This window comes from Primulina eburnea, chromosome 8 (assembly GCF_022965805.1).
Source record: "Primulina eburnea isolate SZY01 chromosome 8, ASM2296580v1, whole genome shotgun sequence".
NCBI lineage: Eukaryota > Viridiplantae > Streptophyta > Magnoliopsida > Lamiales > Gesneriaceae > Primulina > Primulina eburnea.
The window spans coordinates 29435625-29507713 of record NC_133108.1 but is presented as its reverse complement, the minus strand read 5'-3'; the positions used below and the strand labels follow the sequence as shown (position 1 = coordinate 29507713).

Sequence of the window (72089 nt, the reverse complement as noted above, 5' to 3'; positions counted from 1 at the left end):
TGCTTCGTCCGACTTCGAAGCAGACTCTGGTGAACTGCTTACATTATCCATTTGTTGAATGCTTAAAATGATTCAGTTTGTCTTTTCAGGTATTTATAACTATCCTCGGGCTAATTGAAGAGTCACTTGACTATTCACCTTCTGTGTGTTCCTATTAGAAGAATATCAACAATAATTTGTTATTTACTCTGATCTTTAATCTTTGCATTTAATATTTGTTTTTTGAATTATTTAGGGGAAACTTTGTGACTGATATTTCCGCTTCAAGTCATAAACAGAAGGAGATTTGTCTTTTCGATAAAAAAATGTGTCTACTGGACTTTATCAAAGTGCTGGATATATTTTAGTACTTTATCACTTCCAGTTGATATTATCATAAAACGACAAATAATCTTCTGATTTTCTTTAGTAACCGCTTTGGCAGCCTGCCTTTTATTGTTTTTTAAAAATTTTAAAATCAATGGCCTACACATCTTTAAATTTTCAAGATCTCACCGTAAACATATTGACACGTGTCCTTATGTTTTCATTGACGTCTGTATATTTTAATTTTTAACCGTCTCTTCCCTCTTTCATTTCATTTTTATGATCTCAGACTCCTGCATACTTGCTACTGCTTTCTCTCGTATTCTCGTTACTACACAATCTACCTCGAATCCTTTTCAATTGCAGAAAATGGTTGGAGCTTATACACCGAACGCTTACAAGTCAACTTCGCTTCAGTACTTACTATCAAGGATGAAAACCTTGTTAAAATGTTCAAGACCATTGAGAAATCTGGTCTTTGAAAATTTCTGGAAGCACCCGCAATCATTTACAAGACCACCATCCTGGAATTCTATGCAAAGGCAACCATTGATGATGGATAGATCATATACTATCACGGAGATGCATCCATAACCATCGATGCTGCACTTCTGGGATCAAATTTCTTTCTTCCCTTCTCAGGTAACTTTGAATGTTAAGTTATTACTAAGGAGGAGATGTCTACTGCTCTTACCTCATTCTCAGCTTCTGGAGAAGAACTTTCTCCCTCTTGTTTCAAGAAGCTTCTGAAAATGGAATACCAAGTACTCGCCAATGTTGTTGCAAAGGCAATACTGATCAAGGTTGGAACTTTTGATATATTGAACAAGGAAAAGATCCAAGTGATGATGGCCATCACTTCTGAAGCCAAATTGGATTGGAGTCGATTTTTGTTCAAAATCATGAAGGACATGATTTTAAGGAAAGATACTGGTTTTGTTGTTCAAATCAGCAAGATGTTGAAGGATGCTGGTTTTCCGCTTACATCGGAACATGATGCATCATATGTCACAATGGCCGATGTTGACAACGTACTTGCTTTAATGCCAAAACCAGCTGTGGCAGAATTTGTTGCCCTCAAGAAGGAGATCGGTGATGCTCAAACTGAGGGTCAAGGACCTCAGAAGAAAGTCAAGAGGAAAAATTCAGATAAAACCATATCTAAAGAATCTGTTGCCCCCACCAAAGCCTCACTCCCAGCAACTCCGACCAAAAAGAAACCATGAACTACCGTCCGTATCAAGAAGACAACAGCCATTACTGATCTTAACATTGTCCATTGATAAAAGTTTTTCCCACAGTCACTTCGTCCAAACCAGTATCTATCCCCACCCCAAAACCAGCAGCCATCCCTACTGCAACCACTTGCACTTCTTTTTAGACCCTCAGAGCCTCATCTGGAGTGGTCATTAGAGAACCTCTTGCAGGGTCTTTTTCTTTTAGACCCATGCAACCTACCTCTTCATCAGAAAAAGTAAAAGGGAAACTCATTGAAGAACCTGGTGCTAAGACATCTGTTCAAACCGCCTTTGATTTTCACCTGAATGAAATTGACAAATCTACTAGTGAGGATATTATTTTCTTTGATGATTGGCTCAAGGTTAGAGTTTTCCACCCAATCACATTTTTAAGAACTCCAGGTTCTTACGGAAAAATGGTGAGAAATGAGAAGTAAATCTTTGCTTCTGCTAAGACCAAAAATGTGATTGAAGCTATTAACAGAAGAAGCTTCATTCATGATCAGCTTATGCTTCAGAATCTAGATTCGGTTTTGAAGACTCTTAAGTCAAATTTTGACTCCACAGATCATACGGTTGCTCAGGATCAAGTTTTAATTCAACTTTTGACTGACCAATTGAGAGTACTGAATGAGCAACTTCTTGCTCAGGAACAATTTTTTGGCCAACCCCTGCAGTACAGAGTAGGTCTTGTCCCATACATTCTCAAGTTAAATTCGGTTGAGGAAAGGACTACAGCTCCTTCTGAAGCCAAAGTCTCCAGTACTCCTGCATCTCCGACATTACCTACTAAATCTTTATCACTTATCTCTGTTCATGACTTGGCATCTGTTGATGAAGACATTCAATCGATTGTTCATGCTACTACTGCTCGTTGACATGGCTCAGAAGGAAATCCAGAAGCTCAATCAGCAGTTCAATCTTTGAAAGAATCAGTTGTCTGCGTAGTTCAGTTGCTGGTTCAGTTTCCTTCGAAAGTCTTATTGTTTTTCTTCAGTTAATGGCAACATGTTTTAGATCAGTTATCATTCTTTTTAGATCAATTAGATGCTCAGTTTTTCAAACATCCGAATCTCAGTTTCCAACAAAATTCTTTCGTGACCGCATCTCTAAAGAAATCACTCGCACGGCAGAATCTTTGGCCAAGCTGAATGTTGAAACCACTATTTTCAGGCAATCTGTTTTCACAAGTCAGAGTAACATCTTGCTCGGTCAAGCTGAGTTAACTAAAACTGTCTCTGATCATGATTCATCTATTCACTCAGTCTCCAACAACGTTGCAACTGTAGATTCGAAACTCTAACTTATTGATGCCAAGATTGAGTCCCAATCTCAATCTTTCATGCTCTTAATGAACGAGTTTCCAATCAAGCACCATATCTGGAGATGCTGAATAATGGAATTCATACTCTTACTGGTCGGGTGGATAACTTGCTCACTCGAATTCTTGCTAGTGATGCCAAAAAGGGGAATCAGAAGGTAGAACTGGAGTTGGCAGACCTTCAGAAGGCAGAACTGGAGATGGTAGACATCATGTAGAATCGTCTTTTAGAAATGAAGATCCTCAGAACAAGGAAACTTTGTTCAGAGATATTGGCACTGATGATTAAACTTTTTGTTTAAATTGCTTATCGATTATCTTGTTATAAACTCTATGTGCTTTTCGTTATAATTATTGATTTTATCTTCACTAACATCTAGGTTTTGGCATCACCACAAAGGGAGAAATTGTTAGACTTAATTTAATTGTGGTGATGAGAGTCAAAACCAGTAGGCCATGATAGTAAAAACAGAAGACAACATAGTATAGCAGAAGCACTCGTATCACTAAAATAGAAGTAGTACTTATCGAGTAACGAACGACTTGGAAAAGCAGAAGCAGAACTTAGCTTAAGCAGAAAGCAGAACTTAACGTCTTTCGTTTGATATTTACAAGTCTTAAATGTTATCGTTACTTTTCCTAGTACTAGTATTAATTACACCATTTGATGTTGTACGAAGTCATTTAAAGCGCTTTATTGTGTGTTCTTATTTCACTTTTTATTCTATCTATCAGTCAGTGTATCTCCGCACTATTATTGTTAACTGATTGATATCGACTGACAAGATTCATGAGTTTCAGTTTATCACTAAACTGACTCATAAATATTCGAAAAGGTTGAGAAAATCGTCAGTGTTTATTCAACCCCCCTTCAAAACACTCTTTCACCCCTAACCGATCATATCAAGTGGTATCAGAGCAGTTGAATATTATTTCTGAATATTTCTATACAAGCTAATTACCATGTCTTCATTCAACAAAATTCAAATGTTCTCCAGAGAGGATTTTGATGATTGGAAAATCAGAATGCAGGCTCATCTAGCTGCATAAGACGATGACATGTGGTACGTTATTACAGATGGACCCATGAAAATATTGAAAGCTAATACCGCTATTGCTATAACTGATGGGGCACCAAACCGTATTGAAAAGCCCAGAGATGAGTGGACAACTCAAGACAATAGAAAAGCCAACTTGGACAAAGGGGCTAAAGACATTCTGTACAAAACACTAGATCGCTTTTAGCAAGATAAATATGTGCAGAACTGCTAAGGAAATATGGGAGAAACTGATTCAGTTATGCGAGGGCAATTAGAAAACTGAGGAGAATAAACTATCAGTTGCCATTCAAAAATTCGACAATATCAAGATTAAGATTTGAGAATCCATGCACGACTATGATGAAAGAATCAGTGGAATAATCAATGAACTGAATGCACTTGGAAAGATGTATTCAAATAAAGAGGTAGCACTGAAAGTAGTCAGATGTCTTCCCAAAGAATGGGATGTCAAGACCATGGCAATGCGAGAATTAAAAGACCTGAACAAGGTCGAACTTCATGATTTATTTACAGATTCAAAAGCATATGAGTTTGAGTTGCAAACCAGAGAAGGGGAACCTTCTACACCAGCTCCTACAACTGCCCTAACTGCTGTCGAACTGGAACCAACTGGTTTAGTTGAAATATCTGTTGATCAGTTAAGCAATAACATAATGTCATTGTTTGTCAAAAAAATTGAAAGATTTATGAGAAGAAATCAAGGAAACTTTCAAAGACAATATCAGAAAAATCACTCCAAAGAGGAACTTAATGCTTGCTACAACTGTGGCAAAACTGGTCATTTCATTGCTGACTGTCCCAAGCCAAAGAATGACAGTCGAGGCTCAAATGAAAATGGAAAGAAACCTTATGAGCACAAGAGAAGATCCAAGGATGACAAAAAAATCTTACAGAAATAAGTATGAGGTGCTTCTAGCTGAGGAAAGCAAGTCCAAATGGGCAGAATCTGATAGTGATGATTCAGAACCTGAGAGTTTGAGCTGCTCCAGTTATGATGATGAAGAGGTCAAGTGTCTGATAGCTGATGTCACAGAACTGGAGTCAACCAGTCTAGAGGTATTCGAATTTAGTACAATTGATTTCACGCGAGATGAACTCATTCTACACTTCTTGACATGGTTAATGAGTATCACAAGCTTGCCTTATCTTTTGAGAAGGTCAGAGCAAAGCAAACTGATCTCCAAGACGATAAAACTGAAATTGATGAATCAGTTGATCTGGTGAGTCTTAAACGAGAGATTGCTGAACTCAATGCTGAAAGAAGCTTTGTTGCTTGAGAATTCAAAGCAAACCGATCTTATTAAAGACTAGAATTAAGCATGAGCTTTCTGCAGACAGAACTCCTCAGCAAAATGGTGTAGCTGAGAGAAGAACTCACACTCTTAAAGAAGCTGCTACAACAATGCTTGCTGACTCTAGTATTTCTCAAAGGTTTTGGGCAGAAGCAGTAAACACTGCATGTTACACTCAGAACAGATTAATGATTAATAAGAATTATTTGAAAACACCGTATGAGATCTGGCATGGACACAAAAGCATGGTTTCTTATTTCAAAATATTCGGCTGCAAATGTTTTATTCTTGATAATGGCAAAAATCATTTAAAAGCTTTTGATGCTAAATCTGCAGAGGGAATATTTCTTGGGTACTCTTCAGTTAGTAAATCTTATAGAGTTTTTAACAAATGCACTTTGAATGTAGAAGAATCTATCCATGTTGTATTTGATGAATCTGTGCTAACTAATAAGCCAACCGATCCAGTTGAGCTAGTTGATTGCTTTACAGATATATGTTTGGAGGACGATAATGAAGAAGAGAATCACATAAATCTAAATATCTTTCAAACACCAGAACCAGAAGTGCTGGATCGTTAGTTGAACAAGAAATTGTTAGTGAAAATCAGTTGGTGGAGCAAAATGATAATACTCAATTACCAACTGATACAGCACCAACTGAAACTGAATACAATTTTTAGTTCCCAACTAAAGCATTTGTTGAGATGGATGCAACAAACGATTAGTACAGATGGAAGAAATCACATCCACCAGAATTGATGATAGGTAATCCATCTGATTCGGTAAGAACTCGAAATCAAATGATTAATTTATTTATTCATTCAGCTTTTGTTTCCCAACTGGAACCTAAAACAACCGATGAAGCTCTTGTTGATCCTAATTGGATAAATGTAATGCAAGAAGAGCTAAATCAGTTTACCCATAACAATGTCTGGAACTTAGTTCCAAGACCAATTTCTAAAACTATTATAGGTATAAAGTGGGTATGCAGAAACAAACTGAATGAAGATGGTTCAGTTGTGCGCAACAAAGCAAGACTAGTAGCAAAAGGATATAGGCAAGAAGAAGTAATAGATTACGATGAAACTTATGCACTAGTTGCAAGACTGGAAGAAATCAGAATGTTCCTTGCCTATGCATCATTCAAGAACTTTAAAGTCTACCAGATGGACGTGAAGAGTGCATTTCTGAATGGCATATGCAGGAAGAAGTATATGTTGAGCAACCACCAGGAAAAAATTCGAGATGAGTATGATGGGTTAACTAACATTTTTCCTCGATCTGCAAGTAAAGCAACTAGAGGCTGGTACCTTTATCAGTCAAACCAAATATACGAAGGAATTGCTTAAGAAATTTAGCATGAAAACATGTTCAACTGCAAGTACTCCCAGGAGTTCATCAATCAAACTAGACAATGATCAAGGGGGAATATCAGTTGAGACGACATTTTACAGAGGTTTAATAGGCTCATTATTGTACCTAACTGCTAGTCGTCTTGATATTGTATTTGTTGTTTGCATGTGTGCTAGATTTCAGGCAGATCCTAAGCAATCACATTTTTCAACTGTCAAACGCATTTTAAAATATCTTAAAGGCACACAAAAAATGTTGGTTTATGGTATGCTAAGGATTATTCTTTCAATCTAGTTTGATATTCAGATGCAGATTATGTAGGATTTAAGCTAGATCGTAAAAGCACAAGTGGATCATGTCAGTTTCTAGGGGACAGACTGATTTCATGGTCCAGCAAGAAGCAAACATCCATAGCAACTTCCACAACTGATGTAGAATATCTTGCTGCTCGAAGCTGCTGTGCCCAACTGCTCTGGATTCAGCAACAACTCAAAGACTATGGAGTCATTGCAAAAGAATCACTAATCTTTTGTGATAATACAAGCACGATTGCAATAACGTACAATCCAGTTCTTCACTCAATGATCAAGCATATCGATGTCATGCATCACTTCATCAGATATCATGCTCTGAAGAAAGCAATCAGACTAGAATACATACCAACTGAACAACAAGCAGCTGATATCTTCACAAAGCCATTACCGGGAGACTAAGTTTTCTCACTTTCGCAACATTCTTGGCTTAATTGACTTGTCTTAATAGAATTCGCTATATGTTATTAACTTATTGTTTACTCAGTTCTCACCAGTTAGTATGCAGAAAATGAAAAGGAAGTAAGAGAAAGACAACATTAAACATAAAAATAATTTTATTTATTAAAGGAGGAGCGTACATGGATGATTTTTTTTAACTGCGCACCTCGAGAAGGTCAACCACATGGTTAATCCTCCAGTAAAGGTCCTTAGGAAGTCCTATGAGGAAGCGATCTTCCTTAAAGTCGTCCGCTCCTTGAGGAGGAGCAGAAGGTAGACACCTTCATCTATGAAGATGTCCACATTATCAATGACGCGAAGGCGCCGCCGATACTTATTCAGTGTTGCAACCCTTTTAGGGGTAGCAACCTCTCCTTCCTCAAAGGAGGTTTGGAGCTCCTGGATTTTCATCCAAAGCTTCAGTATCTTTTCAAAGATACTATCCTCCATCGCAGCATTCCTAGCAGCAACAACTGACTTCATGAACTCCTCCGCGAGGTCTGGCTGTGTGGAACTCCCTACTTTGTCCATTGTTATTCACTTGTCTTGCTTTATCTGCTGATACTTGATGTCTAACTCTTCACTCTTATTTATAGCTGAGATGTGAGGCATCTGAAGAGACGCGATCATTATTCCGGACGATTCATCTTCTGAGAATATGATATCTTTTATTTTTACGCATCATTATCATAACCGTCATTTTATTTTTCAGATTTAAATATGCATTTATTTAGAAGGAATGACAGATTTAAATGGTTAATTGATAAGAAAAACTTCTTATCTGCTGATGGTCGAAAAATCAAGGTTACCGATCTCAAGAAGGAACTCAAGCCAGAAATCCAGTTACTGGTAGATATAGTGGTCAAACGGCTTCTAGCCAAATCAGGATCTTTTGTTGCCCTTACTTTGAGGAAATTTCAAGTCATGACTGCTATCATGACTGGAAAAAGACTGAATTGGAAAGGTATCTCTTCAACCTTTTGAAGAACATGTTTCAGTCTTCGAAACAGTCAAAGGGATTTGTTGTGCAGCTCAGCTATTTCCTGAATAGCAAGGGCTTGGTGGGTGACTCCTCTGAGAGATCATATAAATTCAAAATCTTCAATGCAAAGAGTGTTCAGCTGCCGAAGCTCAAGCGGGACATCTCTCCTGAGCAGCTTGTCAAGGTGAAGAAAGAGATTGGGATGCAAGAGGCTCCCAAACCAGCAAAGAAAGCCAAGAAAACAGATCAGAAGATGACAATCAAACGCAAACTGATTAAGAAAATACTTCTTCTCCCAAGATTGCCAAGAATCCCAGAAGTCTGAAGACCAAACCAGCAACCGTAGTGGGCACCATCCCAAATGAGAGACTGGTTCTATCAGGAGCTGAGAAACCGATCAAGGCTACTCTTTTGAGGGCAATATCAGTTAAATCTTTAAATGAAGAGTAGTTACCTCAACTTGTTGCTCCTCTCAAGAAGCCTATCACCGAATATGGTGATAAGAAGAAGCCTGCTGGGGTTACGGCTCCACTAATCACTATCTCTGGCCCAACTTCATTGTCATTTTCCAAACCCAAATGGGTAGTGATTAGGGAAATGGTCGATGCAACCAGATATGGACTGAACATTCCTCATATCCCGACTTACACAAAGGGCAAAGAGAAAATTACAGAAGAGCACTGACCCAAAAACACCATCCAAACCCATATTGACATCATCTGGAAAGAGGTCAATGATTTTTCTGAGTATAAGCTTAAAGCTTATGATGAATGGGTGAGATTTAGGACTGAAGGGTTTGCCTGGAAACTGCAGAAGATGTCAGTTTTGAAGAAATTTATTGCCCTAGAAACCATAGTCCTAAAACTGGTTAAAGCAGATTCAGTGGTTCAAGCGTTGCAAAGGAAGAAGTACTTTTTTGATCAAGTACGAGCAAAAAGGTTGAAAAAAAATGGTTGTTCAGCTACGCCAGAATTATGATCCTACCAGTCCAACTGCCTTCAATGATAAATCAGTTCATGATCAGCTGGACTCGGATCTTATCTCACTACAGATGGAGATTAAGCATTGGGAGCTAGATCAAAAACTGACGATTCCAGCAGTTTCTCACAATCTCTCAACAGAAGATAAGCTGAACAATTAGTTCCAACGCAAAAGCCATCCCAGGAATCAATTGCTAAATTTTTTGAGCAAGCAACTACTGCTTCCTCAAAGGATGTGAAACCGACAACTTCTGGCCTTACATCCTCAACTTCAGGACTTCAACTTTACACTGATGCTGAAATATCATTGGCAAACATTGATGAAGTTATTAAATCAGTTGCCTCTAATATACAGCAGACTACAACTAAAGCAATTGGAGAGAAAACAGAAACTGAAGAACCAGCCGAACATGCTTCTTTTCAACCGACTGAGGAGCCAGTTCAGTCAACTGCCACGACTGAACAAGCAGTTACTACAAGAACTGAAGAGGCAATTCAGTCATCTACCATGACTGAACAAACAACAACTGAAGATGTTCCAGCTGAAAAGACAACTATAGTTTCAGTTGTTCAAGCAACTGAAGAATATATTTCTGATTCAGCTGAGCAACCAACTAAAGAACCAGTTACTGTTTTTGCTGATCAACCGTCTACAAAGCATTCAAGCTCATCTGCTATTCTGAATCTCTCATCTTCTCCTCAACTTCAACAGGAAACTATACCATAGGATGATTCAGAAATGGTCAATCTTGTAATTGAAACAACTGACAGGGCGTTGGTATTTTTAATCAAGAAAAACGGGATGAGGAACCAGAAGCTTCTGAGGCCATGTCTCCTGGTATATCAATAGAAACTGAATCCATGTTTGAAGAAATTCAAGCTATTGATACCAACCTTGTTGATTTCATGACCTTCATTTCTGACATCAAGTCAACCCAGTATCTGCACACGATGAAATTCGACCCTATAAAGGAGAATACTATGGGAAGACTTCGGCAAATCCAAAAGGACATAACTTCTTTATTTTTCCAAATGGAAGAACTTCTCAAAGACAGAGCGTTAGCTGAAGCCCACTTCAAAACTCAAGCCTTGGTTACAAGATGCCTTGATCTCTTGGAAAACACTGTATCTAAACGAATGGATCTGCTCATATCCGGAAGACTGAATGACCTCTTCGCCCATGTAGTTGCGGCTGATGCCAAAAAGGGGGAAGATAGAGGAGATCCAGCAGGAGCCAGACAACCAGAAGATGAAGCTGAACCATCAAACAGAAGACTTCAAGAACCTCAGAATGAAGAAGTCATCTTCAGGGATATTTAAACTGATTGATCATTTTCTTTGATACTTTATTGACATTATCCTTTTGTTTAAATGATTATCTGCTTTATTTATCAACTTTCTACTGTTTAGGTTTTGGCATCACCACAAAGGAGAAATTGTTAGACATGAATTTTATTGTGGCGATGATTAACTAAAACCAGCAGACCAGAACAGTAGACTAACTTATCAGAAGCTACTGGTCTCATAAAACTAAACCAGTAGAAAGGATAGTAATACAAAACCAGTAGAGGACGTTTCCTAACGTTGCTACCTTTATTGTTACCGTTAAAGAGTTCCTAGTACTAGTATTAATTGCAGCATTAAATACTATACGGAGTCATTTAATTCATTTTACCCAATTAAGTATGAAACAAGACTGATTGTTTTATAGTTATCTGGAGACATCCTCTGATTGTGAACGTTGAACTCAGTCGATTATATATACATGGATCAAATCCTTATACGACACGACACTTCGCATAATATCATCTTTCAAGGAACAAAAGCTATTATCTCTCATCAGACAAATCTCGAAATTCCTTGAGTACTTAAAGTTCAATACAAAGAAAAGTAGCACACGCTTCATAGCTAATATCTGATCTTTCGAAGATCATCTTGTGCTACTGATTCTTACGCTCTTCACAATCTTTACATCACTTATACTTTATCTAGAAGAGTTTGTAATCTGAAAAGAGTCTTTTCAGAACTTTGTGTTTCGCATTTTTGTGAGTTGAGAAACTAAGAGTTTCAGTAGGCCGAGGTATAAGTCCTTCTGAAGTGGGTGTGTACAAGAGTTGTACTGTAATATCCAAAGTCTTTTAGTTATACCTTCTGGAAACAGGAGAAGGGGAGACGTAGAAGAGTTTATCTTCGAACTTCCATAAACAACTGTTGCCTACTGTTTTATTGTCTTTCAACTACTTCATCAGATTGTTTCCGCACGTTTTATTGTAATCAGGTGAAAGTATTCGCACAAGATAAACTACTATCCCAAACAGGATTTTAGTACCTCATCAGAAAAGAATGAAGAACGAGTAGAGTTTATTCACCCCCCCTCTAAACTCAATTTCGATCCTCAACAAAAATCCTCAAAAATAAATTTATGAAACTTGAGGAAGAAATTTCTTTAAGGCATCACTCATAGTCGCTTGATCAAATATAAAAAGATCCAGATTTGACATAATAGCACCGACCAAAAGACCAATGCCTAGAGCCCGTAATTTGGCAGAGAATCACTGATCGGAAGGCCAACACTCAAAGTCCGTAATAGTTGCAAAGCAGCACCGACCCGAAAGCCAATGCTCAGAGTCCATGATTAATCTTAACATCGCCACAAATCAAAAGAAAATCTTTAAATATTTTCTTTTCATTTCCTTCCTCGACAATCAACTTAATCATAATACACTCTGGAAGGATTGTTATTATTATTACTAGCATATGAAAAATGAATAATTCTATTTACACTGGTAATCACCTTCCTAAAAGATTTTTTCTTTCAACTTCTTTCTACTCTATCATATCTCCCATACAATATAAATTTCCCAAAAATATTTTTTGCATGGGTTATTGCCCAAGAAAAATAATCTCATCTGTGTTTGATCAATTTTATTTATATGAGCTTATATGTGCGTATATTAAGTTCAACCTAAAATTAAAGTGATCAGTTAAAGTTTTTGATATTGGGATTTAATGTATCTAATTGGTTGTGGTAATTTAATGTATAGAGACATAAGTATAATTAAGTATAATTATTATCATAGACATTATCTATATAGGACTCATGGTTGTCAGATCGAGTGACATCACATTCCTTATTCTCTTCCCCATTAAGAAAATAGTTCAGAAGAGAAAACTAAATAGTTTTCTCAAGGCAAAATAAACGTCTACTACTAAAATACTACTATAATTTTGTTTGAAAGCTATTTTCAAAAATTACTCAAACACATGCATTTTTTAAAAAAAATTCATTCAACTACTGAATAAAAGTACTGCAATTAAATAAATTAACCTCGTAAAATTCCTAAACTACTGTTTTAAAATAACTCAAACGTGATGTTCAAAACCCGGTTAAACCATCAATGTTTAAAAGATGTAAAATGTATAAAATAAATAATGTTTTACTCCTGACTCATAAACATATAATATGCGGAAAAAGTATGGTTCTCGGGTTAACGTGCGCACACCCAACTCCGCCTACTCAGTTTTTGACGCTTCCAGTCTCCACATCATGCTCACTTGCATCATTCACATCTAATGAATCTAATGACTCAACACGCCCGAATCGTGATAACAAGTACATATACGTATCATGAAATAGTGAAAAGTACTATAATAAAAATATATCTCATGATCTTAAAAGTATGAACTTAAACATAACATGTCAAAGCATAAACGTATTCTAACATATCTCATCATATCAACATATACGTGTTCATTTTCTTTTATGGATTTCAGATTATTGGTTGTGTAATGTTCAAAATGCGATAACGTAATCTAACTGCATGCGAATCTAGGGAAAATGAAAAATGTTTAATTAAAAGGTTTTAATTGCATGAATTAAATATAGGGTGCATGCTTACATGTTTAAAATGTGCATTTCAACACAAATGCATGAAACTATGTTTTAAAACCTATTCGAGACACGATCGAGGAACGGAGACCGAGGCTGAAAAAGAGAAAATATTTTTTTAAAATAATTATTTAAAATATGGTATATGCTATATCGTATTTTCGAAAGTGGGGTGTTTTTAGACGCCGAGTCGTATTTTTAAACGGTATTCGATTTTCGACGAAAATATGAACTTTTTGAGAACTTGGCTTATATTTTCACGAACTTTCCTAAATAAAATAATTTAAAAATTACTTAATGAGCCTATTATACCATGTTAATGAGCCTAAACTTATACCACTTGTTTTATATCAAAATAAAAGCCTAAAACCATACCCATAACCCCTTTAAACCCACGCCCCACCCCTCATAATCATACAAGGACTCTCCTCCCCCTCACCACACGCACACACGAGATTTTGAAGAAGGGAAGCCACGATTTTGAGGAAGAATTTTGCCTAGGGTTTCTACGTCGCCATTCTTTGTATCGTCAACTCGTTTTTGTGCGTAATATATGCAAAGACACACCTAAACTTTCTTTCAACATCCTTCGCACCATATTATATATATATTTGATTATATATTCATTAAAAATATGTTGCCTTGCATTTATTTTCGTTTTTATGCCATGCTATGTCATAAATTCATGTTTTATGATTCAAAAACTCATGCTAAGGATACCTAAAGGGGCTGACATGGTAGGGACACCAAAAGGGATGAATTTCAGAGGGTTTAGGAGCCACACATGAGTTAGCATAAGGGCTGGACGTGAGGGCTTCATGGCTGAACGAAAATTAGATACATTGAGGACTAGGGTTCGGCTTTTCTTCCTAGAGGAACACGACACTTAACTGTGGTTAGGGAAACGTCCATGAGACTTAGTGGGATGGTATGAGGGACCTAGGGTGCCCGTGCAGGGACTAGAAGCAAGCTATGTAATGCCCGAGAATTATCGAATTGATAAACCAAGATTATTAATCTTCGTTAACGTGAGACTCGGAAGATATGAGAATGCATGACATGCATTGAGGGAAGAAAAGACAAGATTATAAGGTGTTGCAACGATTTAAAAAAAAAAAATTAGAAATTTAGAAGTTTGCACGACCGCACCCGCAGTGCCAGCACGACCGCACCCGCGGTGCATGTGAAGAAAATGAAGTGCAATTTCCGTAGTCCACACCGCACCCGCGGTGTTAGACGCAGCGCACCCGCGCTAAGAACACCGCACCTACGGTGCAACAAAGACCTGCACCCGCGGTCGATACTCTTGATTTTGGATAGTGCTGCCGAGAGCATGGCGCACCCGCGCTCATTGAGTTACCGCACCCGCGGTCTTACGTGCAACAAGAAAAGCTATGCCACGTTTTATATGGTTGCATGCAGTATATATATGAGAGTTACACGTGTTTTCTCTCAGAATTCATAAAAGGGGTCGAAGCTTTTGGAGAGAAAATCCTTACGCCTTTTAGATTCGAGATTTCGAAGAAACCGCGCATCAGAATTCGAATCCGAACGCAGTATCGTGTTCCTCTCGACTAGAGCTACACAAGGACGTAAGTTTTATTACGTTTTGTAGTGTTTTGAAAATATGATGTTGCTAGAATTGCATGGGATTCAGATATGCTGTTTCTACTACCGTAGACATTGTAGAATTGAAGTCAGATTAAAGAACAGACTGTTTCTGTAAGTATTATGATTTTCAGAAGATATTGATTGAGATTAAACACTAGATTTGTATTGTTCTTGATTGAAGAATAGAGAGATGATTATTCTTGTATGTCTGGATAGATTATTCAGTAGATATGTGAAGTCAGATCGAAGAAAGAATACCGTATGTCTGTGTTTTGTATGTCAGCATCTCTGAAGATGTATTTGTTAGATATTCATATGCTGGAACAGATTGATCAGATTCAGATATGATTTAGATTATATCGGGATATTATTGATATGACTCATATTGTATCTTGTTCAGACATTGATCAGATTGTATACTGAATTGAGTATTGATCAGAACAGATTGTGAATTGAGTTACACATTGATACAGTGTATTTGACTTTGTCATTTCAGATCGGATATGGACAGACTAGACTTCAAGACTTCGTCTTCCTCAGAGGGGGACGACAAAGGTATAATTCATGTGATATTCGGGAAGAAACAACTCAATTGAGATCGCATTTGAGTTGCCCAATAAAATCACATACTTGTTCATTGTTTTATTTTGAGATGATTATGATATATCTTGACATGATTAGAGTTGTTTATAGATCTGGTATGCAAATTATGTTAAGATGATTATGCTTTGTTTACAGATCATGTTACATCGCATTAAGATGATTATGCTTGTTACAGATTTTGTATTCATGCATTAAGATAGGACAGTCTGGAGATCAGGCAGACTTCTAGACGTTCGACGATATCACAGCTTAGGGGAAGATCACCGCCCCTATTGTAGATGCGGATACAGATCAGGCCGAAGTCTAGGAATAAGACGTACCGTCACCCCGATTGGAGAGTAGGTGATAGATCGTCTTATTCACCCCGGGATCCCTAGAGTTATAGATCGAGTCAAGTCTAGACATGATTTGATTAGGACTTCATGCTTATATGGATGTGGCTCCTAGATCATGGGACCCATCGTTATTGCTTTCAGTTGTGCTAGCATGTTTTATGATTTAGACTGTTGATATACATGTTTATCTGATTTGAGTTGCATGCTTAATTTCATAGATTATGAAATATATTGTGTTTATACATGATCGCATGTTTTATGAATTAGTTTGTTTAGATACATGATTACCATGTTTTATACTGGGATTTATTCTCATCGGAGTTATCCGGCTGTTGTCTTGTTTTGTATGTGTGCATGACAACAGGTGGGGCTGGATCAGGGTCGAGATGACGATGAGAGAAGACGAGTTTAGCGTGGTGATTCCGGACTTGTAGCAGACTTGGTTTATCACTTGAATGTAGTAATTGAACCTTAGACCTAGGTTGTACAGTATTGTACTTTTCTACTGAACTTTAGTTTTTATACAGATATGTATATTATGTAGATGCCATTACCTTCCGCACTTTATTTTAAAAAGAAAAATTTTTAGACCCTATTTATCTGAATAGATAATTAAATCCCAAAGACGATTAAGAAGATGATTAGCGTCCGGGTCTCCACAACAGGTGGTATCAGAGCGATAGATCCTTTAGATTGATAGTCAGAGTTGATAGATTCTTTAGACTGAGATAGAAGAGAATGAGCGGGGTAGATTGAATTTTCTTTCCTTGCATGTGATTGCTAGCATGAGAGTTATTGCAATGTTGATTTACATTGTGTGTGCTAGCATGATTTATTGCTTTTCCTATTACATGCTGTTTGTTATCTGAGTTGATTGCAGCATGTAATTAATAAGCCTGAATCAGAACCGAGTCTGGTTCAGAGGTATATGATCAGAGGAGGGCTGAGACAGATTATACAGATTGTGTATTGATTTGTTTGACATTCAGATATACCGCCTCGGAGATTTCCAGAAAGGGGTAGTACTTCGTCTGAACAGCTAGATGCATCAGAAGCTCAGCCAGAAGAAAAGATGAAAGAATTTGAGTTATTACAACCTGCCGATTCTGAGTGGTACCGAGACATCTGAAGACTGTCAGAACTGGTTTGATGATATAGAAATCTTGTTTGATTTACTTGATTGTACAGATGAACAGAGAGTTAAAATGGTGCCTTACCAGTTACGAGAAGCCGCCAGGAGTTGGTGGATTACCAGTACAAGAATGTGGGCACAGAGAGGTACAGTGATGTCGTGGGAAATATTCAGAACTGAATTCTATCGAAGATTTTTCTCAGCTTCGTACCGAGAGAACAAGAAATTAGAGTTTGAGAATTTGAGCCAAGGGCAGCTAAATATTGACGCATATATTGCTAAATTCTCGACTCTAATGCGTTTTGCTCCTCATTTAGCTGGAAATGATGAAGCTATAGTAAATCAATTCATCAGAGGGTTGAATTCAGAGGTAGTTGCATTCATGAATTTGCAACGACCCTACCATTTTGCTGACATCCTGAGTAGAGCGAAGAGAGCGGAGGCGAGTCTGATTAGACAATTGACAAGGTTGTGTGTGAAGCCACCCCAGACACAGCAATCCCCTCTTCGATATGAGTGTGGCAGTACGAGTGGGAAACAAGAGTTGCTGAAATCTCGTAAGAAGCCATTCAAGAAGTTGGAAAGTGGCTCCTCTAGCTCAAGTGGTTCGAGTCCAAGCCATACTGATGTCTATTGTAGGACTTGCGGAGGGAGACATTCCTCAGAGCAATGCCAAGGAGTGCTTGGTAGATGCAATATCTGTAAACAGCTGGGGCATTTTGCTAAAGTTTGTCCCCAGAGATGGTCTCGAAGATCTTAGGGAACATCGTTTATTTGAGAAACAGAACCAGAATTCACAACAGGTACTATGTCTTTTATGATTATATGCATAGGTATTGATATGTACTACTGTATTATTTATGAATACCTGTGATTGAGTAGCATGGAGATATGCTATAGCTGTTGAATCTGTGTTTACTGTAGTATTGATTCCTTGGGTTGTTGAGGAATATGTTGATATCAGAAATGTCTGTGACATAGGATATACTACGGTTAGATAAGAATGAGATTGAACTAGATTGTGATGTACTTGTGTTATATGATTCTGATTGCAGTATTGACATGTATATGCTAAACAAGTACAGAAATATCGTAGAATGTGTGCCAGAAACGGTAAGATTCAGACCAGATCTGGCTGATAAACGGAGATTTTCCGGTAAGGATTCTAGATCCAGAATTCCTTAAATTATTGTACTGTTTATGACTCGATTATAACAAAAAGGAACAGATGGTATCCTTATGTATTCAATAGATTCATTGAAATCGAGTCTAGCAGTGACAGAATTGCTAGTAATATAATAGTTGACTGGTGTTTGCCTAGATAAGATGTCAGATGTGTTTGATATCAGAAAGGTAGATTTCAGAATTGAATCAATACCGAGTATTGCTGGTATATTAGAACATAGTATAGAATGACTGACAGAATTGATATAATTGACAGATAAAAGAACATTAGCTGAGAAATTCAGTTGATTGAGTATTTCTCTGGAAGATATTTCAGTTCTGTTTCTAAATTGATAGATTTTATGTTCAGAGGTATTCTGAAAATTATGCTTGGGATATCTATGATTTATTGATATATTGCCGCATTTGAATGATTCTATTGAATATTTGAAATTGTGTTAAATATTCAGAGAACTACGATCAGTGTATACAGAAATGGGTCAGGTATGAATCCAGTATGCAGTTATGGATACAGTGTTTATTCAGAATATGCAGTATCTGAAGATCGACTGATTTAGACAGTTAAGACAGAAAGATCAAGAATTCCAGAAATGTCAGAAATTATTATCTGCAGATTATTGTATTCTGATTATTTATTCTCTTATTGTTATATATATATCTGCTGAGTATTGTTATTGTTATACATCCGTATTTGTGCAATATCTTATATTGTTGGGAGCATATGTTATTTGCAGATAAGATATAGCAGTTGATCTGGGCAGTATGAGGATTGGTCAGATAGCCAGAAATTACAGTTGCCTGATTTTGTTATTTTATGAGTTGTCTTAAACTCACTAGATCTGTGTAGGTTCTTTCTGTTCGGAATCTGTGTAAACAGTCAGACATGTGATCAGAATGTTCAGAACTTGTTTGTAATAATCAGAACAGAACATCAGTCAGATTAACAGATATTTGATTTTGTGTTATATGGGACTGATTATGTTATGATATCAGAATGTTTCAGAATTGTTTACAGATTTTGATATTGATAGTCAGAGCTGAATACCAGGTAGGTATTTCTTACTTAATTTATGTTATTCACTGATTTGTTTATACAGGATAGTTCGAATTTGAATTCACAGATAACGTCAGAACTGAACAGTTATGGATTCAGTTTTCATTCAGATAGTTGAGAATGTATGATATTCGAACAGACAGTAGTGATATAAACAGATTAGATCAGTTATAACAGAATGTGTACAGAAATGTTGGCAGAAAGTGTACTGATAAGTCTGAATTGCTAACAGAAGAAGACAAAAAGATAGAAATCAGAAGATTATTACAGATTTTGTATAGTTCTGAATAGAAATAGGAGTACATTTCTATGGCTTTCGTAATGAAATTACCGCCATTTTCTTTAGATTATGATAAGATATGATTATGATTGATAGATCACTCAATCTATATCTATCAGTTTGTACCAGATTACGTACAAACAGAACCAGATGACATAGATCAATGTCAAAGAAATAGTCAGATTGACGAGAATGCAAGAATTAAATGATATCAGATTGTGATTTTGACGGAGTTGTACTTGTGATAGATTATATCCTAAGCTCTTTTGTGCAGATTTATTACAGATTGACAGGTAGTCAGAGTATCTTACCAGATATTGACAAATATTGGTAGAGCTTTAATACTGGATGTTAGTACTAGTTGATATAGATTATTGTCATTGTGTGACTAACTGTATGACAGTAGCTATCAAGATAGTTCAGAATGGATAGATTTAAGAAACCAATGTCGGATGATGACAATTGGTATTGGAAGATGAAGATTGATTATGTCCTGGATTGGGATAAATAGATAGGATAACAACTACAGATGGTATTGTTTTGTTATAGATTGCAGATTGGCATATACGGATGTTGTATAGCCAGTAATGCGGGATTGATTCGGCTAGAACGAGTTGAAGAAGGATTATGATATTTTAATTCTTGACTTCTGATTCCAGACCAGAATCAGAGTTTGATCAAAGAAAAATACCTCAGAATGATGTTAGTAAAACGAGTTTGGATGTTAAACTCTGTTATATATTTCTTCTCATATATTTGATTGAATTGTCATGAGTTCGGGGACGAACTCAGATCTAAGAGGGGGAGAAATGTAATGCCTGAGAATTATCGAATTGATAAACCAAGATTATTAATCTTCGTTAACGTGAGACTCGGAAGATATGAGAATGCATGACATGCATTGAGGGAAGAAAAGACAAGATTATAAGGTGTTGCAAAGATTAAAAAAAAAAATTAGAAATTTAGAAGTTTGCACGACCGCACCCGCAGTGCCAGCACGACCGCACCCGCGGTGCATGTGAAGAAAATGAAGTGCAATTTCCGTAGCCACACCGCACCCGCGGTGTTAGACGCAGCGCACCCGCGCTAAGAACACCGCACCTGCAGTGCAACCAAGACCGCACCCGCGGTCGATACTCTTGATTTTGGATAGTGCTGCCGAGAGCATGGCGCACCCGCGCTCATTGAGTTACCGCACCCGCGGTCTTACGTGCAACAAGAAAAGCTATGCCACGTTTTATATGGTTGCATGCAGTATATATATGAGAGTTACACGTGTTTTCTCTCAGAATTCATAAAAGGGGTCGAAGCTTTTGGAGAGAAAATCCTTACGCCTTTTAGATTCGAGATTTCGAAGAAACCGCGCATCAGAATTCGAATCCGAACGCAGTATCGTGTTCCTCTCGACTAGAGCTACACAAGGACGTAAGTTTTATTACGTTTTGTAGTGTTTTGAAAATATGATGTTGCTAGAATTGCATGGGATTCAGATATGGTGTTTCTACTACCGTAGACATTGTAGAATTGAAGTCAGATTAAAGAACAGACTGTTTCTGTAAGTGTTATGATTTTCAGAAGATATTGATTGAGATTAAACACTAGATTTGTATTGTTCTTGATTGAAGAATAGAGAGATGATTATTCTTGTATGTCTGGATAGATTATTCAGTAGATATGTGAAGTCAGATCGAAGAAAGAATACCGTATGTCTGTGTTTTGTATGTCAGCATCTCTGAAGATGTATTTGTTAGATATTCATATGCTGGAACAGATTGATCAGATTCAGATATGATTTAGATTATATCGGGATATTATTGATATGACTCAGATTGTATCTTGTTCAGACATTGATCAGATTGTATACTGAATTGAGTATTGATCAGAACAGATTGTGAATTGAGTTACACATTGATACAGTGTATTTGATTTTGTCATTTCAGATCGGATATGGACAGACTGGACTTCAAGACTTCGTCTTCCTCAGAGGGGGACGACAAAGGTATAATTCATGTGATATTCGGGAAGAAACAACTCAATTGAGATCGCATTTGAGTTGCCCAATAAAATCACATACTTGTTCATTGTTTTATTTTGAGATGATTATGATATATCTTGACATGATTAGAGTTGTTTATAGATCTGGTATGCAAATTATGTTAAGATGATTATGCTTTGTTTACAGATCATGTTACATCGCATTAAGATGATTATGCTTGTTACAGATTTTGTATTCATGCATTAAGATAGGACAGTCTGGAGATCAGGCAGACTTCTAGACGTTCGGCGATATCACAGCTTAGGGGAAGATCACCGCCCCTATTGTAGATGCGGATACAGATCAGGCCGAAGTCTAGGAATAAGACGTACCGTCACCCCGATTGGAGAGTAGGTGATAGATCGTCTTATTCACCCCGGGATCCCTAGAGTTATAGATCGAGTCAAGTCTAGACATGATTTGATTAGGACTTCATGCTTATATGGATGTGGCTCCTAGATCATGGGACCCATCGTTATTGCTTTCAGTTGTGCTAGCATGTTTTATGATTTAGACTGTTGATATACATGTTTATCTGATTTGAGTTGCATGCTTAATTTCATAGATTATGAAATATATTGTGTTTATACATGATCGCATGTTTTATGAATTAGTTTGTTTAGATACATGATTACCATGTTTTATACTGGGATTTATTCTCACCGGAGTTATCCGGCTGTTGTCTTGTTTTGTATGTGTGCATGACAACAGGTGGGGCTGGATCAGGGTCGAGATGACGATGAGAGAAGACGAGTTTAGCGTGGTGATTCCGGACTTGTAGCAGACTTGGTTTATCACTTGAATGTAGTAATTGAACCTTAGACCTAGGTTGTACAGTATTGTACTTTTCTACTGAACTTTAGTTTTTATACAGATATGTATATTATGTAGATGTCATTACCTTCCGCACTTTATTTTAAAAAGAAAAATTTTTAGACCCTATTTATCTGAATAGATAATTAAATCCCAAAGACGATTAAGAAGATGATTAGCGTCCGGGTTCCCACAAGCTATGAGAGGGACCGAACGGTGGTTGGACTATTAGGGCTAGGTGCGGCTTTTGAATAATAAAGGGAAGGCAGCTGTGAGGGATTATTTCAATGTGAAGGGCTGGACTCGTGAGGGTCCTAGCCATGAGCAAGGAAGGTCCACGCATGGATGGAAGGGCATAAAGGGAGGTGCGTACGACTAGGACTCTTCCTAGCCGCGGCCGAGAGCTTAGGAGGAAACCTGCACGTTTATGTGCATGGGCTAGGGGGGCTGGTATAATATGGTCCTATAGGGTTTGGTTAGAGTCCTAGGAGGGTCTACTAGGGTATGGACTGAGTGGTTAAGGGCCGGAATCGAAATAGCTTAGGTACAGATCACAATAGAGCTTGGACTCTTGAGCAAGAAAATTCAGTAGCTTCCTAGGCGTGTTGAAGGGACTGGGTTTGCTTGATTTCGGTTGAATATGGTTTATTTAGGAGTTATTAAGCTTTGGTTCAAGTTTGGTAAGTTTTGGTTAAGTTTCGAGTCATACGAGTCAAGACCGGGATGTATGTCTAAGTTAAAAATGAATCGAGGAAATTATCGAAAACATAAATTTTAAGCCTAAGGAATATTTAAGGGAGGGTTTTAAGGTAATAAGTTAAGTTTGAAATTATTTGAGGCGTCGTTTCGAGGTCTAGGGATTACATATTAAAAGTTATCCTTCTAGGGGTAAAACAATCATTTTACACTTGAAAATTGTTAGACGTCCTGGCAGTGCCCTGACTGCTGTAAATAATGTTAATATGTTTATTTTAAATGTTTATGAAATTTTATGATGAAATGTTAACACTAAAAGACGTGTTGCATGCTTGGTTTAAAAGAAAAATGATTTATATATATGCATGAATTTTTATAAGTGATGAAAATATGTATTGTTGGAGGAGGTGAAGTGATTGTGACTAATACGATGATAAGATTGGAAGTATCATGAGAGAAAAGGTCACAAAAGGAGCTCGTTTGGGGGAGATGACCTCAGAGGGAGCCCGACAACCGTATTTCCATCGACATGATATGATGATATGTAAGGCCAAGACTCAGTTGATGGGTGAGAGTGACGTTGATGTCCCCACTGCCCAGTACTGTGGTTACACGTAGATGGATCCATCGACCTTTAGCTGAAACGAAAGTCACAATTAACGATCCGAATTCAATAAAAGGAAAACATATATGTGTATGATGAAAAGAAAAATGTATATGATGAAAGAAAAAATGTTTAAGTTTATGCATGTTAATGAAAAGCTATTTTAAGTAAAATTATTTTCACTGTTGCATGTGAATGTATATGTTTTACTTGTTATCATGGTTAAGGTTTGCTGAGTCAATAGACTCACTAGGTGTGATCGATGCAGGTGAGCATGATGTTGATGTTAATGAGGAACTTGATGGTTGATCTTCCTGGACTGAAGGTTCGCCCAACCCAAAGACCAGCGCTAGTTTTCCGCAAATAAATTACGTTTATGACTTGCGTTATGACTTATGCTAAATGATTTATGTTGTTTTTTTTAGATTTTATGACTTATGATGATTTTGAGAGGTTTTCGAGAGGATGTTAGAGTTAAGTTATTGTGAAAATGTTAAAGTTAGGATGGTTGACGTTTTATGACTTTATGGTTGAATCATTTTCTTTTGGATCTTCAAATAGTAGCTGGTTGATTTATTTTTAAATGAAGCAAAAGGATTTTAAAAATGTATTTATATAGGCATAGTTAGGCCGAAGATTTTAAATAAAAAAAATTTTCTAGCATATTTTTAAGAAAAAACGAGTAGTAAACGTTTCAGTTGTTATCATAGCAATGTTCCTGAAAGGGTTGTGCCACTGCCAGTTCCAGAAAGCTCAGTCGTCAAGCCTCAAGTCTGTAATTAATTTCTTTACATGATTTTTATGATGATACCTGTGGCGCCCCAAACCTCTCCACGTAATCATACAACATGTGACGTCATATGCATAAAAAATTTCTTTCCGACGATGTAATAATATAATGCATATACAACAAAATAGTGCAATCACCACACTATCCACGTCAGTGTAGCATAAACAGTATAATAAATACACACATACAACTCAAATAAGACAATAAGTTATATTGTCTCTATCTAATATTTTCTACAGGACTGCTTGACTAGACACACCTAGTCCTTTACCACTATCCTGTCTCACAGCATAATCCTGTAACGTGTCCAACAGAAACAACCCCCAAAAGGTGAGCATACACAACAATCATCATCGTAATACATAACAGTTATATTAACAACATAAATATAACTGGAATGATAACTGAAATACTCCCTTTGCTGTCTCTGGACAATCAAGTCACCAACCATCCACGACATCAACAACATCATTCTCATACCATTGCAACGACAACATCGACGATACGTCGCACCCCAACACCGGCGACAGCGGTATCGTCGAACTAATAACATCAAAAATACGTCGCACCCCAACTTGCGCGACATCAATATCGTTGAACGAACGACATCAACGTGACGTCTCCCAATAACGACAGCCAACAACATCAACAATAATAAACAACAACATATATAATATCAAATCACCCAATTCCGGTGATTTACCATCGTTCAACGCAATAATAATCATCAATACTAAACAATAACAACGTATGCTCGTACGTCAACACGTATATGATAATCGAGCATATATAAAATCTGGCTATTTCTTTGATCCCGAGACTTGTGATGTATCTAAATAATTAAACAACAATTATCAGACCATTGTCACCGTATCAACACAATCATAACAGCCTCAATATATCACATCAAATAGCCCTATAACAATTAATTCAAAAAAATATAAAACTCGATTATAAATTCTTATCGTTCAGCAATTTAATATTCTAGTGTATTTAATTCACAATACTACCATAAAATACACCCTAATTAATTAACTTCAAATAATAGGCTATTTTACAACATCCGTCAAATTACGAAAACTTTATATCAATGTGGAGCCTATACTTCGTAGACTCGGAATATACAATCAGAATTAATAACAACTAACAAACAACTCTCCAATCTCAATTCAACGATTAAAATCCCTAATTATAATAAATTAGGAATAGTTCAAAACAAAAACACAATAATCTTCTCTACTTCGTTAAGATCATACACTATTCAACAATCTTCAATTTCAGTATGATTTAACAATTTATTGGATTTATTGCAGAAATCGACGAATTTCAAACATCACCAAAACTATAAAATTTATACCTCAAATCGAAGACCTCGTGTCAACGATCTCAAAACTGAAGTCGATTCGTCAATTGGATAAACCGATAAGTCGCACGATCGAAAAGAAAATTCAAAACTTGTATTACTTCTTTTCTTCCCTCTATTTCACGTGTGTTGCCTCCCACTCTCTGTTCATGTGGTGGAATTGAATCCGCTTAAATTTTTTTTATATTATATTATATTATAATATATATTATATAATATTTAACATTTTAATACCGGTACATCCCGTTGGACCAATCAAACGATCAAAATTTTCAAAACTCAAAACATGAAACTTCTATATCTTTGAGTTTTCTATGTTACATCCAAATCTTAAATCATCTGGACTTCATATGACCAAGTATTTGATTCTTTAAAAATCGTTAATTATTTAATAATATCACATTACTAAAACAACAATTTGTAATATTTACTTTAGGTATTACATTTCTACCCCCCTTAAATGAATTTCAACCCCGAAATTAATCAACAACAGTAATAACATGCATAAATAAAGATACGTCATACCATCAAAATAAGCATGGGGTAGAGCTCTTTCGTATGCCGCTCTGTCTCCCAAGTGGCCTCTCCAACACCTCTATGCTCCCACTGAACCTTCACCATCGGTATAAACTTATTACGAGTTTCCATTCAGATCGATCCAAAATACAAACTGGTCTCTCAATATAAGATACATCAGGATCTAACTCTAACACATGTGAAGCATCTGGCTCGTACTTTCGCGACATCGACACATGAAACACATCATGAATACCAAATAAAGATGGAGGTAGAGCCAATCGATAAGCCAAAGTTCGTATCCGCTGAAATATCTCATATGGGCCAACATATCTCGGTGCCAACTTTCTTTCATACCAAATCGCACTGTGCCACGAAAAGGATGAAACTTTCAAAAATACTCGATCGCCCTGCTGAAACTCTAAGGGTCTTCGTATTTTATTTGCATAGGAAGCCTGTCTATCTTGAGCAGCTTTCAATCGCTGTTGTATCAACTTTACTTTCTGTTCCATCTCAAGAGTCATATCAGGACCTGTGACTGCAGCTCGATCAACATCATCCCAGTATAATGGAGATCTACAACGTCTCCCATACAATGCCTCAAATGGAGCCATCTGAATACTACTGTGATAACTATTGTTATACGCAAAGTCCACCATTGGAATAGATGGCTGCCAAGCAGATTTAAAATCCATAACATAAGCACGCAACATATCCTCTAGCGTCTGAATAGTACGCTCAGTCTGACCATCTTTCTGGGGATGAGTTGTAATCAATCTCAACTCTGTCCCCGTCATAGTTTGTAATCTTTCCCAAAAATGAGAAGTAAATCGAGGATCTCTATCAAATATAATATACACTGGAATCCCAGGCAACCGTACAATCTCTCGTATATACTATTGTTCCATTGTCAAGTACGTACTACTCATGCTATAGGGTATAAAATGTGCAACTTTCGTAAATCTATCAACAATCACCCAAATAGCATCAATAGTTCCATTGCTTCTTGGCAAATGAGTCACAAAATCCATCGATATGCGCTCCCATTTCCAAGTCGGTACTTCTAAACTCCTCATTTCACCTCCTGGCCTTCTTTTCTCGGCTTTGATCTGTTGAAAATTGAGACATCGACGTACAAAATAAATTACATCACGTTTCATTCCTTTCCACCAAAACTGAGAACGTAGATCCTTATACATCTTCTTGCCACCAGGGTGGATAGAATATCGACTACAATGTACACACCGCAACATGCCCTGGCCCAACTCAGAAGTATCAGGAACTACCCATCTATCCTTCATCCTCAAACTTCAATCATCAGCCACTCTAAAATAAGTATCTTGTTTCCGAGAAACCAACTCCTTCCATCGCTGAACTCTCTCATTTTTCATCTGTGCATAAATCCTAGAGAGAGTTGGGACACTCGCTTATAGAGTTGCTTTACCGCCGAATCTGGTGGGAGTTCATAATGTGTTCCACGTCTTCATGTTGCGTAAGTACATGTCAAATACATGCTTAAATATGAGCTACCTCAGCTGACGCCGCACCTATATTTTGGGGAGAGACCCACGCCTGATTCTGGACAGACAGTAGAAAAGGCTCCGGAATAAGGTGATTGGTCGAGCAAAACTTGCACTGTTAAATCTTTAATAAAATTATGGTTTTGTATGCTCAAAAATGAATCGCAAGTGCACGATGTCAAGTAATAATATAGTGTACAAGAGTACGAGTATCGTTCCGCTGAAGACTGTGTTTAACAATTATTATTTCAGTTACGAAATCTTTAGCACGAAATTTGAGTGGTTGGTTTTACAACTAATAACATAAAATAAAACTTGATCAATGGATTCAAGAATTAAATGCTAAAATCTAAATGCTAGACCAATTAATTTAGTTTCAATAAAAAGTGAATTTGTTGGGAATTTCGGCTCACCTACCCCTCGTTAATTAATTAATTCGTTCAATCGGGATCTACTCTTCCGACAGGATTTCCTATTCTATTGAACACACTCTCTCGAGCTATGCCAAACTAATTCTACTCAATGAAGTAATTAAATATCTTTAATTATTTATCAAGAATGAATCAGCATTTCGATCTATAAAACCCCCTAGTTTTCGGCCCTTAGGACTATGACTATCGGCACGTATTCATTTCATATATCTATGTAAATTGTAGATCCGTGGATTATACTATTCGATCCTATCACAAGTTATTCTCTCGAACTCACTCACGATATAAAAGTTATTATTAAAGTTAGCTACGCTTTAACAACACGCTCAAACAATAGTATAATCAAGAACAAATCAACAATCGAAATATAGATTAACTAAATCAAAGTCTGGGGTAGGATCCCCTTAAATCCCAACAAATATTAACGTTTAGCTACTAGAATTCATGATTGAAAATAAACAAAACAAAGTTCAAATGCTAAAACTAAATAAGAAATACTAGAAGTGACGAAAAACGCGAAGAACGATGCTCGGAAAACTTCAAATCTTCAATCCAAGCGCGAAGTGCTCTCCAAGACTTGTGGTGGCTGAATAGTGATGAAGAATATCTCTGAATCATGTCCGAAAGTCGTCCAATCCCCCTTCCATATCAGCCATCTCCCTCCAATAAGGCAAGGAATCGCGCATGATATTTTTCCAAAAATAGGTGGCGTTCGGGCGGTAGAAAAATACCGCTCGAGCGCCACACCTTCTGTAAACTTGCTTTGGATGTGCGGCATTCGCGCTCGGGCGGTAGAAAACTACCGCTCGAGCGCTGACTCTTCTGTAATGTGGCCTTCGTAAGACATCTCACGCGCCCGGGCGGTAGAAATTTCCGCCCGAGCGCCAACCTTTCTGTCAAGTTATGCAGCTGTTCATCTTTCGAGCCCGGGCGGTAGAAAATTACCGCGGGCGCCGCTCATTCTGTCCATTGCCTTCTATTTTGTATACTTTGCTCCATTTTTGGTTTTCCGACCATTTTTCCTTCAAATTCATTACCCTATAGTGAGACATGATAATATGCAAATGATTACTCAAAAATGAACAAAATGTAAATGAAATGCATGCATGCACAATGCAAACACAACTAAAACTAATGCAATAAAGCGTGTAAAAACTAACACCTATCAACCCCCTCATACGAACCTTTTGCTTGCCCTCAAGCAAAATAGGTTACAGACCACAACCAAAATATGAAAACAATCACAATACGGAGGATACTGAAACAACTAAAATGATGGTGAAGTAGCGAACCGGTATCTCCTGCCTCAGCGGGTGTTTGAACCACATCCACTTAGTCAAATCACAACATAAATTATTGCCCCCTTCAAAACATTGCACATAATTTGTTCTTTTCCAACAGAGTGTAGTTGTGTGTGCAGTGGATTTTTCTAGCTTGTGTTTCAGACAGTTTTATTCGCAAATCATGTGGGTTGCCAAATAGACAAGTCAACGCAAATCTCGCTCTCCTGAGTTCTGTTTCTATTTGGGAACGACCAGTAAACACATAAAGTGGTAGAATTTCATGGTAAAACATCAAAAGGCATGGGGTCAATAGTTATAACTGATCAAGTGGCTTAGGGATATTGGGAGTACGTAGATCATTTTGACTATGCCCTTGTCAGAAATTTTCTCTGACATTCATCTTACATCTCCTTCTTTTTTAGCCTTTGGGATAGGATTTCATCCCTTTTCGGCTCCCCCACACCTTACATCCCCTTTATTATTCCATTTTTTTTCTTTTTTTTTGGTGCATAGTTTTCTCATATGTACTCGCTAGGCTTTGGTATATGTTTATTTATCTGGCCTAAGGATGAATTTTCAGGTCCTATGCACGATTGGAAGAAGGATGTTTGATATATACTCTTGATTTGCTACTCGAATTCATGCTACTTCTTAGTCCCTCATTTCAACAGACATTCATTCAAGTTCAACTCGCATCTAATGTTTCTCCGGCTCCCCTCACAGATTTTTTTGAACTTCACTGTCATCGACACCACTATTAAAATCCACTATGTGTGCATAACCAAAATTCAATAAACTTGGGGAATCACAGCGAGTGATCAGACTAAATAACATGCAGTTCATTCATCCCACAATCATCATCGGCTACCAATTTACTAGTATCACCATCACTGACACTCATGCAAGACAAATACGAACGCAAACAAATAAGAAGACGTACGACGACCCCCTCATACTAGACGTGTGCAATGTCCCCATTGCACAAAAAACTCAGAATACAGAAATGCAAACAAAAATGCAGACTAATAAACATGAAAGCTAAAAACATGCTAGACTGAAACAACGATAAGAAAGAAAACAGAAAGCGGTAAAGAAATAAAAGTGGCAAAGAAGGGGAAACAGTAAACTCCCCTGGTCAAGACTCGTCGTCGTCGTGCTCAGGTGGTGGCACTCCGGCAGCGTCCCCCTGCTGCTGGTAGTCGTACTGAAAATGGAACGGGGGAGTGGGTGGCATAGTCGGTGGGAAGGTGCCTGGGTCAATGCCCCCGTGTATGAGAAAAAAAGGGAAACATGGAATCCATTTGAGCTGCATGGTCAATGAGGTACGAGTTGATCTGATTTTGATCCGTCATGAAGGCGAGGGTTTCATTGATTTTTTCATTTTGGGGTCGCCTTTGGGGTTGTTGTGGCATATGTCGTGGGATGGCAGTGCTTGATCCGCCGGCTTCCTCCTCCTGAGGGGGGAATTCACTGATTCGTTTAGCACCTTTCCGCTGGAGGTAGTCCACACAAATAGGTTTCATAGGCTGCAACCACTCCTCATCATCGCGAAATACAACTCCCGCTCTAGCACACAACTCAGAGATGATGGTGGGAAAGAACAAGCCGACATGACTGTTGTGGGCGCTCAGTGTGATTTGATAATTTATAAGTTTTCCCACATTGATGTCGTATCCCTCGGTCAAAGCATAAAGTAGCACCGCCCGCTCTACCTCGCTCTTATGCGAGACCGGCATCATCCTCCGAGCCACAAATAAATACCAAAGGGCAACTTCAGCTTTCAAAAATTTCTCGTCAAAACAGCTTGGTGAGCCGCCCAATGGTTTCCACATCGCGCCTGGATGGCACAATGTTGCGAGAATAGTATCATAATTTGGGTTGGCGACTAATGTCTGGAAGCGACTTCCGCTGTCTCTAACAGTGCATTGATCGTAACCGAGTCATACGGTACATGTCTGCCCCTAACAAAAACCATACCGTCTATCCCCTTCGCCGCATTGGCATAGAATTCGCGAACCACTGAGACTACCGCCTCCTTAGGTTGATTACCGAATTGTTCCGATTCACGCTGTTCCAAATCGACAAAAATACCCAAGTGTCTATCCTCAAACTGTCTCCGGACTCCCCTCTCGGCTATCGGGTTTCGGTGAATTTTGGCATGCTCGTATCTAGCCCTAGCCTCCATACTAACAAAATGATGTCTATCAAAGGCGGAAGATGATGTAGAGGAGCCGGGGTTACCTCTTTGTTTCTTGGGAGCCATGGTGTGTGAAGATGGAGATGGTGGGTGACCGGAGAGAGGAAGATTCTTTTTTTCCTAAGCCGATTGTTCCACTTTACCGAGAATTCGAGTCTGGATTGAAGATCTGCACCACAAAATCGAAAAATGGGGTGAGAGGAGTTAGGGATTTGGGGAGGGATTTTTCGCAGAATGTTAAGGGAAAAAGGGGTTCTCGCATTTTTAAAGCAGGCGCGCTCGAGCGGTAAAAAACTACCACTCGAGCACCAGCCTCTCTGGAAAAAACTCTTGGGGCAAATGTTCGCGCTCGAGCAATAAAAGAATACCGCCCGAGCGCCGAGCTCTCTGGACATTTTGCATTTTGTGGTCGCGCTCGAGCGGTAGAAAATTACCGCCCGATCGGCGAGCTCTCTGGGAAATTCACACCCATTCCCTTTTTTTTTAAAAAAAACAAAACAACAGTAAAAGAAAATAAAAGATAATGACAAGAAAGAAAAATCAAATTAAAATGCAAGAGAAGGGAATAAAAGTAAGTTCTCAATTTACAGTCGAGAGCTAGACTGTCGGTCGGTCTCAGTTTGAATTGTCTTGGAACCGGGTGATTCCAAGTTGTGGCTCAACTGTGCCACCCATGTAGTGCTTCAGGCGCTGGGCATTGACCGTAAATGTCCCATCCTTTCCATCTTTAAAATCTACAGCTCCTGATGGGTAAAATTTCGAGATCACGAATGGACCGGACCATCGTGACTTCAATTTTCCGGGAAATAGTCGCAACCAGGAGTTGTAGAGCAGAACATTTTGTCCTTCTTTGAATTCTCTTTCAATGATCCGCTTATCATGAGCTTTCTTCGTCTTTTCTTTGTATGACATGGCTAGATCATAGGCCAGATTTCGGAACTCTTCTAACTGATCCAATTGAAGCAAACGTTGTTCACTGCATCAGTAAAATTAAAGTTCAGTGCTTTTGTGGCCCAGTATGCGCGATGCTCCAACTCTATAGGTAGATGACATGCTTTACCAAACAAAAGCCTATACGGTGTAGTGCCTATAGGTGTTTTAAAAGCAGTCCTATATGCCCAAAGAGCATCATCTAACCTCACCGACCAATCTTTCCTACTGACACCTACCACTTTCTCCAAAATTCGCTTTATCTCTCGGTTTGACACTTGCACTTGACCAATCGTCTGGGGGTGATAGGGGGTAGAGATCTTATGTGTGACACCATATTTGCTCAAAAGTTTTTCAAATAGTTTGTTGCAAAAATATGTGCCACCATCACTAATGATTGCTCGTGGTGTTCCAAATCGGCTAAAAATGTTTTTCTTTAAAAATTTTATGACCACTTGAGCATCATTAGTGGCGTACGCTTCCGCCTCTACCCACTTAGACACATAATCCACCGCAACCAAGATGTATTTTTTCGTGAGCAAACTGGAAAAAGGTCCCATGAAGTCTATCCCCCACACATCAAGCATTTCATGACGGTTAGAGATGTTACCTGACCGCTGGCATTTATCACAATGTAGCACATAAGAACGAGCATCTTTAAAGAGGGTTGGCCAATAAAAGCCACATTCAAGTACCTTGGATGTCGTCCTTGTTGGTCCGAAATGACCACCTACCTCACGGTCATGGCAATGGTTGAGAATTTGATCGAACTCTTCCTCTGCAACACACCTTCTTATCATGGCATCTGCACAAATTTTTAACAAAAAACGGTTCCTCCCAAAAATAGTATTTCACGTCAGAAAAGAAATTCTTTCGTTGGTGAAAAAATAAGTTTGGTGGAGGTGTGCCTGTGACAAAGAAAGTTAGCGAAATTTGCATACCAAGGACAATTTCTCACTTCAAATAGTTGCTCATCAGGGAACCAATCATTGATAGCATGATCGACAGAATCATCACAAATAAATTCTAATCTAGACAAGTGATCTGCTATCACATTCTCAATACCTTTCTTGTCTTTGATTTCTAAGTCAAACTCTTGCAATAATAAAATCCACCGAAGTAAGCGTGGCTTTGCATCTTTTTTAGCAAGTAAGTATTTAAGGGCAGAATGATCAGTGAATACAAGTACTTTGGACAAAACAAGGTATGAATGAAATTTGTCAAGTGCAAATACTACTGCAAGTAATTCCTTTTCAGTTGTTGCATAATTCAATTGAGCCTCATCTAAGGTCTTACTTGCATACTAAATTGTATGAAATACCTTGTTTTGCCACTGGCCAAGTACGGCCCCCACTGCAGTGTCACTGGCGTCGCACATGATCACGAAAAGTAGATCCCAATCCGGTGCTACCAAGACAGAAGTCGTCACCAAGCGCTCCTTCAAGTTCTCGTACGCTTGTAAACAGTCAGAATTGAAATCAAATGGCACATCTTTCATAAGTAAGGAAGATAGAGGTTTGGCAATTTTTGAAAAAAAAAACACCGATAAAAACCGGCGTGGCCTAGAAAACTTCTAACTCCCTTTATGGACGCCGGAGGTGGTAAGTTCTTGATAACTTCAACTTTCGCCTTATCCACCTCTATTCCGTGCTCCGAAATCTTGTGCCCTAGGACAATTCCCTCTTGTACCATGAAATGGCACTTTTCCCAATTTAGCACCAAATTCGTCTCCTCCCATCTCAACAACACCACCTTCAAGTTCTGCAAACAGTCATCAAAAGAAGGGCCGAAAATAGAGAAGTCATCCATAAAAATTTCAAGAAAAGTTTCTATCATATCATGGAATATAGCGGTCATGCAACGTTGAAATGTGGCAGGGGCATTACAAAGACCAAACGGCATGCGACGAAAAGCGAAAGTTTCATAAGGACAAGTGAAAGTGGTTTTATCTTGGTCCTCAGGTGCAATGGTGATTTGATTATACCCCGAATACCCATCTAGAAAACAATAAAAATCATGACCTGCTAACCTCTCAAGCATTTGATCAATAAAGGGAAGGGGAAAGTGGTCTTTTCGGGTGGCATCATTCAATTTCCTATAATCAATGAACACACGTCATCCCGTAACAGTCCTGGTGGGTAATAGTTCATTATTATCATTTGTAATCACAGTAATCCCACCCTTTTTTGGCACACACTGAACCGGACTTATCCATGCACTATCAGATATAGGATAGATAATACCTGCATCGAGAAGCTTAATCGTTTCTTCCTTTACTACCTCTTGCATCTTTGGATTCAATCTTCTCTGAGGTTGCACAAGAGGTGAGTACTTGTCTTCCATCAAGATCTTGTGCATGCAGACTGATGGATTGATCCCTTTGATATCCGCCACCTTCCAAGCAAATGCACCCTTGTGCGCTTTCAGAACCTCCAACAGTTTGTCTTCCATCACATCTGTCAAAGCAGCAGAAATAATGACAGGTAAAGTGTTGTTCTCACCTAAGTAAACGTACTTGAGGTGTGGAGGCAACGGCTTTAGCTCAAGTGTTGGTGGCTCCTCGATGCTTGACCTTTGAGGGGTCAAATCTCTTCGTTCTCGTAGATCCTCCAGTCGCATCCTCATTGGCTTTCTCCATGGATGGTTGGCATTAAAGTGTGCCACTATTTCATCTTTTTCTTCATCAAATTCCTCTTCTCCCAATTCAGTAGTGATAGTGGCCTCCAAAGGGTCCCTAAGAGCATCCTACACATAGTGAGACACAAGAGAGTCAAAAGCATCAATTCTAAAACAACTATCAGAATGCAGTGTGTGCTTAAGTGCATTAAAAACATCAAAAGTAATCTCTTCCTCGCCCACTCTCAATCTCAACTTCCCTTCTTGCACATCAATCAGTTCCTTGCCAGTTGCAAGGAACGGTCTCCCCAAAATTAGAGGCATCTCTGTATCCTCCTCCATGTCGAGAACCACGAAATCCGCAGGAAAAATGAATTTGTCCACTTTCACTAGCACATCCTCAATCACTCCGGCGGGGTACTTGACAGATCTGTCAGCCAGTTGCAAGGACATCCTCGTCGGCTTAGGCTCTCCCAACCCAAGTTTCCTAAACACAGACAATGGCATAAGATTAATACTTGCACCAAGATCACATAACGCTTTATGAAAAACAACATCACCAATCATGCAAGGAATAGAGAAACTCCCTGGGTCTTTTAGTTTCGGTGGGATTTTGTTTTGCACCAAAGCGGAGCAATTTTCAGTTAAGCTCACTGTCATGTGATCCTCCAACTTCCTCTTATTAGCTAAAATGTCCTTCAAAAATTTAGCATAACTAGGCATTTGCATTAAAGTATCGGCGAAGGGAATATTGATATGCAATTTTTTAAATACCTCAAGAAACTTACCGAATTGTGCATCTAGTTTTGCTTTTTTCAATGCTGCAGGAAAAGGAGGAGGTATAACAATTTTAGGTTGTGCAGTGGGTGCTAGTGTAGAGTTAGAAGGCTTACCTTTAGATGTCGCAGTCTGCTCATCCAATGTTTGAATTTTTCTTTTCCCTTTGACTCCAAAATTTTCCCACTCTTCAACTCAATGGCCTTCACTTGCTCTTTTGGATTAGTCTCGGTATTACTTGGCAAGGTGCCCGGCTCTCTACTTGCTATCATCTTTGCCAACTGTCCAATTTGATTCTCGAGCCCTTTTATCGATGCATCTTGGTTTTGAAGTCTAGTTTCAGTGGATGAAATAAACTTAGACATCATTTGCTCCAAGTTGGACTTTTCTTCTCTAGGAGGATCGGATCTGTACATCGGTTGTTTCCCATATTGTTGTCCTCCTTGCGGTCTATTCTGACTGTTTTGACCGCCCCATGAGAAGTTGGGATGTTTCCTCCACCCAGGATTGTATGTGTTCGAATAAGGGTCATTCCTTGGGCGGTTTTGGACTCCCACTTGATTCACCGGTGCCTCATTTTGCACATAGAATGGATTGTCATCTTGACAGTCCTTCGCATAGTGTTCCCCTCTACACTTTTCACAGAATATCTCTTGAAGACGCATCGCCGTGCCACCCACATTCAAGCTGTCTAGTTTCCTGTTTAAAGCATCAAGTTGTGCAGTAATAACAGAAAAAGCAGTTACCTGGTGAACTCCTGCACTCTTCCGCTGGTTGTTTCTTTCAGATTGAGGATGATAGCTGCTAGCAGCCTTCTCCTCTAACAATTCATATCCTTCCTCCGCGGTTTTTCTCAACAGGTTTCCACAAGTAGCAGCATCTATCATAGTACGATTAGGAGTAAGCAAACCATAATAAAATATTTGAACGACTAACCCAAGTGGTAACTCGTGATGTGGGCATCTTCGTAGTAGATCCTTGAAGCGTTCACATGCCTCATTTAAAGATTCCTGATCGAATTGAGCAAATGTTGTAATGTCTGCCCGCAGCTTCATGGTCTTGGGGGGAAGGAAGTATTTGATGAGAAATGCTTTCGCCATGTCCTCCCATGTAGCGATCGAACCTACAGGTAAACAATTTAACCACGCTTTAGCTTTATCACGTTAGGAGAAAGGAAACAAACGCAACCTAACAGCATCATCAGAAACTCCATTGAATTTAAAAGTATCGCAAATTTCAAGAAAATCCGCGATGTGCGTGTTTGGGTCATCTACTGCAGTTCCTCCAAATTGGACTGTGTTCTGAATCATCTGGATTATGGCTGGCTTGATTTCAAAGTGATTTGCCCGCACGATAGGCCTCACAATGCTAGTGCGTGCACCCTCCAAAGAAGGTTGGGCATACTCCAGAATTGGTATGCGGCGCGGTATCTCCACATGTCTATCTTCACGACGTTCCTCCTCTTGATCATTCAACTGCCTCTCCATCAGTTCTTTTAGTCTCTGCTGCTGTCTTCTCCTGCGGAAAGTTCTTTCGATTTCAGGATCAAACTCAAGCTCCACGTCAAGTGACTTTGGCATGCACTAGACAAGATATCTGGAATAAAATATGGAGTGTTAGCTAAAGAAAAATAAAATAACGCTAAAGAAAATGACTAAAAATAAAATTGTAGATTAACAGTCCCCGGCAACGGCACCAAAAACTTGATCGAGCAAAACTTGCACTGTTAAATCTTTAATAAAATTATGGTTTTGTATGCTCAAAAATTAACCGCAAGTGAACGATGTCAAGTAATAATATAGTGTACAAGAGTACGAGTATCGTTCCGCTGAAAACTGTGTTTAACAATTATTACTTTCAGTTACGAAATCTTTAGCACGAAATTTGAGTGGTTGGTTTTACAACTAATAACATAAAATAAAACTTGATCAATGGATTCAAGAATTAAATGCTAAAATCTAAATGCTAGACCAATTAATTTAGTTTCAATAAAAAGTGAATTTGTTGGGAATTTCGGCTCACCTACCCCTCGTTAATTAATTAATTCGTTCAATTGGGAAATACTCTTCCGACAGGATTTCCTATTCTATTGAACACACTCTCTCGAGCTATGCCAAACTAATTCTACTCAATGAAGTAATTAAATATCTTTAATTATTTATCAAGAGTGAATCGCATTTCGATCTATAAAACCCCCTAGTTTTCGACCCTTAGGACTATGACTATCGGCACGTATCCAATTTCATATATCTATGTAAATTATAGATCCGTGGATTATACTATTCGATCCTATCACAAGTTATTCTCTCGAACTCACTCACGATATAAAAGTTGTTATTAAAGTTAGCTACGCTTTAACAACACGCTCAAACAATAGTATAATCAAGAACAAATCAATAATCGAAATATAGATTAACTAAATCAAAGTCTGGGGTAGGATCCCCTTAAATCCCAACAAATTTTAACGTTTAGCTACTAGAATTCATGATTGAAAATAAACAAAACAAAGTTCAAACGCTAAAACTAAATAAGAAATACTAGAAGTTACGAAAAACGCGAAGAACGATGCCCGGAAAACTTTAAATCTTCAATCCAAGCGCGAAGTGCTCTCCAAGACTTGTGGTGGCTGAACAGTGATGAAGAATATCTCTGAATCATGTCCAAAAGTCGTCCAATCCCCCTTCCATATCAGTCATCTCCCTCCAATAAGGCAAGGAATTGCGCATGATATTTTTCCAAAAATAGGTGGCGTTCGGGCAGTAGAAGAGTACCGCTCGAGCGCCACACCTTCTGAAAACTTGCTTTGGATGTGCGGCATTCACGCTCGGGCGGTAGAAAACTACCGCTCGAGCGCTGAATCTTCTGTAATTTGGCCTTCGTAAGACATCTCACGCGCCCGGGCGGTAGAAAATTACCGCCCGAGTGCCGACCTTTCTGTCAAGTTATGCAGCTGTTCATCTTTTGCGCCCGGGCGGTAGAAAATTACCGCACGGACACCGCTCATTCTGTCCATTGCCTTATGTTTTGTACACTTTGCTCCATTTTTGGTTTTCCGAACATTTTTCCTGCAAATTCATTACCCAACAGTGAGACATGATAATATGCAAATGATTACTCAAAAATGAACAAAATGTAAATGAAATGCATGCATGCACAATGCAAACACAACTAAAACTAATGCAATAAAACGCGTAAAAACAACACCTATCAGTGATCCAGATGGTCAAGGTCAAGTGGCTGAATCATTCAGAGGTGGAGGCTACTTGGGAGACCGAGACCGAGACCGAGACCGAGATGAGGAGTCGCTACCACCCAGAGTTATTCGGTACGTTCTAAATTTCGAGGACGAAATTTTGTTTAAGGGGAGAAGAGTTGTAAGGTACATGAATTTAATTCACGTAACCTGAATGCATGAAATCTAGGATTTTATTTTAAATTATGTGTTTAATTATTTTTATGCATAATTCATGCATGATAGGATTTAATTCATGAAATTTTAAAAGTCCATGCAATAGGGTTTTTAGATGCATTTGACGCTCGAACGAGGAACGGAGACAGGAGAATTTTCAGGAAAATTATTTTAATAAAATGATTAATTTATATTAATTAGTATAAGGTTTTTAAAGGGCATATTCAAAAATGGGATTTTGATGGGTATTTTTACCCGCGGGATTTTATTTTTAGCTGTATGCAAATTTTATCTAATCGAGGGACTTTTTGAGAGTTCGGTTAATATTTTCAAAGTCTTTCCAACACAAAATATTATCCGGGAGTGTGTTTGGACTTAATGGGCCTGCTTTTAAGCTTGTTGGGCTTAAAATCCTTTTTAAAATTTTAATTATCAAGTTAAGGCACATTAGTTTATTGTTAGCTATTTAAATATTACATAATTATCATCTAACCCTAAACCTAAGAACTTACCACTCCCCACCAGCCGACACCCACCTTTCAGACACATATTCTCTCGGTTTTTGTAGCACCTCCCCAAGAAAAATTTTGGATGTCAATTGTTCTTGCAGCAAATATTTTCCCGGCGCTTCCTACCTCTCGTTCTAGCTCTTCAACCGTTTACGGCATGCTTGTTACTTTTTTTTTGTATCATGCACGTTAATATACTACTTTTTTTGCATACCTACATGTAAACTTTCGATCTGGACAATAGCATGAGAGATCATTTGGTTTTGCATGATATTATTTCATCAAGTGTTGTGTTGATATGATTTCACGTTTTGGTTTCAAGGGGCTGTCATGTGGCTTGCTTACATGGTTTCTGTACTCAAGAGTAGGCTGTCTTCGGGTTGGTGACAAGCTCTAGGGGCGCAAGTTGGCGCGATGGGCTGGGAGTTGAGCAGATCGGTGGTTTGGGTTAAAAACAGTGGCATGAAAGGCTGTTCCAAGGTGTGAACTAGACCCTGATGGGTCCGAGTCATAGCCTAGAGTGGCTGCACGCTGCTAGTCACGAAGCTAAAGCGGCTACGAGTCGTGAGTTAGAGGGAGGCCGTGACTGGTATTTCCGTGGTGGCTAGCAGACATAGGCGTGTGGCTGCGAGCATGGGGCTATGGTCAAGGGTCAGTAGGTCCGTAGCGTCTCGAGGTAAACCAAGAGAGGTTGGTGTGGACCTGGTTCAATCGGGGAAAGCTAGAATCGGATTTGGCAAGGAAGATGCACCTACGGTTTTTCCGATTGACCACTTGCAAGAAAGTCCAGCATCATTCCATGGGTTTTTCGAATTATTGAGGGTCTGGTTTTTAAGGTTTTAGGATCATTAAAGCGATTGTAATGTGTGGTAAGAGGTTGGGAAAATTTTGATTGAGTTTCGAGTCAATACGGTTTAAAACCTGGACCCCAGTCCAAGTTTTAAAACGAATCGACTAAGTTGTGAATTGGGCTCGAGTTTACGTCTAGGGATGCTTTTAAAAATGTTTTGGGACACTTTAATGAGTTCGGTGAGCTTCGGGTCAATTTTAGAGGTCCAGGGGTAAAATGGTAATTTTTGGGTTTCCAGGGGCAAAATGGTCATTTTGCACCCGGAGTGAGATTTTGGTCATGACAGCGCCCTGAGCACAAATTTGCGATATTTTAAAATGTTTATGCATATTTTTTACGATTTTTACTCAATTATGATTAATAAGTTGCATGCTTGGTTTTAAGGAAAAAGTTACGTATATGCATGATTTTATTAAGTGGTGAATATGATGTTATTTCTGAAGGATGTGATTTGGTTGTAACTGACGATGTATATGTATACGATGACATGAGATATGATGAGCCGAGGCCCGGGCACAGTGGACGGGTGTTACGTCCCGAAACTCGGGATTGACACCGGCGTTGTTTAACAATCACACAATCGAAACAACAAGCCTTTCGTAGCATAGTATAAACCGAACAAGTTTATATATCATAATTTCAATCCAAAGGAAACATTGTCTTTTACAACTAAAATCACTAAACGACAGAAATAAATGCGGAAACGTAAGTCTAAATAATAATGACTTAAACATGCTCGAATTCCTTGAGCATTCACTATCCCCAAAACTGCTCGGACTCTTCCTCCTCGATCTGTTCTTCGGGCTTATCTGGGGAGGGTTGTAAGGAGGGTGAGTATTTGGGAATACTCAGCGAATGGGGGCACTTTGAACACAACATAACAATTTTATAACATTTTCGAAACATATCATAAACGTACAACATGCTTTTCTTAAAAGTAACATCGTATCAGTAACATAACAACACTGCGATTTTTCACCTTTTAACGGTTTACTGACGTCAGTCCCTAAGTTTTAATCCTCTAAGGGGACGAGGCCATAAAACGGTTCTATCCCACCGTTAAGGGCCATATGTTGGAATTCCACCCATTCAAGGAATCCTCACAGTGCCAAACATAACGTAACAACTTTCGCAAAAACGTATAGACAAAACGACGGTACTCGACTGTATTTTTAAACCAAAAAAAATACGAAAATCACATATGCATAAAACAGAATTTATAAGCATTTAAAGCAGCCCACTTACAGTGTTTGAATGCTAAGAAAAACATGGTGGCTCGGCTTCGGGAATGGATCGCTTCTCGCTCCTTCTTTGGGCAGAACTTCGGCTTGATTCTAGCCTAACTTTGGGACGATATTCGGGCAGAATTTTGGCTTAGGGGGAGCTGCTGAATTCGATATTTTCAGCAAGGGGAATTCGAATTGCTTGAGTGTGAGAATGAGTGGGAGTGGTGGAGTATTTATAGGTGGAGGGAAGGGTGATTATTTTGGTATTCAAATCATACCAAAAGCCATGCCAAATCTCACAATTTTACTCTAATATTTCTTGCAAATTTCGAAAATTATACTGCTTAATTAGTGAGATTATCTTCCAATTCCATGGGATTTAAATCTTTGATTATTTCCCTAATGCTTGGCTCAAAAGTGGTGAGGCTAGGTCATGGGATTTCTTTTGAGCCAACTTTGATGATATAGTTTCCAATTTACCTTGCAACTTCCATGCCTCCATGCATTATAATACTTAGGCGAGAAATCTAGTAGAAATTCGAAAATAGGCAATTTACCTTGCAACTTCCATGCCTCCATGCATTAAATCTTTGATTTTTTCGATGTGGGACAAGGGTATCACAATCACCCCTCCTTCAGAACGCAAAGTCCTTGTCGCGGCCTGACCCATCGATCCACCAGCACCGAGAATCTAGAGGTGGCTCCTACAGGTTCTAGAGGTGGCTCCCGTCATGTAGCACTTTGCCCCGCAGGTTCAAGAGGTGGCTCCAATGCACGTAGCACTTTGCCCCGCATAGCACTTATTTCCCTGTGTTCCATGCCAGTGACCGGCTCTGATACCATTCTGTAACTCCCCGAGCCCGGGCCCGCACCTGCGTGACTGCACAATGGGCCCCTATAGCAATTACTTCGTATTCGTCCTCGCTTTACGAAAATGATTAACCCAAGTTGCTATAGAAGTCCATTGTAAGCCATTATAAACTCATTTTAAATCTTTGACTTTTTTGATGTGGGACAAGGGTATCACAACGGGTAATGATGTCGCCGATGTCCCCCACCGTCCGATACTGTGGTTATAAGTAGATAGATCCATCGATATAGTTGATACGATAAAGCTGATACGGAAATTACAACTAATTAATTGAATTCAAATGAAAAGAAATTGTATACGTTTATGATGACATGATTCGACACGTTATGATTTTACACGACACATTTATGTTCATGTTTTTAAGTTCATCAAGGTTATGTTGAGTATGATATTTCTCACTGCTGTGTACCTGTATATGTACTCATTATTCCTGGTACAGGTCTGTTGATTCTTTAGACTCACTAGGCGTGTGTGATGCAGGTGAGCTTGATGCTGAGGAGACTGGAGGTGCCGAACTCTGAGTAAGCAGCCCTGGTACGGTGACATGACCCGAGGACCGCACGTTTTCCGCATTTGATTTACAATTTTTTGAGAAGAGATAAACATTTTTACACGTCGTTGATATTATGATTTTACTTATTTACGTTTACGTTTGAACTTGGATGATGTTGGATATTTTTAAACTGCGCTACATTTATTGTCGATTTAATATTGTTATTTTAAATGTTATTTCGAAATGAGAGCTTTTAAAAAAAAATATTTTTGCACTTTTAAAAACGAGTAGACGTTATTTCCAGCTTACGTTTCTCTGTTAAACGACTTTTTTACGACCCTTAAATGTCTCATGTTGACAATGTGTCCTTATGAATCATAAAGCGTCTCAAACAAGCAAGAAAGCGTAAAAAACGTTGAAAATAAACCCATAAATGTTTCTTATTTTCATCTAAATAATTTTCAAACTTCAAAACATAAAACACACATAATATGATTTGAATGGTGCAAAAAAATTTTAGAAACCTGCCTTTGCGTTAAAAACGCTCGAATATTCAACCGTTAAGGCACGGGTTGAGAAGAGGAGCGAACGGGAAGCGAATTTGCCTTCAAAAATTTCCTTGATATTTTCAAAAATTTGAGTGTGGTTGTGTGTGTGTTTCGGCTGCAGCTAGGAGTTACAGAACCCTAGTTTAGGCTTTATAATTTTCGAAAATAGGGTTTTAGAAGTTATGGTTTTTAGGTTTATGGTTTAGGAATAACTAGGCCCATTAATTCTAGGTGAATTAAGCCCATGTAATTATAAAATAAATTTTTATTAAAGATACTTTTAAAATTAAAATTTTCGTGCCTTTGAAAGCCATTGTTTGACTAAAATCGACTTCTCGGATAAAATAAGGCTCGATTCGTGAAATAATATGGACTCAAGCAATTTTCAAAATTTTAATCCTATTTAATCATATTATTGAGCCTTAACAGCATTTATCCGAAAAAAATCTTTTGATCTCGGTCGTCCACGGTTTTGTTCCCTCGGCCGAATATCGAATATCCAGATAAAATCTTTAATTTCATGAACTCAAGTCAAATCATGCACATAAACATTTAATTATATAAAATATATCATTTAAGCATCTAAAATTATTTAAATAAAATAAATAAGCAATCTGAATAATTTTCATGAATGCGGTTTTCGTAGACTGATTATCGGACGTTACATAAAACTTTCAAAAAAATGAAATATTGCATAACCGAAGTTATACTTTTAAAACAAGCTCACTTGCCTTAGATCTAGATGAAAACGTGAAGAACAATATCGTTGGTAGATCTGAACAGCAGTAGAACTTCGATACTCGACAGAACTTGGGAAGAAGAACTCAAAATCTTGAGAGCACTTTGAGAGCAAATTTTTAAATTTTTATTGAAATTTTGGATGTGAATTTTTGAATGACATAGGGTGGTATTTATAGGTGGTGAGGAGAAAATCTTACCATAATTCGGTTTATGTTTCTTCCACAATTTTGAGATAATTCTTCCATAAATCGATATGTTTCTTCAAAACATAATATCATACCATACTTGGAAAACATTTTCACCATGTATCCTTAATTTTTGAAATTTGATTTTGGATTAGAAGGTTGAATGCAGACTGTTTTCTAGTACAGATTCATAACATATCTAGACTGCACTGAAATTTGTAACCTTCCTTGTTGAGAAAAATTATCTTGTATGTAATATTCTTTTCCAATTTTGATAGATATCTCAGCCTTGAAATTCGAGATTAATTCATATCTTGTACTGAATTTCCATTTTCATGTATTTATCGACTTGGAAATTTTGAATATCATTTATATTTGTAATATTTTTTAATTTCTCTTTAACATAATACCAAGAGTTCCAAAATACAATCTTATACATGTCTTAATAATATTTTACGTTTTATCCAATTGTAACATTTACTTTACCTGTATACTCATGCAAGCAGTATAGATAAAGTTTTTGAATATATAATAGGTACCAAGAGGTCTGCCTCTCAATTGAAGACCATGAAACTCATTAAGAAGTGTACCATATATTCTAAACAGTTTCCTAGTCGAATCAGCCGCATACAAAAAGGATAAAAGTCGCTTGAGTCTGAGACTAACATCTGTGATGTAAACGACATGTTTCATGGTAAGGGCTTGGAGATGTCCATTCATACAGATCGATGGTCATTTGATGATTCAGTGAACAACTCTCTCTCGAATTGTCTAAGTGGTTATGACTTATCAAGTGAATAATCCACGATTATCGTTTTACCACATTGATAATTTGACCCGGGATAATGTAGAGGCTCTATCAACTAGCATGAACTTTGATCCGTTTATCAACTCCATTGATCGTCACCAGGTGGCGAAATTGAGTGTAGTTTCAAAATACGTAAGACCAAATGCATTGTAATTGGGGATTTATCGTTTGTTTACTAATTTAAGATATGATATGTGATCCGATGAGTTAATAGTACAGTTAATCTTTGGCCAGAGTAGGACGTGTGCATTCTGAAAAGATGTTTTCTGAATTGCACATACAATGTCACTATTAGTACTCAAATATACATCACATCATTATCGAATTCGTATGCAACTATCAATATACCAATTGTTGTAGGTTCGATCAGGATATATAAGTTAAAGGGACCGTACTGTACGATAACCATAACTTAAAGTCGTTATAAGCACAATTAGTGAGAATTACTGGATCATGGGGCGATGCTACAGGATGTCTTACCATGATCCGATGTGTGCAATCAGAAATGAGTTATGAAATTCTTGATCAAGTTGTTGATGAAAAGAATGAGGCTAATTAGGTTAAGTACAAATAAAAATAAATGTTATTGTGAATCATATGGATATATGAACCCACAACTAGTTGTATCCCTGAACCATTGAGGTCATACAAGTATCGGATTCTGTGTTCTCGTTGAGAAATTCAAAGTTCAAAGAGTTGAATTTGGCGATTGTAGTTTGATGGAGATAAAACAGAATGCTTATAAAAGAGTTTATTAGTTGATATAATAAGATGGAAAAAATGAAAGTTAGTTTAACTGCTAATTGAGTGAGGAGAATGAGACTACCTATTTTGTTGAAGTAGTTCACAAAACTGGCAGGTGCCAAGTATGGAGGGTAAAAAATTTTATCTCTGAAATTTTCAATTTTCATTATATGAACAAGATTTGTATTCTTGGTACATCAGCATTGTCGGATTGTCGATAAGAGTTATAATGAGTTCACAATTATTTATTTAGTGAATTTGAATTGACTAATTAAATAACAGTACTAATAGTAATGATATTTTTGAAAATTGTTTCAATTTTTATTTTGGAAAATTGATTTTTAGAAAATTAATAATTTTCTTGTAAAATAAATAATTAGAATGTGATTTTAATTATTTATGGTAAAATGAGTTTTACAAGAAATCAATTACTATTGATTTAATTGGAAATTAAATAAAGGAGTTTATTTAATTTATTAATTTCTTTAATAATTGTGGTGTTTAGTGATAAAATTATTAGATATATGATTTATCAATTAATTAAATTGATGTTAATATTTGATATTAAATGCATGAAGGATGATCGAGAGCCTTGACCAATGTGTTAGGTGTATGTTATGATATTTTACTGTTTTATTCGTTTTTTTTTTAATATTTGATATTATTAAAGTGGGCCTGGTTTATGGCCCGTTCCCACCCCTATGAGATGTATCCCTTATGTGTCATGACTATTTAAATATAGTTATTATAAATAGTGGGACATCAAGATTAGAAGATGGTGGGCCCGATGAACGAGATGAAGACATGTAAAATATTGGAAGCTCTTGTAATAGTTGCATTTGCATCTCTGCATTCACCTAGATTTTGAACCTGGATCCATGTATGACTCACATGGATCTAATAGTGTTGGCGATCGATCATCCTTATTTATTGTTGAATGTCATATTATGATATATGTGATATATAGTAGTATGCATGTATGTATATTATTAAATAATATAGTTGCATGAATCCGGCAAACATACAAACTCGTGGCACGCGATTTTTAAATTAAAATGATGAGACAATTTTAAAATTAAAATCCCTAATTTTGAATAGGATTCAAAATTTATATTAAACCGGAAAAGTAAAAATTAAAAGAGTTTAATTTTTCCTTGCCTTCCATCAACCGTGGTTGCATGTTGATCGCTACCCGCGGACAGTGTCTGGCTCATATTATTGGGGAGGCCTCTACGCCGGAAAGCTGTGACTTCCACAGAACATATGATGTGAATTGAGTGGAACTCACATGACTTCGGCTCATATTATTGAGGGAACTCATGGCGACCGTCTACTACAATTCAACATTGATGGGTAGGTTTGACACGCGAAAATAAACGACGTCATATTATTGGGTCTTTATTAAACGTGAGGCAAAACACGCAGAGATTGCATAGGGATGCAATTGGATTCTATCTTTTAGAAATTATAATTGGCTGATATTATTCGGGATTATAATTGGCTAATTGGACTCTACGTGCCCACTAAAGAAATACGATTTCTCTTTTTTCATCAGAGGGTGGTGGAAATGTCAAAATAGTGGGAGGGAGATTTATAAAATAAAATCCATATTTTATATCTTAAAATTATTTTAAAATAATCAGCAACCATTATTCTGTTTCCGTATCAGTATATTTTCGATTTCGTCATGTAATAAATTTTGTTATTAACAAGCTAACCGAATCTAATTTCAAGACTGATTGGGAAAATTGTTCTGAATTCAGAGAAAATGACATACACACTAATGTCAGTCTTGTTGAACTGACAATGCATGCAAGATGGTGGGACCATAGTGTTCAAGCTAAAGTGTAATGTGCTCGCTTCTATGTCAAATGAACTGTAGGGACAGTTTGAGGAAATTTTGAATGCTGCTGACATTCGAATGCACGTGCAAGAGTTGCACGGTGTATGAAACTCATACGATGATGCACACTACTTTCATGGAGCTCATGACTACACACATGCAAGATAGGGCTCTAGCCCATGAGCATGGTGTACATATGATTGTGCTTATTAAGAATGTGATGGACCTGGAATATGTGATTCCTAACGAGTTAATTGATAACATGAATTTGTTGTTTTTCTCTTCCTCATTTGACGGGGTTATGGTCAACTTAAAGTTTAATAAGATATTTGATAGCCTTGAAGAGCTAGTCAATATGTTTATGACTTATGAGATTACCATAAAATAAGAAAAATTGTTGTTTTTATAATGAGCCTTTCGTCGGACGAAAATGACCCACAAGGTAAAGGAAAGAAATGTTCTGCCCCTCACAAGAAAAACAATCCCAATAAGAGGCAAACTCTGAAAGACACTTAAAAGTCCTACAAATCCCGATTAGTTAGAACATATTTATTTCACTGCAAGAAGTCCGGACATAAGAAATTATATGTGCCTGAAATGTTCTGGAAATGATAAGTGAATGTCCAAGTAAATATGATTTCAACAACAAACAGAAGGAAGTTAGATGATCCAAATCCCACACAAATATAGCACGCTAGACTATGTCACATTTCCCAAAGAAGGATGCACGAACTAGTGGGAGAAGGCATGTTTTACTTGTCAAACATAAATTCTTTACTTACTTGTGAGTTCTGTCTAAAAGTAAAAATGACCAAGCCTACATTCGATGGAAACGTGGAACGTGCGCATGGTCTATTGGATTTGATCCACACAGATATTTGTGGCCCGCTAAGTGTTAGCACAAATTATAGGCAATCCTACTTCATTACCTTTACTGACGACCATTCGAGGTATTGGTATGTTTATATGATGAAACACAAATTTGAAGCATTTAAAAGGTTCAAAGAATTCAGATCTGAAGTAGAAAACCAGCTAGAAAGAAGTATTAAGGCATTTCGATCTGATCGAAGTGGAGAATACTTGAGTCCTGAATTTTTGGGTTGTCTAAAAGGGAATATGATTCTCTTACAGTGGACTCCACCAGCAACACCACAATTGAATGGTGTTTCTGAACATTTTAAGTGAACCTTGTTGGACATGGTTCGATCAATGATGAGATTCACTGAATTGCCTACATCGTTTTGGGACTTTGCGCTTGAAACTGCGGCAATGTTGTTGAATAATGTCTATACTAAGGCAGTGGATAAAACATCATATGAGATATGGATGGGAAAAACTCCCAAATATTCTTACGAGAGAATATGTGGTCCTGCTTACGTGAAGCAGACAGTGGGAGACAAATTAGATAGTAGATCCACTTTGTGCTATTTTGTAGGATATCCAAATAATTTTGTTGGATATTATTTCTATCATCCCAATGAAGCAAAAGTGTTTGTTTCAGGAAATGCCACCTTTTTTAAAAGGAATTTCTATTCGATAGAAAAGGCAAGATGATAGAACTTGAAGAAATTCAAGATACTCCCTCAACTATAGTAGTTGAACATAATCCCCAACAACCAGTAGTTGAAGTACAAGCTCCTAGAAGGTCTGATAGGGTTATTAGACCACCTGCAAGATATACGCTTCTTCATGAACAAAGCCATGATGAGCATTGTGTTGGATGTGATCCAATGAATTTCAAAGAAGCAATATCTAATACTGATTCAACCAAATGGCTTGAAGCCATGCAGTCGGAAATGGACTCTATATATTCAAACCAAGTCTGGACATTGGTGGAACAACCTAAGGGAATCGTTCCTATAGGGTGCAAATGGATCTACAAAATAAAGCTTGGGGCGAATGGGAAGGTAGTGACCTTCAAAGCAAGGCTGGTTGCAAAGGATTATACTCAAAGGCAAGGAGTTGAATATGAGGAAACTTTTTCACCAGTTGCTATGTTTAGTCCATTACAATACTACTAGCCATAGCATCATGGTATGACTATGAGATATGGCAAATGGATGTAAAGACTGCATTCCTCAATGGAGACATCAAAAAGAAAATTTATATGTCTCAACCTGAGGGATACACATCAGTAGGAAGTGAGCATAAGGTATGCAAAGTTCAGAGATCAATATATGGTCTAAAGCAGGAGTCAAGGAGTTGGAACCTCAGATTTGATAGCACTATCAAAGAGTTTGGTTTTGCTAAGAATCCTGAGGAACCATGTGTGTACAAGAAAGTTACTGGGAGTGCAATGACATTCCTAGTACTTTATGTTGATGACATCCTACTCATTGGGAATGATGTAGGATCACTGCAATCAACTAAAGTAGGGTTAGCCAGTAAATTCTCCTTGAAGGACATGGGTGAAGCATCCTATGTATTAGGAATACAAATCTATAGAGATAGATCAAAAAGGATGTTGGGGCTCACCCAAGCCACATATATCGATACCATTATAAAACGATTCTATATGGAAGAGTCCAAGAGAAGATACTTACCAATGTGTCATGATATTACTCTATCAAAAGCTATGTGTCCCAAAACTGATGAAGAGATAGAGATGATGACACGTATTCTATATGCGTCAGCTATTGGTAGTATCATGTATGGTATGATATCGACACGTCTTGATGTTGCTTACGCTTTGAGTGTTACAAGAAAATATCAGGCGAACCCTGGTCCAATGCATTGGAAGGCCGTGAAAGATATTCTTAAGTACTTCAAAAGGACTAAGAACTGTTCATGGTCTATGTGGGTGGAGAATTGAAATTGGAAAGCTACACGGATTCTAGCTTCCAATGTGACGTAGATGATTCGAAATCGACCTCTGATTTTGTATTCATGCTATATGGTGCGGCTGTCTCTTGGAAAGGTTCCAAGAAAGACACCGTTGTGGATTCCACCACTGAAGCTGAATACATTGTTGCATCTGATGTAGCCAAAGAGGTAGTTTGGATGAGGAATTTTGTCCAAGAGTTGGGCATTATTCCTAATGAAGTTGATCCAGTCCCGTTGTACTGGGACAACACTAGTGCCATTGCGCAATCAAAGGAACCATGGTCTCATCAGCGATCCAAACATGTTCTGAGGAAGTTCTACATCATACGGGAGATTGTGGGAAGAGGAGACATCTGTCGAAAGAGTCCCCTCTGCAGATAATGTTGCTGATCCACTTACATAGTCCTTGCCAAGACCATTGTTTCAAAAGCATCGCGAAGCAATGGGATTAAAGTTAAGGGTAGTTGGCTCTAAGGCAAGTGGAAGATTGTTAGAGTAGATGCCCTGCAAGCCAACGGTTGGCTTGAGAATATATTGACTCAAGTGAAATAAACAATCTTTATTTTAATATAATTTACTTTTTAATGGTTTCATTATACTTTATCTGTATACCCATGCAATCAGCATAGATAAAGTCCTTGATTATGCTTTAATACAAATGAATCGTAATTCAATGTTGAAATTCATTTGTAAACACTGCATATTCTAAATTCGTTCATTGTCGATTCAGCCGCCTAAAACAAGAATAAAGGTCTCTTGAGCTCGAGACTAGCATATGTGATGTTGTGTACTTCGTTTCTTGGTAAGGGCATATAGATGTCCAAACATGCAGATGGGTAGTCATATGATGATTATACCGAACAACCCTCCCTCGGACTTTCCAAGTGGTTATCATTCATCGAGAGGATAAGTCTGTGGTTATGATTGTACACCATTAGTCCTTATGACCCGAGACAACACTGAGGCTCTATATGCTAGGGCTGTGCTTTGATCATTTACCGGCTCCAGGAGAGTCATGAGGTGGCGAGGTTGGGTATAGTTGCGACACATATAGGAGCCAGTGCATTGTAGTCGGTGATTCACCGCTCACCTACGAGTGTGGATATCCTGTGTGATCTGATGAAATAATAGTGCATGGAATCTCTGGCCAGAGTATGAGATGTACGTTAGAGAAGGAGTTCTCAAATAGTACACGCGATGCCAGTATTATAGTTATCACATAGTTATCGAATTAATAATCAACCCTCGATGAACCAATGGTTGCAGATTCGATCGGGATATATAAGATGAACGGACCGTACGTACGTTAATCATAATCGACTGGTTCTTGCAGGTACTATCAGTGATACCTAGGGGATCATGGGGCGATGCTACTAGACGCTCTTATCATGATCCGATGGGTGCAATCAGAATTGAGTTCTGACATTCTTAATCAAGGTGTTGATGAAAAGAATGGGGCTAACAAGGGTAAGCCCGGATAAGAATAAATATTATTCAGAATCACAAAGAGTTGTGAACCCACGGCTACTGTATCCCTGAACCATTGAGGGTCACACAAGCACTCGATCGTTTGTTCCCGTTGAGAAAATTCAAGGAGTTGAATTTATGATAATTAAATTTTGAGAAAATAAATTCAAGGAGTTGAATTTGTGATATAGTAAATTCAAGAAGTTGAATTTATGAAATTTGGAGAGAATAAATTCAAGGAGTTGAATTTATAAAATTTGATAAATTTAATTTATTAAACTCAAAAGTTGGGTTTATTAAATATTAAATTTTGGAGGTGATAAAATTCAAATAGTTGAATTTATAATTTAAATAATAAATTCAAATGTTGAATTTATTATCGATTTAATTTATTAAGCTCAAAAGTTGAGTTTATTAAACAATAAATTAAACATAGTGAGAAGTATGTTTAATGAGCTTGTAGGAGTACAAGTTGAACATACTAAATAATTAAAGTTGTTAATGGACTTTGATTAATTAATTAAACTAGTTGGACTAGTCTAATTAATTAATCTACACCATTAATGTCAATTAAGAGGCCCAAATGTTATGTTATTATAATTAGGTCATGGAAGTTTTTATTTTAAGTATGATACTTAAATCATAGGCTCCACTAACTTTATTGTGTGATTTTCGAAAATCACAACCATAAATCCTCCAAATATTATCAGGGATTCAAGATTGGATAATATATTGCATGCATTTTAGAATCTTCAATTAACTTAATTAATAAGATTAATTAAGGATTAGAAATATAATAATAAGATTTTGAATCTTATCTTTAAAAAAAGTGCATCCAAAATGATTTGGGGAAAAGTTTTAAAACTTTCGTCTTCTTCCAATTTGAAGGAGTGTGATAAGCACGAATTATATAGCGTTTTAGAGTCTTTATTTTGTCGTTTTCATGCTTATCTGGCATGTTTTATTCCGAGTTTTGCGCTTTATTCGTACTATTATGGCAAATTGTAGGTTTGACCAAAAGAGGATGAAAGCCAAAGAAATGAAAGAAAAGTCAGACTCCGCAATGCCACGTCAGAAATACCCGGAAGAAAAGAAAGAAAGTATGAATTGAAAACACAGACCCTTACACGGATCCCGTGTAAGGGTCCGTGTACATCAACCCCATTTGAAGAGAAAATTCGAGACTACCCGGACCCTTACACGGACCCCGTGTAAGGGTCCGTGCCATTCAGTTGCCAAAATGCAATTTACAGAGCCTCGACGGACCCCTTGACGGACCCCTACACGGGGTCCGTGTCCCTTATCACCCGAGAACCCAACTTACAGTATGTGGACGGAACTCCAGACGGACCCCTGCACGGGGTCCGTGTCAGCCATTCTCGAGAAAGAAAGAAATCCAGAGCCTACACGGACCCCTCTCCGGATGCAGGCACGGGGTCCGTGTGTGCAATATCAGATCGAGATTTTGGCGAAGATTTGCTCGAGATTTAGAGGTAGAATAAAAAGGAAAAAACCTAACACGAAGAGGGGGTTGAAATTCTGAGACTTGGCAGCCGACTTTGGGAAAAAAAGCGCAAGCTTTGAGATCTGGAAGAAGGCAACGGCTCGGGGAGAAAATCGAGGGAGAAAACAACGCGCTTCACACGCAGATCTGCGCGCCATCGCTGAGATTTTCTCATCTATTTTAATTTCTTAGTTTTATTCATGAATTCAATTATTAAATTTGATTTTAGTTTTGAATTCATGGAGTAGTTTTCTTTTATGATCGGGACCACGATAGGAACAAACGATTGATTTTTGTTATTCATTGAAGTGTTTGATTTATAAAATTGTTTTATGTTATTGATTAATGTTTGCATAAATTTCGTGTTTTTAATTTGGCCAATTATTTGCATGTTTGTTGTTTAATCTTGACTCGAAAGAGAATTGATTAAATTTAGCTTCAAGAAAAATATTAATCAACACGCGGTTAAACTGACTAGAAATAGTATTCGGTTTCAGTGTGCGATTTTAGGCGACAGCTGTGATTCTTTCGTTGATGAATGCGTTTTTGGGCAATTAAATTCAACTAGAAATAGTTGGACTGTTAAATGAAAATAGGATTATAAATTCTAGAACTAGATTTATAATTAATATAGAGAATCGCATCGTAACATCAAATGATCTATAGTTAAATAATTCCATTGCATGATATTAATCAAAAGTCTGTTACCGTCGTGTGTCCCGGTCATTCTATTTAAATTTGAAATAACCCCCAAGTCCCAAGCTTCTCTGATATTTGATTCAGTCATTTAATTAGCATAAATTAGTTTAAAATTTACGTAGTTGCAATAATAATCAAATCATTCATTATTATTTGCCTAGATTAAATAAAATAATTGAATCTTAGTAATTAAATAATAGTCTCTGTGGGATCGATGCTTGGACGTCTGTCCATTTACTATAACTTGACCTAGTCCGCTTGCTAGAATTAATCCCAACCGAAATGCTCGGTCAAGTTTTTGGCGCCGTTGCCGGGGACTATTTATTTGATATTAGGATAAATTATTTGTTTGAGACTATGCTTTTACCCTTAGTTTAAAATTGTTTTTTATTCTTTCTTTCGCATTTTAATTACCTTTGGTTATTCTACTTATTCTCTCTTTGAGCTTAAATCGTGCACTTAAATTTTTTTGATTTCAGGGGTTAGCTCGTGTTATATGAGCCGTGCTCAAGACGTCAGGAATCTAGTGCCACTTGATCTTGAGATTGAAAGCACTCTCCGCAGTATCCGCAGAGCCCGAAGGAACAACAACTTGACTCTGGAATTCGAATCTGAAGCAGAATCCAAAATAGACCGTAAACCAGAAGTTGAGGAAATGGCCGGAGAAGAGGATAACCGTACATTGATGGAGCTTCATCGACCAGCCTTCGAAGGTTATGGGTCTAGTATAATCCTCCCTACGATTCAGGCAAATACATTCGAGCTGAAGCCAGGCATCATCCAGATGATCCAAATGCAAGTAAAGTTTGGTGGAGCACCATCTGAAGACCCCAATGCACATCTGAAGAGTTTTCTGTCAATCTGTGATACGATTAAGTGCAATGGGGTGAGTACTGATGCCATACGACTCAGACTATTTCCATTCTCCTTGCAAGGAGAAGCTATGGAGTGGCTTCGCGACCTTCCAGCTGGTTCTATCACAACTTGGGATGGGCTAGTTGAGTTCTTCATGCACAGGTATTTTCCCCCTACTAAGATTACACAACTGCGAAATGAAATCACTTCATTTAGACAGAGAGATGGGGAATCACTGAATTCAGCATGGGCGAGGTTTAAAAAGATGTTGAGAATGTGCCCGAGACATGGTTTTTCAGTAGGCCAGCAGGTGGAGACATTTTACTATGGAGTAGATCCTTCTGTGAGATCTATGCTTGATGCGGCAGCAAATGGGAGTCTATACAGGAAAACGCCAACCGCAGCGCTCGAAATCATATCTAATATGGCCGAGAGCAATGTGGGTTGGCAAGACAACCGCAGGGAGAAGAAAGTAGGATTCCTTGAGATGGATGCTCTGACAGCAATTACAGCGAAACTTGATGGATTGACACATCAGATGTCACAGTTACAAGCGCAGAAGTCAATACCAGTCAAGTCAGTGAATCAGATCCAAGGAAATGCTGAAATAGTTGGTGGTCCATCTTGTGACATGCCATTCATGCCAGATATGCCTTGTGAGGAAATACAGTGTTTTGGAGGGGATTCAGTAAATTATTTGGGAAACCAGGGGCGTCAGCAAAACAATCCATACAGTTTCTCGTATAATCCAGGCTGGAGGAATCATCCAAATTTCGGGTGGAGACAATCAGAAAATGCTGTTATGCCATTACAGTTTAATCCTCCACAACATCCTATGCAGCAAAAGCCTCCTCAACAACCATCTAAGCCTCCACAAGGTGCTGGACCCTCTATGCCACCCGGTTTCAAGCCACAAGATGGCAAGTCAAACCTTGAGGACATGTTTGCAAAGTACATAGCAGGAAATGAGATGAGATGGCAAAATCATGATGCCATGATGCAAAGAGTGGAGACTCAACTAGGGCAGTTAGCGACACAGATGGCTACACGAGCTCCGGGTTCACTACCTAGTGACACGGAAAAGAATCCTAAAGGTGTCAATGCAGTCACGGTGACGTCTCCCATAAAGCAAGAGGTGGTTGATATCGATAAGTATGCAAAGGAGAAGGAGTCATCAAAGCAAGGATTCAATGACACGAAGGAGAAAGGTAAGTCCCTAAACTTGAACCCCAATGTTGATATTAATTCGCTCCCCTTTCCCCAACGAGCTAAGCAACTGCAATTGGACACTCAATTTTCTAAATTTCTTGAGATTTTCAAAAAGCTGCACATAAATATCCCATTTGCAGAAGCTTTAGCTCAAATGCCTTCATATGCAAAATTTCTTAAAGAAATCTTATCAAACAAGAGGAAATTGGTTGACTTTGAGACAGTTAAGCTTTCGGAGGAATGTTCTGCTATTTTACAAAATAAATTACCTCCAAAGCTTAAGGATCCAGGTAGTTTCTCTATCCCCTGTACCATAGGAACTTCATTTTTTGCTAAAGCCTTGTGTGATTTAGGTGCAAGCATTAATTTGATGCCTTATTCATGTTTTGATAAACTAGGAATAGGTGAAGTAAAACCAACTACAATTTCTCTACAGTTAGCTGATAGATCAATTAAATTTCCTAGGGGAGTTGTAGAGGATGTGTTGGTGAAAGTCGACAAGTTTATTTTTCCAGTGGATTTTGTTGTGTTAGACATGGAAGAGGATCGTGAGATTCCTCTTATTTTGGGAAGACCATTTTTAGCTACTGGGAAAGCTCTGATAGATGTACAAAAGGGTGAGTTGGTGTTGAGACTGAATGATGAGAGTGTGGTGTTTAATGTTTTTCAGTCCATCAAATATCCTAATGATAAATCTGATTGTTTTAGAATTGATGCTACTGACGAGCTTGTTGAGTGCAGTTTGCAGGAATTGCTCGGTGAAGATCCTTTAGAGGTTTGTTTGACTGATTCATGTTCAGGAGAGTTGGAGAATGAGGATGTTAAGGAATACATGCTTTATCTGGAAGCAGGCAGACCGATCTCGAGAACGGTAAACTCTAGGATTGGGGAACTTGGGCATGTCCCAAGACCTTTAAGGTCATCCATTGAAGAAGCCTCAATCTTAGAGATGAAACCTCTTCCTTCTCATTTGAAATATTTATTTTTGCTTGACAATGATAAACTGCCAGTAATTGTCTCATCTATTTTGACAGGTTTGGAGGAAGAAAAGCTGCTGCGAGTTCTGAGGGATAATATCAAAGCAATTGGTTGGAGCATTGCAGACATCAAGGGGATCAGTTCATCCATGTGCATGCACAAAATTCTGATGGAGGCTGACCACAAGACTTCTACCCAACCTCAAAGACGACTGAACCCAGCTATGCAAGAGGTGGTAAAGAAAGAGGTGATTAAACTACTGGACGCAGGTATTATTTACCTGATTTCTGATAGTAGGTGGGTTAGTCCAGTGCAAGTAGTTCCGAAAAAGGGTGGGATCACTGTTGTCAAGAATGAGAATAATGAATTAATCCCTACTAGAACTGTTACAGGGTGGCGTGTTTGCATTGATTATAGAAAACTTAATGACGCCACCCGTAAAGACCACTTCCCCCTCCCTTTTATTGACCAAATGTTGGAAAGGTTAGCTGGGCATCCTTTTTACTGTTTCCTGGATGGTTATTCAGGTTATATGCAAATTCCTATTGACCCTGAAGATCAGGAGAAAACCACTTTTACTTGTCTTTATGGGACATTTGCATATAAACGAATGCCATTCGGTCTATGTAATGCACCAGCAACCTTCCAACGATGCATGATGGCAATTTTCCATGATATGATTGAGGATTTCATTGAAATATTTATGGATGATTTTTCTGTATTTGGCTCTTCATTCGATACTTGTCTGGTTAACTTGTCCAAAGTCATGAAGAGATGTGAGGAGTCGAATTTGGTTTTAAATTGGGAAAAATGCCATTTTATGGTGAGAGAGGGGATAGTGTTGGGGCACAAAATTTCTGAAAATGGGATTGAGGTCGATAAGGCGAAGATTGAAGTGATAGAGAAACTCCCTGCCCCAACAAACATCCGAGGAGTGCGTAGTTTTTTAGGACATGCAGGGTTTTATAGACGGTTTATCAAAGATTTTTCCTGCATTTCTAAGCCACTGACCAATTTACTGATAAAAGATGTGAAATTTGATTTTTCTGCTGAGTGTGTGCAGGCATTTCAGGTCCTGAAGGAGAAGTTGATCACCGCACCAGTGATGATAGCACCTGATTGGGGGTCGCCATTTGAGGTGATGTGTGACGCTAGCGACACCGCTCTAGGGGCAGTGTTGGGCCAAAAGAGGGATAAATGTATTCATGTCATCTACTATGCTAGTATGACACTTTCCGCTGCCCAACTGAACTATGCCACTACAGAGAAGGAGCTTCTTGCCGTGGTTTTTGCTCTTGATAAGTTTAGATCGTATCTGATAGGGAGCAAAGAATTTGACTTGAAGATCATCGATAGGAAGGGAACAGAGAACCAAGTTGCAGACCATCTCTCGCGATTGGAGAATCCAAGTACAGGTAATGAAATTATTCGCGATGACTTCCCAGACGAGCAACTGTTTGCGATCAACAGTCTGCCATGATATGCCGATTTTGTTAATTATCTATCAAGTAAGTTCATTCCTCCCCATTTTACATACCAGCAAAAGAAGAAATTCTTCTCAGATTTGAAGTATTATTTGTGGGAGGATCCTTATTTGTTTAGAATATGTGTAGACGGTATAATCCGTAGATGTGTTCCCCAAGAAGAGGTAAGCGAAATTTTGTTTCATTGTCATGCTGGTCCGGCTGGAGGCCACTTTGGGGCCACTAAAACTGCATCCAAAGTCCTCCAGTCCTGTTTTTATTGGCCTACTTTGTTTAAGGATGCGCATGAGTATGTTACAAAATGTTCAAATTGTCAGCGCACAGGTAATATCTCCAGAAGACATGAAATGCCTCTTAATAATATTTTGGTATGTGAGATATTTGATGTTTGGGGTATAGATTTCATGGGGCCGTTCCCGGTTTCTTTTGGGAACAAGTATATTTTGGTGGCTGTAGATTACGTGTCTAAGTGGGTAGAGGCGGTTGCATGTAAAACTAATGACTCTAGGGTTGTCGTTCAATTTCTTATGAAAAATATTTTCTCACGTTTTGGCACACCTAGAGCCATCATTAGCGATGGGGGTACACATTTCTGTAATCGTCAATTTGACAGTCTTTTGGCTAAGTATGGGGTCCGACATAAGGTGGCAACACCTTATCACCCCCAAACTAGTGGCCAAGTCGAGGTTTCGAACAGAGAACTTAAACGCATTCTTGAGAAGACTGTCGGTGCTTCGAGGAAAGAATGGTCTAGGAAACTCGACGATGCACTGTGGGCATACCGCACTGCTTTTAAAACCCCCATCGGCATGTCCCCTTTTAAATTGTTGTATGGGAAGTCATGTCACCTACCTGTAGAACTTGAACACAAGGCTTATTGGGCTACTAAATTTCTGAATTTTGACGCTAAATCCACAGGTGACGAGAGAGTGCTGCAACTGAATGAACTGGATGAGTTTCGGCTGGAAGCCTACGAGAATGCCAAGCTTTACAAAGAGAAAACCAAACGCTGGCATGATCAGAACATCGTTCATCGAGAATTTGTGGTGGGTCAACAGGTATTATTATATAATTCTCGACTGAAGTTGATGCCAGGTAAGTTGCGTTCACGGTGGTCAGGACCATACACCATCACGCAAGTTTTCCCCTATGGAACAGTGGAGATCACTAGTGACACAACTGGACCTTTCAAGGTAAATGGGCATAGGCTGAAAGTTTATCATGGTGGTGCCATCCCCGACGTGCCAACCACTGTGGATCTGCAGGATCCAAACTAAACAAGGGAAGTACAGTCAGGCTATCGACTCTAAATTTAGCGCTTACTGGGAGGCAACCCAGTGTTTAATTTTATTTTTTCTTTCATGCCTTAGTTTATTTTAATTGTTCTAGTTTACTTTATTTTTGTTTTTCTAGCATTGCTCGAGAGCTAATCTCAGTGAATGGTGGTGCAGGTAATTTATCTACTAGAGGTGGAATTTCTAAAGTGTGGGGGAATTTTTCAGGGTGCTCGACTTCAAAACCTCAAAACAGACCAGGGAAGTTTCTGTACAATTCTTGCATCTTGTGTGCTTAATTGAGTTTCCAATTTTATGTCTAGATTTATAGAAGTGTACATTCATGGCGTCACAGTTGGGTTTGGTTAGTGATATAAAAAAAAAAAAATAAATAAATAAATTATTCCGTCTCTCATACCGAGCCTCCACGGACCCGTTAACGGATCCTCACACGGGGTCCGTGTTCTTAACCTTCGAAAATGCCAATTTCCCGAGTCTAAACGGACCTCGTCCCGGACCCCCACACGGGGTCCGTGTTTATCATTTCCAAACATGCCGAAATCCAGTAGGTGCACGGACCTCTACACGGACCCCTCCACGGGGTCCGTGTCTCTTATTTTCGCGGCATATCAGAATAAAATCGCGATTTCTGCCACCCAAATCCCTAAATCCCCTAAATCGAAACCCTCCTCTCCTCACAACCGCACCACCACCGCCGACCACGCCACCTCCTTCCGTCGCCGCTGCACACGCCGCCCTAACCACCACCGCCGACCACCGCACCTCCACTCCAACCGCACCACCACCACCGCCGTACAACCCTCTTCCGCGGTGACCTCTGTCTGCTAACTGGTAAACGTGGCTCTCCTTTGTTTTCGGCCTCCGAATATCTTATGCCACTTCAGATTCAGTGTTGGGAATTGATTTTATATTGTTGGTTGTTGGGCATTCATTGTTCGTGGATTATCTAGCTAATATTTTTGCGTAATTGAATCGGTCATTATTGTTGAGGATAGTGTTGTGGACTGCGTAACGGTGCGTTGGGATCAAATTGCATTGATTGGGAATAATTGGATTAAATCTTTGGATCATCGATATTGAATTGCTGGGATTTTGTGTCTTGTCGTTCGTTTCGTTTGGTGAGTGGTGATCAGTGATTGGGCTGTTTGGTCTGGAGTTGTTGCGCCTGAATTTGTAGAGGATTCGGATAAAGTCTCTTGTTCTAAGAAATGCCTCCTCGTCGATTCACGAATAAGCGTGCGCGAAGCGAGGCTTCCTCATCATCTCGCCGCGCCAGAGTGGAGTTTGATGCCTCCAGATTCACATCCCTCGAGAACTCGGAATGGTACTCGGCCATGCACGAGAACGCTATGATTGTTGAAAAGTCTATCCACCCCCAGATTGATAACGAGGTGCCACTGAGAGCTGAATTCGATAAATTTGGGTGGGGATCACTGTTGGACATCACCGGTCCCTACTTCCCCGAGTTGGTATGGCAATTTTATGCCAACTTTGACGACAAGAGTACTACTGGGCTGCAGCGCATCCGCACTTTCGTAAAAGGGGTGCCTATTGAATTTGATACGGCCTATCTAGCCGCTCTGTTGAATGTACCGAATGAGGGCCCCCCGGTGAGTCATAATCAGCTAGACTTGTTCTTCTCTGACGTCTCTTTTCGGATCCCCGAGGCCCGACAACGTCTTGACTACTCTACTTCTCCGACCGGGTCTCGCTGGAGCGTCCTGCCCACTTCCCTCCCGTTGCTTGATCGCTTAATCTGTTATTTCACGGGAGCCAACATTGTGCCAAGGAAACCAGGGAACAACGAGGTCAGAATTATAGATTTATACATTATCGATAAAATGTTGAATGGGTTGGGGGCTATTCCTGGGATTCCGGTGGCTTCGATCATACTCGCACATATGCGCTCTGTCGCACATATTAACCCCACCAAGAACAAGCGCCCATATGCACCTTTTCCGATCATCATTTCCAGGATTTTAGCGGCCCGCGGCGTCGATCTCACCGGCGAGACGTCCCTCGCCCCCACTTCTACACAGATGCTCACCCCTCAGGCTATGCAGGGGATGTATTTCATTTTCAGGCAGGCTGCGTGGTATCGAAATCCTGAGAGTCGACATATCGACCATCATCCCCGTGACCCACCGGTGCCTCCCCCTGCCATCGATGACCGCGCCTGGAATGCCCGTGGGGAAGAAGAAGCGGCATTAGATGCCGGAGCCGGCCCTCAGCATCATGTGCCACCACGACAGAGCGCGCCGAGGGGTACCCGACAGGTCTTCTCGGCCATTTTTGATTGTATGGACGACATTCGCACCCGCTTGGCTCGACTCGAGCAACAGTCCCCCGACGCTTCTGCACCACCTTGGGAAAGATCTACACTGGATGCCTTAGATGACTTAGAGCTGGGGTCAGACGATGAGGCGTAGCTTTATTTTGGACTATGTGGAGGATTGTATTCATTTTGTTTCACTTAGACATTTCGTTCGCTGTTATTGATGTTTTGGGATATGCTATTTATGTTTATTATCTTTTGGACTTTATTGGAGCGCTTGTGTGTTATTGTCTTTTCCTTTTTACGTTTCCTGGTGTACTCGATGTCGTGTTTTTCAGGAGTTGCTGATCTTTACCTCTGTCCACCACGTACTCGACATCTAACCAGGGAAGTGTTTTTGTTTTCACATTCTCGATAGTTCTTTTTATATTGTTTTACACTGAGGGCAGTGTCGAGTTCAAAGTGTGGGGGTGAGTCAGTTTTGTTACACATCGTTGCACAACACTTAACAGCACTTTTCACGCAGGATGGAACTATTTGTAGACTAAGAACTCGTGTTTCACTTGATAATCGGATTAATTTGTTAGATTTTGGGATCACCCGGAAAATTGCTTCATGCCTAGTATTGAGTGAGAGGAGTCGTACTTTCAAGGAGAGAGTCTAACATGAACCAGTTATGTATCAACATTTTGTTCAATGCACGTGGTCAAACTTTTAATCATTGATAGTGAATTGGTGAATTGTGAAAAAAAAAAAAAAAAAAAAAAGTTATATCGAACAATGATCCCTAGAACTTGTCTGATTAGTCCTCGAAGCGAAAATACGAACGATGGTGACTTAGGGATGATTTAGGCGATCTTTGGACCGTTTGAGCCTTTCAAGCCTGACCGACACATCATTCATTGCCCCTAGCGACCCCTTTTGAGCCTGAAAAAATCGAATGGTGTGTGTCAATGACACACAGTTAGCCCCCATTCGTCAGTTATTCAATGTCCCACATCAACTACCTGAATCATAGCCTATACACTTTTTCCTACCTACATGTGAGAGAAATAAAACTCCTGTGCACATTGAAATGCTTGAATTACTCCAATGGATTGAAAAAAATATGTGTAAAGAATCGATGAAGTTTTATTCATGAAAAAAAAAAAAAAAAAAAAAGAGGAAAATGTATAGTGTTGAAAACACCCGAGAAAAAAAAAAATCTGTGGGTGAAAGTGGGTGGACAATGAGAATGAAAAGGAAGCGCTAGAGCTCTGAAAATGATGAAAAGACAGTAACTGTTGACGAATCAAAGGTGAATGAATGTGCTACAGGAATACTTTTTATTGCATCTCACTCTTGATTCCCTATCTTTTATTGTACCCGTGAGCCTTGGCCTTACGTTATAAGCTTAAAAAGACCTATTAACCAAGTCACTGTCGTTCAACATTTAGTAGAGAGGGGTATGAAAGTCAAGCATATGAGGCGTTTCGATAGCAAATGAAAATAAGTGATCATGAAACCAAGTAGCTGGAGATGAGTACGAGTCTGACCTACACACTACACACATTTTGTTCTGTTGAGCTTTACTGGGTAAATGTTTGATTCTTAAATTGCAACGAAAACGAATCTTGTGATATGCGAAGCGTGATCTTTTGACCGGGGGTGAAAGAGTTTGACAAGTTGAGAAGTTTTGATTGTGTCACGTGAGTTCTGAATCTAAAATATTTCTCATCTTTATTTTTGTCTGATTTGTTCGAGGACGAACAAAGATTAAGTGTGGGGGAGTTGATAAGCACGAATTATATTGCGTTTTAGAGTCTTTATTTTGTCGTTTTCGTGCTTATCTGGCATGTTTTATTCCGAGTTTTGCGCTTTATTCGTACTATTATGGCAAATTGTAGGTTTGACCAAAAGAGGATGAAAGCCAAAGAAATGAAAGAAAAGTCAGACTCCGCAATGCCACGTCAGAAATACCCGGAAGAAAAGAAAGAAAGTATGAATTGAAAACACAGACCCTTACACGGATCCCGTGTAAGGGTCCGTGTACATCAACCCCATTTGAAGAGAAAATTCGAGACTACCCGGACCCTTACACGGACCCCGTGTAAGGGTCCGTGCCATTCAGTTGCCAAAATGCAATTTACAGAGCCTCGACGGACCCCTTGACGGACCCCTACACGGGGTCCGTGTCCCTTATCACCCGAGAACCCAACTTACAGTATGTGGACGGAACTCCAGACGGACCCCTGCACGGGGTCCGTGTCAGCCATTCTCGAGAAAGAAAGAAATCCAGAGCCTACACGGACCCCTCTCCGGATGCAGGCACGGGGTCCGTGTGTGCAATATCAGATCGAGATTTTGGCGAAGATTTGCTCGAGATTTAGAGGTAGAATAAAAAGGAAAAAACCTAACACGAAGAGGGGGTTGAAATTCTGAGACTTGGCAGCCGACTTTGGGAAAAAAAGCGCAAGCTTTGAGATCTGGAAGAAGGCAACGGCTCGGGGAGAAAATCGAGGGAGAAAACAACGCGCTTCACACGCAGATCTGCGCGCCATCGCTGAGATTTTCTCATCTATTTTAATTTCTTAGTTTTATTCATGAATTCAATTATTAAATTTGATTTTAGTTTTGAATTCATGGAGTAGTTTTCTTTTATGATCGGGACCACGATAGGAACAAACGATTGATTTTTGTTATTCATTGAATTGTTTGATTTATAAAATTGTTTTATGTTATTGATTAATGTTTGCATAAATTTCGTGTTTTTAATTTGGCCAATTATTTGCATGTTTGTTGTTTAATCTTGACTCGAAAGAGAATTGATTAAATTTAGCTTCAAGAAAAATATTAATCAACACGCGGTTAAACTGACTAGAAATAGTATTCGGTTTCAGTGTGCGATTTTAGGCGACAGCTGTGATTCTTTCGTTGATGAATGCGTTTTTGGGTAATTAAATTCAATTAGAAATAGTTGGACTGTTAAATGAAAATAGGATTATAAATTCTAGAACTAGATTTATAATTAATATAGAGAATCGCATCGTAACATCAAATGATCTATAGTTAAATAATTCCATTGCATGATATTAATCAAAAGTCTGTTACCGTCGTGTGTCCCGGTCATTCTATTTAAATTTGAAATAACCCCCAAGTCCCAAGCTTCTCTGATATTTGATTCAGTCATTTAATTAGCATAAATTAGTTTAAAATTTACGTAGTTGCAATAATAATCAAATCATTCATTATTATTTGCCTAGATTAAATAAAATAATTGAATCTTAGTAATTAAATAATAGTCTCTGTGGGATCGATACTTGGACGTCTGTCCATTTACTATAACTTGACCTAGTCCGCTTGCTAGAATTAATCCCAACCGAAATGCTCGGTCAGAGTGCTTCTCTCGAAAAAAAAATTCTCTTCCACGTTCTCTCATAATTCGGCAACTCCATGTTTGAGGGTTGTGCCGGGTTTTAGTGTTCAATCTCTTCACAAAAGTTCTTCTAAATTTCTAGTGCAATTTAGAAGAGGAACAAATATTCCAGTCGTGGACCGGATTAGGAGATCGAAGAATGTTCGTAGGGATTTACAACAAGAGCTAGATCCGTCTATACCGGATTAGTTGGAGCCTAGTGATTGAATTCACCAAAGGTATAAAATTCTAACGCCCTATGTTTGATTATGAAAACCATACGAGTGTCCAAATATTATTTTGTTTTTCAAAATAAAATAAAAATTTTAAAACTTCCGCTGCGTTTGGGCGTGTAGAAAACCGGGATCCAACAGCACTAACTTTGGATTTCGGAAATTCGGGTGTCCTATTTTCAGTGAAGAAATTGTTTGCGATTTCTAGCACAATCCAAAAAAAGAACAGAGTCTCCATTTGTGGACCTAATTTGACGATCAAATATGGGAGATCCGTTCGAATAAATTTGAAAGAAGGAACAACTCCGCTAATCTCGAATTGGTTTGGTGTCAACGTAATATATGTTAATGTAATAATTCTAAACAACCTATGAATATTTAAATTCATACAACGTCCATGAAAAATTTCGAACGTCGAAAACAGAAATTTTAAAGTTCCGCTGCACTTCAACAGAAATGACATGTAGACCTTACGTTAATGGGATGATAAAAAAATAAACTTGTATATTTTTTTTCTTCTAAAAAAACACAGGCCTCATTTTACTTTTTCAAAAATCATGTCGTCCAAGCTAGATTACAATTTTTTTCAATTATGAGGTCTACCTTTTAATAAAACGTTTTGTGCAAAAATCTAGTTCTACAACTGACGACTCTATGCTAATCCCTCATACTGAAACCAAAATTTGTTTAATCCATGATCAGGATTTAGTGTGTTTAATTTGCGTGTTTTTTCTTCTTTTTTTTTTATAAATTACATAAAATATTAAATTTTGTCACGAAGTCTCTCTCCTAATCAGCTGTCATCGGTGCTGTCGACCTCATGCAAACATGAGGCAAAAATAAAGACGGAAAATAGAATAATCTAGCGTTCGGCATGACGAAAAAATTCAAAATCTGTCAGTTGGGGACCTCCTTGTGTTTCCTTTTTTTTTATTTTCAGCACTAGTGCACATATTATCCCCAGTCTCTCTTTATGGTCAAATTTCAGCCACAACCCTTTTCTTGTTGTTCATTCCTTCATATCCTTTCTCGTTTCAAACTTCCATTCATAAAAACTAATAATACAAAAAAGGCAATATTATGGAAAATGCAAAATATCATTTCAATATCTTGCTCTTCCTCCTGTTGTTTTGTGCTGCATTATTATTGCTCCTACCCCTACATGGTTATTATATTTTGCAACATTTTCTCTTTTTCTTTAGCGTATTGGATTATTGCTTTGAAATCTATGTTTAGTTTTTACAAATTAATTGTTTATAAATATCCAAAATGGTTGAATGAATCGAATGTCATACCTTTTGTTGATATGATATGATTCATAACATGATGCAGGCGTGAGCAAAGCTTATTATATCTCGAAATCGGCAAACGAAGGAGGACTATTCTTCAAGGTTAGACGATGAAAATTGCAATTTCTTAAAATATTGCAAAAAAGAGTTGTGCAATTCTCATGCTGATACTATGCAGGAGGGCAATCCAAGAAGATATTTGATTGGATCGGTAGCTCCAACCTGCACCTACAATGAATGCAGAGGATGCAAGTATAAGTGCAGAGCCGAACAGGTTCCGGTTGAAGGTAACGATCCCATAAACAGCGCATACCACTATAAATGTGTTTGTCAAAGATGACCATTCGTCGCAAATATTTAATTTTAGTACTCGAATTTTGGCCTATATTGTAAAGATATGCTGGAGAATTAATGAAGCCTTGAGTTTTCTATAATATATAGCAACGGTCGCATTAATTTTGTCCAAAGAGCTATCTTTTGCCATTTGTATTCATGATGTGTATTGTATTGCTCAAAGTTCTGTGATGGGATATTGTTGAATTTTTCATATGTTGGGATATCGTTTTCTGCCACACGTGCAGTGGAATTTTAAAAATTTTGTTTTGTCTTTCGAAATGTTAATTGGGTATCGTAGGAATTTAAACATCCATAAGATGTTTAGAATTGTTACCTTTACGTATTTAATGCTGGCTCCAAACTATTCCAGATTTTAAGCGGAGATAGTTCTTCTTGTTTATGTTTTCGAACAGATCTCCCTCTTTTGATTATCAAATTAAGTCGTCGATTGGAGAGTTTATTCCCTGTTTAGATTGCACTAAAATCTCAAACAATTTATACGTTCACACTAAGACACAAAAATTTCAGAAATTCTGAGTCGGTGTGACAGTAACGCAGCGGCGGAGGTGGAGGCAGAAAGGGTCTAAGTCGAAACAAATTTTCCAAAGAAAAGGATTTGGTAAAAAGTTGTATTGAGATGGAGGAGAGATTTCTTTTGTTGTGTAATTTATATAATGTGTGGAATTATTATATGAATATTTGATAACATACTTATTAAAATACACAAGTCCTATATTAGTAGGACTTATCACTTAATTAATTCTAGACCCCTCTAAAATATTTTAATGAGAATTTTCTACATATTAGTAGTCACTATTTCTTATACTATTATTTAATTAGTAAATTTCAAATTCACTAAATAGATAATTGTGAACTCATTATAACTCCGATCAACGATCTGACAGCGTCATACCAAGAACACAAATATTGTTCACATAATGAAAAATATTGAAAATTTCAGAAATCAAAATTTCCACTCATACATTTTTGTGAACTGCCAAATTTGTGAACTCTTTCACTATAACAACCCTTACTCAATTAGCTGCAATTGAATCAATTTATAAACTCTTTTATAAGCATTTTATTTAATCTCCATCAAACAACAGTTTCTAAATTCAACTCGTTGAACTTTGACTATCTCAACGGGATCACAGAATCTGATACTTGTGTGACCCTCATTGGTTCAAGGATATAGACACATAGCTTGTGGGGCCCCGGGTCCGACATCTAAAATTCATAATTATAATTGTAACAAAATAAACGATTTAGTAAAACAATAATCTGTGTTTCACAAACCAACATAAACATTGTCAAAATAATTTAAAGGTGTCAAATGTTTGAAATGTAAGTTTTCAACATGCCCAAAATAAACTACTGAGCCAAAGTAATCCAAATATCATCAAATAGCTCCTAAGACCCGAGAATCCCACTCTAACTCGTATCTCCTTGCCTGGAACTGGACTTTGGCATCTCAAGCCTCGCCTCACCTACCGTTAAGCACATGAAAACAAGAGGTAGCCGACATGCCGGTGAGTATAAACCCAATATGATGTAATAAAAAATATATGAGAATTAAAAAGACAAATATTTCATATAAATTCATAAAGATGCAATATAATGCAATTCATGATCAGAAGCTGTGGGCTATCAATAAATCTCAAGATCAAATGAATCATCTGGTCATAGTGTACCCAAGGAAAGAGAATCCCCCAGCAACATCCACCGACTCATCCGCTCGATGTGGGGTGTGTGTTCTACAATCTCAGGACTATGGTGCGCCTATAGAGAGTGTTCAGGCCATAGCAGCGACCTCCACATATACTATGCCAACTCAACTATAGCCCCATACATCCAACAAATCAATAAATCAAGGCGAACTCCGCCATATCAAATCTGAATCGAAAAGTAGCTCAATATGCAATGTAATGATGCATTTCAATCTCACCAAGTCAATATCATAATAAGCTCATTTCAAAAGATAAATCATCAACAAATCACAAGTAATTCATCAAGCCATCGAATTTTCAATTTAAAATAAAAATGATACTTTTACCTCGTATGTTACCGACCGTAACATACCTTTCGAATATTACCAAAAAGATATCGAAATATGTAGTTGAGAATTCTTGAACCTCTGAAGTATATTTGTTGGAACTTTTCAAGTTCGCATTATTGATTTTGATGTTAACAAAACTTTTTATTGTGTTTCTAATATATTTAATCAAGTGTGAAGTTGTTAACACAAGAAGAAAACTGAAACCGAATTCTGCACAAACTCAATTTCTGGCGAGGTTCGGTGTTTTGATGATATCTCCCAGCTGGATGATTCAAATGACAATCCGCCAATTCTACTGATCAGAAAACGCAATTTGGAACAAGTCGTATATCACGTCAGTTGGGCAAAATCGGATGTTATCATGGCCTAACTGATCGCTCAATTACCGAACTGATCACACGAAAATAGCAATCAGTTGGGTATGAGCAGTTGCGGTATTTTGGTCATATCACTTAGCTCGGTTATCAAAATGAAGCGATTCAGTATGCGTTGGAAAGATAAGATGAAGATCTACAAATCATATTCAGAACACAAAGTCTGAATCGAAGCTTACGATGCAGATAAATGACGATGAAGCTACTGGTTCTGGACAAACTGAAATCAGCTAGGCTGATTTCAGCACACCAACTGAAACTGAACCAGCATTTGACCAACTGAACTGAACTGAACTGAACTGAACTGAACCAGCTGTTGACCAGTTGAACTGAACGACCAGTTGAGTTGACCTGAGTTGACCAGTCGGGAAAATGCCCAGCAAGCTGAATTTGACCGTTACAATTTCAGAAACAGTACAGAAACTTTCCAAACGATCATATTCTTGTGTCTAACGTATATATCATTTTGGGCTTATAAATACAACATATTGAAGATCAAACAAGAGCTTTTGAAGAGTATTCAAAGAATGGGCAGTTAGCATGAAGAAATTAGCTAGTTGAGAGCACAAGCCCTTGTGTAAGGATACATTTTAGATGTACACTGTAACTGATAAATTCCTCACACACGATCACTCACACATATACAAGAGAGTTGAGGTTCAAAGATTAGTTGAGTGAGTCTTGCACAAAGACGTAAAACTTGTGTATGTAGTCTTTGCATATGAGACATTAAACAATATGCTGATTGTGAGGTGCTGCCTACAATCTTGAGTGCTAGGAGTTCAGTTTAGGCAGTGGGTAAGTCCTAGCTGAATGAGTTTGTACAAGGTGTTGTATAAATCAAAGTCTTCTAGTGAATCCTTCCCAAGGGGAAGAAGGGGTGACGTAGGAGTATTTAAATATCCGAACATCCATAAAAAAATTCGTTTCTATTTTTTTATTGCATTTACTTATCATTTTCATAGTTTTAAAGATGCATTGTTGAAGCATTTTATGTGTTTTTCAAATTCCAAAATATGGTATACCAAGTGTTTGATAAAATGTTTCAACTAAAATATTTTTTTTATTCAACTTGCATAAATTTTAATTGCTCTACAAAATATTTAATCGGTTTTTACGAAGGATTATTTCGAGTATATTCCGCTTGGTTTTTAATCTAACTCGATTTAATTCATCGGTGTTCAATATTTCAAGAACCGAGCTATTGTAGCTCAACGGTGATCCCCCTAACCGATCCCATCAATATTATCTTAAGAACTAGGATTATTTATCAAAACAGAGCAGTTTTGTACAAAATGCATAATTAATTCAATACTGCTTCAAATCAAGATCCGCAAATTAGATATGTAAGAAAACCCAATGCCCAACAATTATTCTTCACAAATTTTTGTCAAAAAAGCCATTACCCAGTCATTCAAAATCTGAAACTTACAGCATAATGTTCAAAATTCTGCATCAGTACATTCTGGCACACTTTAGTATTTTGGGAATAACTTCCTCAATATCCAATGGATCGAGCCTATTTAGTATCATTTTGATGACAAGACAATGTTCTATTAACTTGCATTAGAACACAAAATTCCAAATCCCAACCATTAAATCCCAGAAGTCGGATAAACAGAAAGCATGTACACAAATCTGCAT

General features: G+C 38.2%; 2 protein-coding genes and 1 non-coding gene across 3 annotated transcripts; all 3 read left to right on the top strand.

Annotated features, from left to right (window-relative positions):
• The first annotated feature begins 36892 nt into the window (after positions 1–36892).
• Positions 36893–36998, top strand: LOC140840313 (small nucleolar RNA R71). The gene has a single exon (XR_012119899.1). It is a non-coding gene; the product is annotated as a small nucleolar RNA R71 (small nucleolar RNA).
• Positions 36999–55163: 18165 nt separating this feature from the next.
• On the top strand, positions 55164–59189 carry LOC140839136 (uncharacterized). Its single transcript, XM_073205770.1, has 3 exons — positions 55164–56730; positions 57085–57978; positions 58474–59189. The coding sequence occupies exons 1-3, from the start codon at positions 55164–55166 to the stop codon at positions 59187–59189; spliced, it is 3177 nt and encodes a 1058-aa protein (XP_073061871.1).
• A 408-nt stretch (positions 59190–59597) lies between these two features.
• Positions 59598–60470, top strand: LOC140839134 (uncharacterized). The gene has a single exon (XM_073205769.1). It carries the CDS (start codon positions 59598–59600, stop codon positions 60468–60470), a length of 873 nt encoding a protein of 290 aa, XP_073061870.1.
• The last annotated feature ends 11619 nt before the right edge of the window (positions 60471–72089 follow it).

What these genes read in the sequence shown, in the direction of transcription:
- LOC140839136 (XM_073205770.1), top strand. Translation starts at nt 55,164, where the DNA reads ATGAGCCGTGCTCAAGACGTCAGGAATCTAGTGCCACTTGATCTTGAG. An exon ending in CAATGACACGAAGGAGAAAG is followed by an intron (nt 56,731 to 57,084) that starts GTAAGTCCCTAA and finishes TGTGTGATTTAG; the next exon opens with GTGCAAGCATTAATTTGATG. An exon ending in GATTAAACTACTGGACGCAG is followed by an intron (nt 57,979 to 58,473) that starts GTATTATTTACC and finishes ACTTGTCCAAAG; the next exon opens with TCATGAAGAGATGTGAGGAG.
- LOC140839134 (XM_073205769.1), top strand. Translation starts at nt 59,598, where the DNA reads ATGGGGCCGTTCCCGGTTTCTTTTGGGAACAAGTATATTTTGGTGGCT.